The sequence below is a fragment of the Erpetoichthys calabaricus genome, chromosome 6 (genome assembly GCF_900747795.2).
Source record: "Erpetoichthys calabaricus chromosome 6, fErpCal1.3, whole genome shotgun sequence".
Taxonomy (NCBI): Eukaryota; Metazoa; Chordata; class Cladistia; order Polypteriformes; family Polypteridae; genus Erpetoichthys; species Erpetoichthys calabaricus.
The window spans coordinates 1,674,248-1,745,619 of NC_041399.2; the positions used below are offsets into that span (position 1 = coordinate 1,674,248).

Below are 71,372 nucleotides of genomic sequence, written 5' to 3' on the forward strand. Positions count from 1 at the left end.
AATGATGTTCAGAAATAATGAGAACAGTGAAGAGGACACGGGCACAAATGGCTTGTTTCAAAATTACTGAGGGACGTTTATAAGTGAGTGAGCATAACAGTGCCATCTGGTGGAGGTTCTGAGCCCCACCAGTCCTTAAACCAGAAAAAAAAGAAGTGATGGAGCGGCCAGACAGCATGGAAGTGGAACTTGTGGATGGACACCCAGGCACATCATCTAAGTGGCCTCTGGAGAAGGTGGGCGGCGTGGTGAGGTGGAAGGTGCCAGTGCAGCCTCACCGGTCCAACATCTCAGAGTCAGACATTACCAGGAGTGTCCACGTTCTCTTTGTGTCTCCACAATGTGACTCTGCATGTGTGACTGAAGAAGAGTTAAGAGAAGTGATTAAGGACGAGAAGAAGAGTCAGGAGTCAGTAACACTGGGACCCCATCGACAAGAGCCAAGGTGGAGACAGCCGAGTCGAGATTGTGACTTCCTGGAAAACAAGTAAGACGGACAGGAAGTAAAGGAAGAGGAGAAGGGTGAGACAATAATCACAATGGGTAAATACACAGGGGGCACAGCCACAAGATGGCACTGCCAATGCAGCGCAAAAGAGTGAGTAAGGGAACAGTAAACGTACGAAAAACCCAAGGGTGGCTCATCTGCAAACCCTGGAAAACGACAGGAAAATACGAAAGGAGTCACTCGGTCAAATGAAAAGCCTGTTTGGCCTCAGTGCCCCCTCGAGAGCTCCAGACGCTTGCTTTGGCAGTTCTCCTGCAATGCCGGTGATTGACTGATGGCCCTGAATTGGATGAACTTCAGGGTCCTGTCGGGACTTTCCTTGTTCAGTTAATCATTCACGTCTTTCTTTCTTTCTTTCTTTCTTTCTTTCTTTCTTTCTTTCTTTCTTTCTTTCTTTCTTTCTTTCTTTCTTTCTTTCTTTCTCATTCTTCTATGGAACAATCATCACACAAGGAAGACTAGAGAGGTCCCATGGGAGAAGACCCTCGAAGGAGCACCACAGAAGTGAGCATCAAAAAGTGTGGATGGTGAAAGAATAAGAAAGGGAAGAGAAGAGTTGACAGCTACAAGATATGAAGGTACAAAGGAGACCAAAATGTCCCTAAATGTCATCACTCCCATAAGCCCTCAGGTCATGCCAGTTGCCCTTGGGGGGGGGGGGGGGGATTTCCGTAGAGTCCCCAGAGCTCAACTCATTGGGCGCAGTCTGAGTGGCCCACCCTAGTGGCCGAGGGCTTCTACTGTAAATCACAAGATGGCCACTTTAGGCCCTGAGCTGAGCCTGTCACCTTCTGTTAGTAGCCCTAGGGTGACGTTTGTCATGAAAGGCACTATACAAATCAGCCCTGAGAGATCTGAAACACTGAGTGAGCCAGAGTGAAGAAGAAGAAGATGGTATGATGAAGAAGGCGCTATACAGACATGAGGTACGCTGTTCCTAGTGTGCTGTGACCCCTCCTCTGTTGTGTCCAATTTCATTCCACACGACTGCTTGGCCAGACTGACTATGTTGCATGTCATTTGCTGTTCTTTTGGCTGTGACTCACATTTGGGTGCCATTTTTGAACACGTGACAAGGACTCGTTTTTTTCTTTTACTCACGTTCAGGTGGTTCAGTGGCAATCACCACTCACAGACTTGACTGGCACATGGATGCCAGCCTTCTACAGTTCTCCTCCTTCCTTCCAGCCTTGATGTTTTGTCCCTGTGGCTCCAGTGGCTCCTCCACATCCTCACACCATTGTGATTCTTTAATTGATCTTCTTACTAGAAGTTTCTGCAGGTTCTGTTCTGCTTTCACCTGTGCATCCGCATTCAGAGACCCCCTTATTGTCCACTTTTAAGAGACAGAAACTGGAATCAGGCCACAAGACTGTTTAATATAGCGCCTTTCATCTGTGCCCCCGCATTCAGAGGCCACCATTGTCAAACTGAATGTCTCCTCTCATAGGTTTAAGTGAGAATGTAATCAGGCCAAGAAGCCTTTCTAGTATAGCGCCTTTCACTAAGCCACAAGGCACTTTATAGTCGTCACAAATGAGTGCAGGTTTTCCTTGAATTATGTGACAATGACAATACTGCCATGTCCCTGAGGAGGCATCAAGTGTTACGTGAGGTAGAACACAACTGTCACTTGTCAGCTCTTAGTCACCTCAGACTTGTTCCTCAAGGTGCTGCTCCATGAAGAGTGTGGCGTAGTGGGTAAGGCCTTGGACCTCAGACCCTGAGGCTGCGGGTTCAAACCCCAATACTGACATGGTGTGACCCTGAGCAGGTCACTTCACCTGCCTGCACTCTGATTGGAAAAACAAAAGAAATGCAACCAATGACATGTAAAATGTTGAAAGTCACCTTGGATACTTGAAAGGTAAGTAAAGCTAACATTGGATGGAACCCCACCAGTGGCGCCCCCTGCTGTCCTCTTTAAAGCCCAAACAGCAGCCGCCGCCATGCACTCTACTGACTTTAGCGCTCGACTCCTTCACTCTTCTCAGCTTCCCGTCCAAAATTAGACGGAGTATTCCAGATGTGACCACACGAGGGCGCTGTCAGGCGTCATCTTAATCTCCGGAGAGCTGGGCGCTATATAACCCTGTTCAGCTTTTTAATTACTTGTCCAAGCGCCAGGGTTGTACTTCGGGCGGTTTAAACTTCAACCCCTCGGCTTATGTCAAATGAATTTAGCAACTCGAGTGGGCGTCTTGAATTTTTTAGTTAATTACGTTTCCATCGAATAAATGAATTCAAGTTAAAAAGAGCAGCGCTCCATTTCTAACGTCTGTTACTGGAGATAAACTTAGCCTTCTTTCTTTCTTTCTTTCTTTCTTTCTTTCTTTCTTTCTTTCTTTCTTTCTTTCTTTCTTCCTGCACGCCCGCGCCCAGCCAAGCCCGTGAACCCAGCTGCCAATGTGTGTGCGTGTCGCCGCCGCAGAGCCCCGCCCCTCCGGCTGCCCATCACGTCCGGCCCCCGCCCCTCGGCGCTGTCACTCACCGCCGCAGCAGTACCCGGGCCGGAAGCGCAGGGAAGCCGCGGGTGGAGAGATTTCAAATGGAGCCCGTGTAGGCATCGCCGCGGCGGTCTTACGGAGCTGCAAGCTGCGCCAGGCGTGACCCGTGGCGGCCGGCGACAGCGTGCAAGGAGGAAACGGCGGCGATCGGAGACCAGAGGACCGCCTTTTGCGCGCCGTCCGTCACTAGAGAAGCCAGCGAGCGAGAGAGGGAGATCGGGCGGACGGGCAGGCGGAGTGCCGGCCGAAGCGACGAAACATGGCCACGGCCAGCAGCATCGCCGCCTCGCTGGCGAGCAAAACCAAGACCAAGAAGAAGCACTTCGTGGCGCAGAAGGTGAAGCTGTTTCGAGCGAGCGACCCGCTGATCAGCGTCCTCATGTGGGGAGTCAATCACTCGGTGAGTAGAGGCCATATAGCGCCTTGCCTCGCGCGCATCCTGTCGCCGCTTGGTTTTTGGGGGTTCCCGTCTCTTGGGCTCGACGTGGCACCCGTTCGCCGTGCTGCACGTGTGGCTCCGCTAGAGACTGCGTATAGCGCCCTGCCGTGTAGGGCGACGTGTGTGATGCCCGCCTTCACTTCCTCCGCCAGCGCTCGTCCGGGATGGCAGCTCCGTTTAATGTGCCCTGAGAAGAGGGGCTGCACGGGGGCGCCGCTCCGTGGTCACGGCTGGGTGGATGTGCTGAGCATCCCCCAGAGACCTTTGTCCTGCCAAAGGGGGCCTAGGGAAGTTTGGGCTTAAAGAGTAAGCGGGCACGAGTCGATTTTGGTTAAAGAGTAATTGTGTGCCTTTCAGTTCCTGTGGTGGGCTGAGCAGAGTGAGGGCCCTCAGTGAGATGCCAGGCACAACACACACGCACACCTGGATTGTGGCAGAGTGGGTGCATCCCTGCTGCCACTCCGTCCTGGTTCTTCCTTGCCCAGGTTTGTCTGAGGGGCACTTCTTGCTGCGTGTAATGTGTTGGGGGTCCTAGTAATGTGACAGCAGATTAGAAGTTGGGGGCACATGTGGCCTCAGCCCTACACCCCCACACACACCACCTTGTCCTGATCTAACACAAAGATCTCCGATCCATTAGGGTGCCCGCCTCATTGTGTTCCGCCAAACGCGGCAGCCTAGAGGATGCCAGTCCAAGTCGTCCATCCCTTTGTGGTGCCCTTTCTTCACCCGTCCACTTCCTTTCACTTTGCCCTCCTTCATCTTTCTTTGTCTCTTCCTTGCTTGATCTTCCTGCTCGTGTGGATACCTGATGGAGAAAAACAGGAAATGCTGGAGATGAAAACCAGGAAGCCATCTGGCACTCGGGGCCTGATGATCTGAGGAGTCGCTGGCCGGCCCCTCTCGTCTCTTTCTGGCTTCCTTACGGCGCCTTGATGGATGTCAGTGTGGTGACAGTGGGGACTCCTCGCTGTCACCTGTAACTCAACTCAATTACTGCCCTTGGGTGTTTGAAAAGGCGCTATAAAATAAAGCCAGGTGAGCTCCTCCGAGGACACCCTGGTCATTGCTGAGTGGACGTCGTGGCCAAAGGCGCAAGATGAGTGGGGGCTGAGCATCTAGTGAAGTCTTCAGTGGGGGTCTTGCTGGCCTCCCATCACTCAGAGGACTGGGCTGATCCTCTTGAGACTACCAGGATGGCACCTGCTGTGCCACTTGGGTGGGCCTTTCAGGTGACACACTAGGCTTCTGGTTGTCCCTTCCGAGCCCCTCAACATCTCACTCTCACATCATAGAGGCAGGTGGCCGCAGACCGCCATTGCTCTCAGCCTTGAGAGAGTTAAACACTCACACTGGTGAGCCTCGCACCCGTGCCCATGCTGGATGGCATCATGATGTTTGCTATGATCGATGCCCTGTATGTGACAGAGCGGTGATGGCAGGCCAGCACAGCCCCTCCAAGCCTGCATGTGGCACATTTAGGCCCTGGAGTGTGAGGGATGGCCGAGAGGTGCGAGGGTCCTGGCTGCCACCAGATGGCGCTGTGACTTTGGTGGTCGGGTTCAAAGTCTTAGTGTCTGGAGACGGGTGTGGCCCCCCTGCCCAATTCATAGCGCGCGTCACATTTTTACGGCCTGCCAATGGTGTGATGTGAGAGTTTGTCGAGTTTTACTTTTGTCATTTTATAGCGCCTTTACACACCACAGGTTTCATGTTGAAGACGTCACCATTCAGAAGGACTGAAGTGCCCTGCGCTGTGTGCCTCCAAACATTTGGGTGACCCCCGGCCATTAAAGAATTTGAATTATCAGGCCAACCGATCAAATCGAAAAGTGCCACGTGTTGGTGCATGTCCAGTACCAACAGGGCGGTGACAGTAAGTGACAAAGAAGTGAGGAAGACTCCGGCAGGGGCTCGGGGTAGCCATCTGTCAGGAAGGTCGGATGGGGTGGGATGGGGGCTCATCTTGTCTGTTTTTCTGTCACTTTACGCTCTCCCTGTGATCATCCCTCCCCTTTGCTTTACGTTGCTTAATCCTGCTGATCATCTGCTCTGTTTGGATTTTCATTGCAGGTTAGAGGGACCCCCTAGAGTGGAGGAGCCCCCTTTACCTGAATTCCCCGATTAGTGAAGACCATCCCTTGTGACGTCCCTTGCTGTCTCTTTGCTCCTCACCCGTCCACCACTGGCAAGCACAAAGTGATGCTGTGCTGCCCACCGGGTGGTCCAGCCACAGCCCCCTCCATTTTGTACCCTTGGGTCATTCCTCTTCCTCTCCCGTCACCAGGTCCAGACCCTTTGCTTTCTTTGAGATCAGGGGGGCTCATGTGGGTCACTCACTGATATAGTGCCTTTACGTCTCCCTCCATGTACACAGCAGGAGGAGAACCTGAACTTTTGAGCACTTCACGGACCCCCCACAGTGATCATCGCCCCGAGGTGCCCCCAGAACACTCAGCTGGTATCCGCTTTGTTGGCCACAGAGGTCAATGGCTGATTAGCAGCGAGGCAGCGGTTCATGTGCCAGCGGCCTCCGCTCTCCTCTTCTTTTTCTTCTTCTTCTTCCAGCCTGAAGGCTTTGTGCCCACTAAGGGTGGTCATTTGCCCCTGACTGTCGAAGGCCTCAGTTATGGCATTCATCTCGACGGGCACCTGAGCAGGTCAGACGACGTCTTGATGTGGCCGGCGGTCCTCTCTGTCGCGTGCCTGGCACCGCACTGTGTGTTAAGGCGCTGTATGCTCTAACAGCTGCCCTCCGTTTTTGACAGTTCAGCCCTGGTGCTGCTTCTCCGTCTGTTTGCTTGCCTGCCACGGACGCCATAGAAACTGACAGGAAGCTGCGGTGATGGTGATGGCGGGCCGATCAGATAAAGGAGAAGCTCCGCTGCTCGCTTTGCTAAGCAAAAGGCTCATTTGAATGTGCAGAGGGCTGGCGGCCACCGCCTGACCGCACGCTTTGTGTGTGTGTGGGTGTCTCTGCCATGTGACTGCAGGGCGTCGTCTGCTGGGTGACCACCGGGGGGCGCCATGCAGCAGATGTGTGTGGCTGGCGAGTCTTCTTGTGTTATATGGCACCTGTGTATGTCACTGAGGAAAGTGACCCCCCCCCCCCCCGTGAGCTTATATAGTGCCTTTCCTTAGTGGACACCACCTTACCCACATAACTTTATACATTTCTGAAATGCATTTAATCGAGTTCAGAGTCATTGGGGATCATCATCTCAATACAACTGGGCCCAAGGAGAAGGGACCACCCAGTTAAAGCCGTTTGCTTCTTTTAGGGGAGACCCCACCCGGACACCGGGAGAACATGCCGACTTGACAGATAGAGATAACGAGAGTAACTGAATGTGACCCTAAGATCTGTAAGGCAGCAAAGTGACCAAAAGTCAGTGGGCAGGGGGGCATCGCTGTGAGACCATATAGTGCCTTACCTTCCAGGATTAATATTCTCACGCTCACTTAATCCAATTTGGGGGTCCTAAGGGGAGTCAAAATTTCAGCAGGATCTAAAGCAGGAAGCAACGAAGTGTTACTGTAGATGTGTTTGGCTATATAGGTGGGGGCACCACCTCCTGGATTATGGGGTGGTGGTGGGGAGTTGTCCATTTTTTTTCTGTTTGATTCTTTGTGGTCTCCCTGTGACCCTCCCTCCCGATCAGTTTTATGTCACACAAAGCTGCTGCTTTCCTGGGGCTCCCCTCACCTCCGCTTGGCTTGTCATTTCAGGTCAGAGTGCCCCCCGAGTGGTGCCCCTCACTGACGGGCTTCAAATGTTTTTTGTTTTTTTTACCTCGTTGGCCACTCCTGAATTTTCTAATTCGTGGGCAGCACCCCTCTGTGTCGTCATTCCTCACCTGGCATCCTGCAAGACCACCAGATGGTCCGTACCAGCCATCTTGTGCTCCTCTGTTTCAATAAGTCACACACCCCCTAGTGGCACTCCTTACCTGCACACACGCGTGCCCTCCTATGCCAGTTAGTCAAACACCCAACCAAAGATGGCACCAGGAGAACACGTAGACTCCACATTGTCAGGGAATGAGTGTGGGATTTGAACCCAGGGGGCTGCATCTCTAATGCAGGGAAGTGACCAAGGGGCTGTGACATCCTTGTGACTTCATATTGTGCCTTTCCTTAGCAGACACCATCCCCGCATAAGTTTCTCAGACCTGTTTAATTATGTTTAGGGTCTTTGGGAGGATCAAACGGTGCACACACCCCAGATGTGGCAGAGGTTTGGGGCACTGGGGTGGGTTCATAGGGCATCAGGGGGTTTGGTCCTTGTTTCTGCTCATTTGTCACTTTGTGTTCTCCCTGTGATCCTCCCTTCACTTGCAGCTCCTCTGATGCCCTGCATTTGGCTTTTCATTCCTGGTTAGAGTGACCCCTAGTGGTGGCCCTGTGCTTTTGGCTTGTTGGTCGCTCCTGAATTTCATGCGTCTTCCCACCGCCTGTTTTGCGCCTCCTGGATCTGTAACGCAGTATATGACTGACAGTCAGTGACGTCCTTGTGACTTTATATAGTGCCTTTCCTTAGTGAACCAAGTCCCCAGATACGTTTCTCAAACCTGCTTAATTAAGTTCAGGGTCATTGGGGGTCCAAAACTGAGCCGCACTGGGACTACACGCCTGCATTCACACTCACCCCAATTTAGTAGTAAGACCACCCGGACCCCAGAAGAGCATGCAGGCCCAATAAAGACTGTTAATAAGTATGGGATTTGAACCCCCTGAGCCAGTGAGTTTATATAGCGCCTTCTCTCCAATCTTATGTGGAGCCGACAGGCAGTCTGCCAGACAGTGGTGCCCCCTAGTGGCTACTGCAGTCCTCAGTACCTCAACGGCCCTTTCTGTCACAGCACATCTACTTTGGCTGGTGTCACTTTAGAAAGGCGCTATATACGCACTCAGGGCCCTCAGCACTGCCCTTATGGAATGTCCCTCAACACCTGCCAATTCATTTGCCAGTGAATCTCAAGATGCCACTCTATGCCAGTTGCTAAAGGTTGACATACCTTCAGTTTCAATACCTGTGACTGTCAAAGCTGACAGTGACCCTGATAGTGGCCCGGCCTCTGAGCGTACCATGGTGCCAAGTCCAGGGTCCAGGGTTGTCATGCCCCTTGTCTGTCCTGCCTGGTCTTACTGTAAGTGCTACACCTGTGTGGAGGACAATGACAATGAAGTGCTTGACCTCCGCTCTAAACGGCATGCTTTGGCCACTTATGCACGCCTTCTGTGCCTGGGGGTGTGCCAGCTGGGCGGCGCCATCGGTTTGCTTTCAGGCCCAGGGACTTCAGGGTGTTAGGCTGCTGTGTTCACCACCCTCCTTCTGTCATTTCCGGCCGCACTTCTGCCAGCAAGAGCCAAAGGAAGAGAAAAAAGAAGAAGAAGAAGAAAGCGCCGATATGCAGAACAGGAAGTTGGCGTCACTTTAACTTGCTGTTAGCTGCAGAGTGCTGTGGGCAGATCACTTCTGAAAGTGTGGGCACTGGGCGGCATGCGGAAGGCAGAGATGGGCAGGGCTCACCCGAGGAAGAGAGGGCACAGACATGTAGAAATGCAAGATGTAGTGCAGGACATGCCTACACATACACACACACACAATGGGCACACCCATTGGCATGGGCGGAACAGGAGTGTTGCAGAGCATTGACTCGATTGTCATTTGCCCACTTCCTGAGCCTGCCACACCCTGCCACACAAGTCCAGTGATGCCCAGCGTCTCTCTCATGCCAGACCATACCAGGCACATGCCAGTGGGTTTAGACATGTGGACACGCCAGCCTACTGGGTCAGAGTGTGTGTTGTGTGTTTGAGTCGTGTGGTGAGCGCTTCATAGATCCCCAGAGTGCCACATTGGTGCCCCCTAGTGGACATGTTGCTTTTGCTTTTTGTTTTGATCTTAAGTCTGGCTGGTGGACGGATGGACAGACAGACATTTCAGTTCCTTAGCTGCCATAACCAGAGTGAAATGAGGCCACCAATAAAGCTGCTGGCCATGAGCTTCTCCTCCTAATGTGGCCCGGTTGGCAGGGGTCCAAGGACACACTGTTGTGTTGGGGGTCATTTAGAGCTGCTGTGTGTGATGGGATGTGATGATGGCCATGCCAGCGTCTGATAGCTTGGGTGGAAAGTGCCAGCTGGTCAACATGGTACCAGTCATGATTCCAACTCTCGCCAAGCAAAGAGAAAAGGGACAGCAGTGTTGGCATGGACCAGATGGGCCAAGCTTAGACATCCATCCATCCATCCATTTTCCAACCCGCTGAATCCGAACACAGGGTCACAGGGGTCTGCTGGAGCCAATCCCAGCCAACACAGGGCACAAGGCAGGAACCAATCCTGGGCAGGGTGCCAACCCACCGCAGGACACACACAAACACACCCACACACCAAGCACATACTAGGGCCAATTCAGAATCGCCAATCGACCTAATCTGCATGTCTTTGGACTGTGGGAGGAAACCCACGCAGACACAGGGAGAACATGCAAACTCCACGCAGGGAGGGCCCGGGAAGCGAACCCGGGTGCCCAGGTCTTCCAACTGCGAGGCAGCAACGCTACCCACTGCGCCACCGTGCCGCCCCTCAAGCTTAGACAAGCGTTCCTAAAAGAAATTGTAGTGGCTTGCCCGTGTAGGGCACAAAGTGGTCTTTAACTAACCTTGTGCTGGGCATCCTTGTCTGGTTAACCATTGAAGTGACTGCTGATGTGGTGCCAACCTTTAGCATGTCCTCACTGATGATTGGGGTCAGCTGGGTTATGGACAGCCCCCCCAAACCTTCAACCCTGAAAAGCCATGGAAACGGTCAACACTAACTAGCCCAGAATGAGTAGACTGGCCAACCGGGAGGGTCTGTGGTGTGAATGGAATGTGGCCAAGAGGACCACACCGGCTGCATTAGTCAGTGGCCTGCAGATCCAGAGGCCTAAGGGCCAGGGGTTTCATGGCATCCCTCTCCTCTTTTTGGCATCCCATGTCAGACTCCGATAGTTTTATCAACCAGTGGGACCAGAGCAGTGGTGGCTGTGTGGGCTCGTGGGCTGGCTGGAGAGTGTTGTCCATGCTGATGACGGATGTGTGGCCAAAGTGGACAGTCTGTGGGTCTCCATCCCTATTGCTGGCTGGAATTTGGTGAATTCTGCTGAGGGTCGTTTCCTTCCTGCTGCTCGTCCCACTCTGCTTTCTCAGTTACGTTTTATTGTGTTGTGTTGCCATTTCTTCTTTTTTATTTTGGACATTCCTTATGAGTCTAAGGGGCGGAGTCTGGTGATGTCAGTGGCGTGACTCCACCCCCAGTCCCGTTTAAGGCCTCAGTTGCAGGCTGTGACTTGCTGCGTATGGCGTGCCATTTAGGAACTCGTGTGGGGACTGGTACCCTGGACAGGTGTCCTTCCTGCCTCGTCCCAGGTGCCAGCTGCCCTGTGACCCTACTCTGGGTAAGTGGGTTTGGAAGATGGATTGATGGAGGGATGAAAAAGTCTGTGCAGAAGTCTGAGGTGCTTCAGACCGTTGACGGTAGCCTTCGATGGCCATTGCATGTCTCCTGGATAGAAAACAAAGCGCAGACTGGAGACGTGAGGCAACACAAGAAGGTACACAAATGTCCTGAAAGATGGAAACTCACAGAGTCGTGGAACTCCTGAACTCCAGTTATGAAGGTCAAGGTGAAGGTGCTGATGACCTGTGACACCAAAGAGGTGAACCGAACCCAAAACAGCTGAGGAGAGGGCAGGGACCACCAGAGAGAAACAGCATGGCAGAAGTGAGCCCAGCGATGAGACATCAGCTGCTCCTCCTTGTCACGTGTGCCGTCTGGACGGGTCACCTGCAGGAGCCCAAAGTGGAGAACTGGAGACACAGGAGTCCACCATGAAATCAATTGAAGTGTCCACCCTTTGAAATTGGAGGATGTCCAGCACCCCAATCAACGCTGAACTGATAGAAACCTCTGAGACCCTGGAATCTACATGTCAGGAAAAGTCATGTCAGGAGTGGCCTTCAAGAAAAAGGAGGAAAGGTGCAGAAGAACGGCCACAGCTGCTCTGGACGGACGAGTCCAAATAACAGAAATCTGGGTATCTGCTGAGGGGCTGGAGGACGGGACATGGATGAGCGTCTGCAGGTCACGGTGACCACCATGGACATGGACAAGTGTCTGCAGGTCACAGTGACCACCATGGACATTGATGAGCGTCTGCAGGTCATGGTGACCACCTTGGACACCATGGACGAGCATCTGCAGGTCACAGTGACCACCATGAACATGGACGAGCATCTGCAGGTCATGGTGACCACCTTGGACATGGACGAGCGTCTGCAGGTCGCAGTGACCACCATGGGCACCATGGACATTGACAAGTGTCTGCAGGTCACAGTGACCACCATGGACATTGATGAGCATCTGCAGGTCATGGTGACCACCTTGGACACCATGGACAAGTGTCTGCAGGTCACAGTGACCACCATGGACATGGACGAGCATCTGCAGGTCACAGTGACCACCTTGGACATGGACGAGCGTCTGTAGGTCGCGGTGACCACCATGGACACCATGGACATTGACAAGTGTCTTCCGGTCACCGTGACCACCATGGACGTGGACAAGCGTCCACAGGTCACAGTGACTACCATGGACACCATGGACATTGACAAGCATCTGCAGGTCACAGTGATCACCATGGAGGTTCCCTGCAGGTTTGGGGCAAATGGAGTTGAAGGTTCGATCCAACCTGGTGGCTTCCCTCAGTGACGAGAAGTCCAAGCAGATTCCTGCAGTTGTGTTTTGCCGTGGAAGGGTCCTGAGGTGACCCCTTTCAGACTCTTTGTTACGTACACCCAACCAGAATGCCCCCAATCCCGTCTCTAGCCCCCCATATGTTGGCTCTCACCTGCCTGGCCGCTGTCTTCGCTTCTTCTGCACGTGTGACCGCTGGCCATTAGACTGGCTGGAGTGGAAGTGACACTTGTGATTGACACCTGAATTAACTTGGGGTCCTCAGTGGTGTCCAAACTCTCAGCTGAGTGAACTGAGCACGTCACTAATATGAAAATCATCGGGACACAAAGCCGTTCGTCTCACGTGCCGAGGCTGCCAGGCGGCTCTCTGTCTTAGTGTGCTGAGTGGTCTCAAAGGGCAGAGACAGACACAGTGTGGCCCCCCTGTAGGCGTGACAGCAGGGACATCAGCAGGGCTGTCCGTGTGAATGGAGCCTCAGAGACCCTGAACTTCTCTCCTAGCCCTTCTTTTAAGTGCAGTCCTCTTGTCCTTGACGTCCCCCTGGGACCACTGGGGCAGATTCTGTCCCCTCAGCCACACCACATGCACTTCAGAGCACCTGATCGACCTGACGCTAAACACGCTTGGGTCCGGCTAGTGCTTGAACTGGGGGGGGGGGGAGACCATCTAGAAAAAGCTGGAAGAGGCCCTGGCAAGGCCAGCAGGGGGCACTTATCTGGTGGTCTGTGTGTGGATGCCAATGCCCCAGTGCAGTGCCAGGCCCACTGTGCAGAACAAATGGCACTGTCCTTTGGATGAGATGAAAAAACCAAAGTCCTGACTCTCTGTGGTCATTAAAGATCATTGGGGGGTCTTTGGGAAAGAGTAGGGGTACGCCGAAGTCCTGACTGAATCGCCCACCACAGCCTCATCCTTCTGATCCCCCAGTTCCTAACTGGCTGACTGTGTCCCTAATGCCTACACTACCTAATGTGTGGTGACACACTGGCACAAAATGGCTGCTGTCAAACCATCCAGGTGGGTGCTGCACATGGGTGGTGGTTCAAGTGCCCCCCCTCTCTATGTAAAGTGCTTTGAGTGGATTAGAAAAGTGGGAATGCAATGAATCCATTCCTGCCATCTCGGCCCCCTGTGTTCCCCCAGGCTATCTTCCTGGAAGGTGAAGTTGTGCTTCTAAATTCTACCTGTCCTTGTCACCATATCGATTTGATCTGCCATTGTGACTCATTGTGACAAGGACAGGCACACCCAGCTTCCCTGCCAGGTTAAACTTTTAAGATGAGATATTGTAAGACATTAATAAATAAAAAAAAGCTAAATGTCACTGTCCATTATAAATGCCATCAGGGTGGTGTCTGAAGGGTCCCAACTTCATGACCCCCAACACAACAGCCAAAATGCTAAAAAGAGGGACATGCAGCCTGTGCCAGATGGTACTGCCACCCCAGAGCCCCGATCTCAATGCCATTGAGGCAGTCAAGCGTTAAAAAGCAAGGCGGGGAACCTCCTGGAATTGCACAACGGGCAAAAGGTGGGCACAGCAGACATGACGGACACTGAAGTGTCTTCTGTTCGAGTTCTCACTTTGTGGGGCGGAGTCTTCGGGCTAACCTGTGGGTGGAGCCAAGGGCTTGATTGACAGCTGTCCGGGTCCAGTCAGGCTCAGTGCGCTGGCTTACGTTTGTCTCTTACGTGGTTCACTTTTTTCTGTTTTCTTTCATGTCAGTTGTGTTTTCACTCCTCTTAATTACTTTCATTATTTAGCGGATACGTTTCATGTCTCTACGTGGTGTGTGATGTTCTCCTGTGTCGTTTGTGTTTTGTGGGTGGAGCCCCAGGAGGCGGAGCCACCCTGACATCACAGAACTGAACAAAAGGACCAGACTGCCTCGTTTTTATACCAGCATTCTATGCCAGCTTTGTACCAACACCTCATGCTGTGACCCCCCCAAGGGGAACCCCCAAGCTCCCTGCAGATATCAGCGTGCTCAAAACTTCAGTGGAGGGGGCAGGGGGGTGTACTCAATTAAGAAACCGAGAGTCTCTGACAATCCCTGGTGTGGCAGTCGGGTAGCGCCTGACCTCAGGTGACACCGGTGGGTGGCCAAGGGGGACAGCTGGGAGCCGGGGGAGGTGACTTGGTTTGTCACTGAGGTGTGAAAGCCGCTGTCGTTAATGTAATCTGAGGTTCAGCACTCGGTCGACCCCCCTGGCCCTTTCAGGGTCTGAACCCACTAGGCGAGGTTTGCCAGCCCCCCCACCCCTGTATGTATCACGTCATAAGCTTTTGATGAAGACTGAGATGGAGGGTCTAACGGCTGGACAGATGGACGGACCTTAACATTGTTCACTTGTGGGACAAGTGCCGCTCACTTTGTTTGTCTTGTGTCATTCGGTGCCCCCCTTTTTTGGGGGGTTATGTGAATTTTCAATGTGTTTTTGATCTTCGGTTGGTGGTCTTTGCTGCACTTTGTCAGTTAGCCTGACGGGACTCCCACCTTGCTGTTGGTTGCTTTCCTGCTCGCTCCACCTTCAGGTTTTCTTTGCACTTTCCTTCTGTTTGTTCTTCTGTTTGAATTTTTGACAAGTTAATCGTTAAACACAAAGGAGCCTTGTTAATTGGGGCCGGGGGTTTCGCGGTTCCCCTCTCCCTTTTCCAATTTTTGTAAGCTTGTCTTTTTGGTCTGCAGATCACTTGGAGAGTTTAGGGGGGGCCAAGGCCTGCTTTGTATGTCTGTAGTGTTTGTGTGAACGGTAACCCGCTCAGATATATAGCGCCTTTCATGTCCGTTTAGGTGTCTTCGGTCTCCACACACTCTGTGGCTCTGGCCATGGCCTGGTCATTCTGCTGTGTCCACTTTCTAATATGCAGACTCAAACTGCCCTTGGGACTGCGCCACGGCCTCATGAGGGCGTTTTTTGGATCCCCTTGCTGGCGTTTTTTTTTAAATGTCTTGTAGCTGCTTAGTCCAGCGTCCTGTGAGAAGATCCTGGGTGGGTTCAAATTCACTGACCTACATATGATGGTGGGGGAGGAGGTGATGGTCCCCCTTGGGATTTAAGCATTCATGTTGAGAGGTTGGGAGTGGGGGTCCAACTTCACTAAAGTATACGTGTATAAAATGTATCAGTAGATGAAAACTCTATTTAAAGGGACAAAAAGATCGGGGGCTTAACACAACGCACTTGAACGCCCCCCTCCTGAGACCACTGGCACAGGGCGTCATACACCTCAAGGTAGCACAGGGCGCTATATACCTTGGTGTCTGGTCATCTTTCTTAGTCAATCTCCTCTTAGCCGGGTACTTATCATATTCTAGCAGAACACCACCAGGCACCAGGTGGGCTGATGCCGATGCTGTGCCCAGTTAAACCCTCGGGTATTAGAGACCAGTGAGGGCAGGGGTGTGCAGGTGGCAGCCCCCTCAGCCCAGTGCCCAGGTTCACTGCACGCCACTCCATCTAATTGGACTTTTCTGCTTTTCTCTCGTCAGATCAACGAGCTGAGCCACGTGCAGGTGCCAGTGATGCTCATGCCAGACGACTTCAAGGCCTACTCCAAGATCAAGGTGGACAATCACCTCTTCAATAAGTAAGTGGCTGACTTCCTTTCTTCCTTCCTTCCTTCCATCCAAACCCACTTATCCAGATCAGGGGCACAAGGCAGGAACAAATTAACTGAGCCCACTTAGATGAGGAGGGGGTCCGGATGGGGTTGTCCAAGTGGGCCATGTGCTGTGGCTCTGCTCACTGGGATCGCCTGCTTGAGGACACAAAGGTGTGACAACTGCCTGAACTGACCGCAGGGTCAGCAGCCCACCTAAAAGTGTCCAGGAGCCTCAGAGGTGCTTCACTGGGACCCTTTGACAAAATGGAGTCTCCACCTCCAGGTGCCAAGCCTGTCTATGGCATCTGACAGCAGCAGCGCGTCTTTCGGTGCTTTAAGTGCTGCTCTCGGGTCCCCTCTTCGTCACTTTTAGATTCCTCCTCATCCTCCTCCATCGGATGTCCTTTTACTTTGGCTGGTCATTGGGCCGCCATTTCAGTTGTCACCTGTACAGGAGGACGTGGCTGGGCCTGGGCTGAGACGTGTCACTCTGTCTGTCTATAGTGCCTTTCCAGATGTGTTTCCCGTTTGTTTGTGTGATAGGAGTTTTCATAAATTGGAAAGTAAAGAATCGACACGACACCAAGAACGGGGCACAAACCATTTATGTGATTTTGTCTTTCGGGAGGAAACCACAGTGCCAGGTGGTGTGACGTCACTGTGGAAGAAGAGAGACGTGAAACTTATAAACTATTTTATCATGTATGTGTTGTGATGGACCTGCGGCACCAGTGAGCTCCAAACACGATGACATAATACAGTCCCGGGTTCAAATAGCTGAGTGTCAATACGTCCAGAGGTAACAGAGCACTCAGCACAGGTTCTCTCTGCCACAGTTCCACTTCTCAGCCTCGACTTGCCTTTTATTGAAGACCCTGGAGTACTTCTGATGCCAGGGATGATGCCAAATTGGAAGTACATCTTCCTGCAATGCCCTCTTGTGGCACCCCTCTTGTGTGCTGGACTACATTTCCCAGCATTCCCTGCTGGATCCCAAATGGGCGCCAATATGGTGGGCTGCTGCCATCTAGCACCTGGGGGGAATAGACAGCCCTCAGAGATGGTCCTTCCCTGTCCTTCTCTTCCTTCCCTGGGCAGGGGAGATGAACCGCAACCGCGTGCAGTGGGCACACCTGTCCGTTTGCCTGAGGCCTCCCATCTGGGCAAGTCCTGTGTGTGCCGTTTTGGTCTGAAGTCTACAAAGAAATGACAGAGCAGCACCTGAGAAAGTGCAGAGGAGGGCAGAGCAACCATGGAGAGCGAAGAAGAGGCGAGTGGAAACGACGATGACGAGGAGACTTAGACGTTTAGGCCAGTGCATCATCACGGCTCTAATGTTAAAGTCCATTCAGTTACAGTTATGGGACACGCATGGAAACTTCGGAAGTGTGAATTTTCTTCCCACTGAGAACCACAGACATGTGGAATCAGAGATCAAGTAGAGCGGCAGACACTCGGAGACCTGACTTGCTGTTGTTTTGGACCATCTTGGTCAGCTTACTGGGGTGGAAGGCCTGTTCCTCTCACAGCTGCTCACACTTTTCATTTTTGTTTTTTCTTTGTTTTTTTAGAGAGAACATGCCAAGCCATTTTAAGTTCAAGGAGTATTGCCCTACGGTCTTCCGCAACCTGCGAGAGCGATTCGCCATCGATGACCAGGACTACCAGGTAAGAGGGTACTGCCAGGCTCGATTGAGGCCCATAAGGACTGGCGTGCCGTTTGAAGTCGAGCTCCTCTGGATGTTTCTGACTGGGGTCACCATCGTGAGAGACACCAGGAGCTCAGAGATGTTCATGGTGTTTGTTTGTTATGGGCAACCACACCCCTGCAGTGCACTGGCACAGACCTCAGGGTGATGGCAGAAAGTGGCTTCAGGCTGGCGTCTCTTCTTGGAGCTTGGACCACCTGCTGTGGTGCCCACTGTCACTTTGGCTGTAGCCGCCCCCTCCCCCCACTTGCTCATTTACTCTTTCCGTTTTTCCTTTCCTTCCAGAACTCTCTGACCAGAAGCGCGCCCTTCACAAACGACTCGCAGGGACGCAGCGGTGCCCGGTTCCACACAACCTACGACAAAAGATACGTCATCAAAACCATCACGAGTGAAGATGTCGCTGAAATGCACAACATCCTGAAGAAGTACCACCAGGTGGGTGCTGCTGACCCCTGCTGGTCACCACAGCTGTTCAGATCAACAAGAGGCCACCCTCTGCATTCACAAGAAGGATCCAGCGGGCACATCTGAGGTCTGGCAGAGTTGAGGTGTGAGAATAAAGCGCCTTTTGTTGGCCTGAGGAGAAGATAAATGGAAGCATGTAGGGCGGCCTGTACATTAAACACGAGAGGTCGGGTATTAATACCTCGATAAATTATGGCCTGTTGGTCTTCTGGCTTAAATTGAAGTGCAGAAGTGCCGGCCAATTGAATTCAAGAGACTGGAAGTGCCATCCACAATGCACACCACATCAAGGGTGACATCTTCAACGTGAACTCCTGAAATGCACTTCTCATTCATGCATTCAATGCACCGCATTTTCCATTCCAACAGATGGTGCATGCAGCCATGTCTATAACCCAGAAAAGAAAAATTAAAAGTAGAAATAAATGACAGGAAATTAAAAGTGATAGAGGAAGTGAAGCCCACTGAGTGTCACACTGATGTTCTGACCATGGGGGTCTCAAACTCCGGTCCTGGGAGGCCAAAGTGTCCTCTTTGTAACCGTTTAATGAGTTTGTTATTCATTCACACAATTTCTGGCTGCTATTATTTTGCTAAATTGATTTAAACCCGATTGTTTAATGGACTCCAGTGAGATGAGTATCCCCCAGTTGTTTTTTATACATATATATAATTATATCTTTTTAAGTTTTCCTTTAAGTTACTGTCAGTTTGCTGGTTGCTGCATTTGCTATCAGATTCTCAACAGCAGTGATTGCATTCCGCCATCTGTAGGAATGAAAACTGCATTGCATTTTATTACTGTATGCACTCCAACAGAGGGTGCGTCACAAGCATTTAGGCTGAATACACCTAACAGAGTGGAACTGCCAGATGGGCAGAGATTGGCTTAGGATGCCCTCACCCTGCTAGATCATCCTCGCCACTGGGACTGCCCTCAGGTGGTTTGAGAGTCACCTCTTGGGCAGAGCCTGCCACGTGTCCTGGCATGGAGAGACGTCATGAGTGCCCCAGATGCGCACTGAGGTGCCTTGAGGGTCTGTCCTCTCTTCTCCTCCTCTCTATACGCCTGGGCCTTATCTTCAAGTTCCATGGTTCCTCCCATCAGTGCAGTGCTGGTGATACTCTGCTGTATCTGTTGTTCCCTTGAGATGCCCACTTGGTATCAGCTATGATCTCTTCATGTCTCACTACTGCTATCACAACCTGGATGATGGAGCAGCATCTCCAACTCAACTTGTCTGTCCGCTCAGCCCACCATCTCTCCATGGCTAACCCCCCCCCCCCAACTCTGCACCCACACTTGCGGTGGTGATCGATGACCAGCTGGCCTTCACTGACTGTGCAGAGTCACTCTACAGAATACAACATCTGATGAAGGCTGCAGCACCACACCTGGCCCAGGCTTTGGTCTTCTCACGTCTGGACCCCTGCAGCTCTCAGCTGGCGGGGGCACTGGCATGTGTCTCTAAGCCACTGCAGATCATTCAAAATCTCAATATCTGGTGTTGTGTTAGCCAAGATGGGCACATGTCACTCCTCTCTTCAGGTCACTACATCGGCTCCCTGGAGCAGCACACGTTAAGTTCAGATGCATGATGATCGCCTACTGGGTAGTCAACGGGTCTCCACCTGCAGATATGGAGCTGCTTATGAGGTCCTTGAGTCCTTCCAGCCTCACTCAGGGACTGCTGGTGACACCACCTCTGCGTGCCATCAAATCTCAGAGCAGCCCACCTCCATTTGATCTGCTAACTTCTTCAGTGTGTTTATGAAGTGTTTGGAGACCCCCCTGTTGTATGAATTTCTAAACAGCCCCCCAGGCAGATGTTATCTGCTTATGTTGACCTCTTTTGGAAGTCACCTTGGATAAAAGTATCTGCTAAGCAAATCAGTGTAAATGTAATTGAAAATAAATTTGCCAGGCTCCGCCCCTCCCATTCTTGAGACTCCTTTACCCTTGGTGCACAGGAGACATTCGGTGGACTTTGGGGGTCTGTGAAGTGACCGCTGACTGGTGGGCTAAGCTGTAAGCCCTCTTGTGGCCTCTCTCTCATTGGTCCTTCTCTTTGCAGTTCATCGTCGAGTGCCACGGAAACACACTTTTACCACAATTCCTGGGAATGTACCGGCTCACCGTGGACGGCGTGGAGACCTACATGATTGTAACGAGAAACGTCTTCAGCCACCGGCTGTCGGTGTGCCGGAAGTACGACCTGAAGGTAAGTGAGCAGCCTATGACGTGTGTTTTCACAGGGCACGCCTTAATGTGGAGCTTGGTGGCACTCACTTTCTGTACTGTGCAAAAGTCTTTGCCCCCCAGCTCTAGAGATGTAACTTTTCTTGTCCCAGACGTTTACTGTTCATCTGCTTCATTAATGCATCAGGAGAAAAGAGGAGACAGTAGATCTCCAAAACATTCATTTTCCAAAAAAAAATTAAAGTTTCTGGGAAATGTTTATATTCATTATGTTAATGTTCATTAAAGAAAAGTGACATATGATGTAATGGGTGAAAATGTGATGGCTTGGTGAGGGTAATAAAGAGCAGCTAATGTTCTGTGGTTGGTGGAACCAAAGTGATGAGCTGAAACAGAAATGAAAAAAGCAGAACAAAGGACCACCAAAGCCAAGGCTGAGGGAGGGGGTGCAGGGCAGGGCAGGTGGGACAGTGAAGGTTCAAATTATCAGTTGATGAGTAAGCAGAAGAGCCATCCAGCATCACCAAGGCCTCACCAAGCAGACAGAGTCAAGATAAACCCCCCGGAATGGGGGGCAACCAGGAAGGCCACTGAAGTGAAGTGAAGTGCAGTGCAGCTGATGAGATGGACACCAAAGTGATGCGGTCAAGAAAGGAGTCTCAAACATGGCAGAAACTGGGCGAGGCCTCCCAAAGACTCTTCCCTTACCCTCCCAGTCACAGCACTAGGGGGTCCAAAAATGGGATAACTGGTTTAAAGATCCAAAACTTTGATTTATTTTTCCAAAATGCTTCACAGGAGAAAGAGACAAAGCAAAACTTCAGCTTGTGCCCTAAAGGTAATAAGAACCCTTTTATAAATGTGGAACATTTATTTATGAAGAAAGAACAAGAAAAGAAGAAGTGGCAGTCCTAAGATGAACAAATCCAGAAAAGAAGCGAGAGGAGTAAAGATTTCGGCAAAAGCACCGAACTCGCCCCAAAAGTCCATGTGACTTCAATGAAGCGCCGCCTGAGCTCCTGCTGCTCCACCTTAAATAGCCAGAGGGCGGGCTCTGAGAGCAGTGATGTCACAATAGCCACACCTCCTGTGGCTCCACCCACAAACAACTTGAGACATGTGCAGATTTAAAGCAGGAGGGCACAACAGAAATAACAAACAGAAGGAGAACAACAAAACACCTGAGAGCTGAGACATCCCCTCCAGATCAGAAGAAGCCCAGCAGATGCTGTCAGCTCTGAGTCCCCCCAGTCCAGGGAGGTCTCATCAGAAGTCATCTTCATGGAAGTTGCAAGCAATGGCAGTAGACTCTCATGGACTAGTGACTGAGTGATGACCTCTGGTGAGCCTAAACTTGATGGGCAGGAAAGTGACGGGGGGGGGGCAGCCGTGATACGTTTTCCTGGCTCCGAGATCCTTCCGTATTGTCCTGTGTTGCTGTGGCTGTGAACTTGCTGGACATACTCAACCCCAGACCACCAGTCCTATAATGTTAGAGGTTTGGGGACGCAGTGACACTTGTTAAGAAGCTCATGAAGGGCCACCAGAGGAACAGGAGCAGACCCGAAGGAGTGCCAGGTGGTCCATGTGATCCAATGTTAAACCTTTTGTCTACATTGGGGGGGTTGGAGTTATTGTAGCACTGCCACATAATTATTGTCATCTGTGCTAATGTGCCATGTCACTTGGTGTACTAACTTGGTTCATTAGAGGTGTAGGAGCATTCAGCATCTCCTGTCTAAGACTGGTAAGGTGGCGATTGTCCTTCAAGAGGTGGAATTTCTGGTTTGATCCAAGACCTGCTTACAAGGAATCGGGCAAATTGGCACAAGTGACAAAAACAAAGAAGCTCTGTTATGACTGGGTCACTCAGGACCTGCAGTGGCCCAACGAGAAGAACGGACACTTGAGCAGGCGTGAAGGTACATTAAAGAGATGGCCTGACAGTGCCAAAACACAGCAAAGTGGGCAATGCCAGGTCACAGCTTTAAGTAAGGCAGGCCTGACAAAATGGACAGACGTCCCCAAAGAGAGTACCTCCAGCTCCCCCCCAGTCACCGAAGACCCCGCTGATGACATCGTGCTGTTCGAAGGCCGCCATTCAAGCGAGTTGTGTCCTCGGCCCCTCAGTTGCGTTGTCCTCGTGTCTCAGCCTCGGGGTGGGACACACACCAGACTCCCAAGTTCTCAGACCCTTCACTTTCCCTTCTTTGGGCTCAAATCATTTCAATTAATTTTTTTCCCCTCATCAAGCAACACTCGGAATGACAAAACCAAAGCTGTAATGACGTGAGTGTCCTGCCCCTTTGCTTTGCCTCAGGTGTGTCCTTGTCTTTTGTCATTGTCAAGATGTTTCTGCACCTTGTTTGGACTCCCCCTGTGGTCCAGACAGATTAGGAAAGGCACACACCTAATAATAAAACATTATTTATATAGCGCCTACCTGTCTATAGAAGGTCCACTGGTGACCAGAAATCAAGCCATGACCATGAGGTTGAAGGACCTGCCTGGTGTCGAGGCTCAGGTCTGGGGACAGCTGCTTCACTGAAGGTTCCCATGAGCTCAGTGGTCTCCATCGTTCTTAAATGGAAGAAGTCTGGGACAAGCACACCTCCACCTTGAGCTGAGCACCCAGCTAAAATGAACAATCAGGAGAGAAGGTGACCAAGAACCTGATGATCGCTCCAAAGAACACGTGGAGATGGGAGAAACTTCCAGAAGGAAAACCCACCACTGCAACACTCCACTAATCTGGGCTTCATGGCAGAGTGGCCAGGAAATGCATGGAAACACCTAAAGGACCTTCAGACTGTGAGATAGAATATCCTGTGGTATGACGATACCATGACTAAGTGAACTGTGTGGAGAAAACCAGGCACCACTCATCCCTTGTGCCAGGGTGAAGCTTGGTGGTGGCAGCATCATGCTGTGGGGGAGATTGGGAGACTAGTCAGGGTCAAGGGAAAGCTGAACAGAGCAAAACACGGAGACCTCCTTAATGAAAACCTGCTCAGATTGCTCTGGTCCTCCAAATGGGCTTTGGGACAATTCTCAACTCTGAGGATGTCCTTGAGTGGGCTGGACTTGAGCCAAATCTGGAGGGACACCTGAAAACAGCTGAACACCGGTGGTCTCCATCCAACCTGGCAGAGCCTGAGAGGACCCACAGTGAAGAACAGCAGAGAAAATCCAGACCTCCGGGGGGGTTAGGCTGCTCTCACCGGGCCAAGAAGACCCCAGGCTGGAATTACTGGTGTCAATGGGAGATTCCAGTTTATTTTTACCTTTGTAACAATTCCTAAAGTCCTGCTTTCATTCCAAGTGCTGCTTGATGAGGGGGGAAAACTGAATTGAAGGCTGGCACATGTGAAGATGGCGACGTGGAGGGTCTGACTGTGCGCCAATGGTGCCATGTGGGCTCCAGTGTGGCTGCATTTTTTAAAGGTGCCCCCTGCTGGCTGCGTATCTCCTTCCCAGAGCCCTGATGTCCTCATCATGGACGCTGTGTGGGATGACCACAGCAAATGAGACAAAGGCCACATTATGGCGTGACAAATGCCACATCATGGACCCATATTTGAATTTTGACAGGTGGGCACACTCAACATGGATCGGCTTTAATTTTGACTGCTTTCGAAGGTCGCGTGTTCAAGATTTAGAAACTCTTCATGACATCATTTGTGAGGGCGTCCTTGCTGTGGCAGCGCTGCGTGTGTGTCGCCGACCTCCAGGTGGCGCTCTACTCAACTCTTGTCTTTTTGCTTTTGTGTGTTTCAGGGCTCCACGGTGGCTCGAGAGGCCAGTGATAAAGAAAAGGTAAGAGCGCGGCGTCCTCCTGCAGACACCGAAGAGCTGGAGGGGCCTCGTCCTTTCTTTGTCTCCCCACAACTCTTCTCTCCTCGCCCACCCGGCCCACCCAACTCGCTCCTCTTTTCTCTTCTCCTTCTGTCTGGCCGGTGCCCTTCTCCTGTTTTTGGGGGCAGCCGTGGTGTGACTTGTCCTGTCTATTATGTGTGCAGGGCACTTTATGGGGTTCCCCACCACAAGGCCAAAGTTCAGCCAACTTTGAGGCACAGGAGACATCTCAGGGACTTTGGGGGTCTGTGAAGTGACCGCTGACTCCCCAATTTGCCTAATTTCGGTGGGACTTTTTCAACCCCCCTTCACAGAGCCAAGTGGAGGAGATGTCTGTGACGAGGAGGGGCAGCAATACGGGATACCAGGAATGTCCATCTTTAGGGGACAATCGTAGACACGCCTGGCCTGGTGAGCAGTCACTTGAGCACAGGAAATGGGCAGCGGTGGCCTCTTTGTCCTTGTCACAGAGCTGCCAACTGCCAAATTGTGCTGTTCTATCAAAGAGCAAAAGAAGAGGAGCGTAAGCAAGGGGGGGCCACATGGAGATAATGGCAGCTCACGGGATGCAAAGAAATGCATCATGGGGTCCACTGATGGCGTACAGGCAGCCCTGCGTTAACATTTCACAACGAGCCGCCTTATGCCAAAGGGGGTGGCATCATAAGCTCAGAGCTCTCTAGCTGGGCAGGGTCCTGGTACATCACTGCCACACGCACTCTGGCCGAGCCTAGGAGGTGACAGGTAGGGCCATCTTAGTGGCATCATAGGCCCCCGGGCACAGTAGAGCACTGGGCCCCCTGTTTTGATAACAAAACAGAAACATACACGGGCATAAGAAAAAACGTGGGCCCCTATGCTTGTGGGCAATTGCCCTGCGTGCCCATGCATTTAAGATGGCCCTGGTGACAGGAATGACGCAGACAATGTGCAGAACCCGACTCCCAGGTCTCTGATGAAATATGGGCACTGCACTTGTGCCGCCTTCAGGTTATCGAGGTGCGATGCCACTTCCGTCATCTGCTTCTCGCTGCCCGTCAGTGCTTCCTTTAACTTTTTCCCAGTCAGTTTGTTCCAGTTTACTCCGTCATGTACTGATCACATCAGAAATAATGACAACCGTCTAAAGCTGCTAAGACTTGGTGACCCTAAGACTGCACTTCGACATCACGTCTCCTCATGGGCAGTGAACGTCTGCAGGTGATGCCACCCCACGAGAGGGTAGCTGCTCGTGGCCTGACTGAGTTGTACAAAGGGCCCTTTGACAAGAACGGGCCATTCAGCCCAATAAGCTGGCCAGTCCTATCCCAATGACATGGAGTCGAGTCCCCAAGGTCTCTGGGGTCTCTGTGCAATAACAAACTTAACTTCTTAACAAGTTTCCCTTTGGCGCCCCCTGTGTTCTTGTTGAAGAATTTCTTTGTTAGCAGCAGTTGGCATCTACGTTACTAATTTCTCTCATAATTTCGAACGCTTCACTCCTGTCACCTCTTCATCTTAGACGAGGTTCGTCTTCTTCAGTCCTTTCTCCTCCTCCTCCTCCTCTCTCTCTCTATGGTCCTGAAGCTTGCCTACTTGGTTACTCTCCATGGTGCTGAATCCTACTCTTCGTTTTCTCGTGTAATTCCCCCATGTTTTGTTTGTAACATGGCGGCCAAAACTTCATGCAGTAGTTCAGACGAGGCCTCCCTAATGGTTGTATAGCTTAAGTATGATTTGCACCTAGGGGGCGCTGTATAACCTGACACCCTTCTGGCCGTCTTAATCACTTCTGTATGCCAACCTCGGCCCAAAGGCTCAAACTGTGAAGGCTTCGCTGCTCTTTGTTTGCTCTTCATGGTCCTGAATCCACGGAGTTGCTCCTCTCCCGACTTTTTAAGCTTTGTGCTCCAGAAGGGGCTTCACTACTTTGTCAGATTAGCACATTAATACAACTTGTTGTAATCAATCAGACCAACTTAATTTCTCCCAAACGACGTCATGTCAGGTTCTGAAGGTCTCTGATGTCCGACTCTCCACCACGCCGCTTGGTTGCTTATTCCAGGTGTCCGTGGTTCTCTGTGTTACGGTAAACTTTCTGACATTTGTGTGAAATCCGCCCTCAACCAGTTTCCAGCTGTGTCCTTGTTGAAGAGTCCCACCCGACTCCTTCACCTAAGGTCTCGCCTGTTCGTCTCCATTTGCTTCAAGTGAACTCCTCTGGGCGTTCCTCGTTGGTTGCTCTCCATGGTCCTGAATCATTGTAGTTTCTCTCATTTCTCCCTATGGAGAGCGGCAGCATCCACTCTGGGTGGTCATACTTCAGTCTCGTCGTCCAATCGCGTGAGTTTGGCTTTCCACCTCTGCCACGCCCTCAGGTGGACTCCTCCCACACGCCTGCTTTTACTTCCTGAGCCTCCTCATGTTTTCTGCCATTTGGGTATCCTGAGCTGCCAGACTCTGCCCGCTGCCATTCCCTCCGCACATCAGATGGGCTTTGAGTGCTTTGCCTTGTGTGTGTGACACGATCCGCTTGTGACAAACGTCCACTTCATCTGTGACATTCCACGTTTGGCTCTCCTGGTTACGATTCTTCCTTTGTATTCCCTCCTGTGAACGTCTTCTTGCTGACGTCGAGTCTTTCCTTTGCTCCTCCCACTGTCGTCTCCTCCTATCTGCACACCTGACTTCTCATTGGCCATCCTGCTGCTCGTTTGCCCCTCCCATTTCTCACTTTCTTGTCCAGACCCCAGGAGGTGGCGCCCTGAACATCGTGATGCGTACGTTGGGGACGTCATTCTGTCATTTTTCTGGTTTGTGGGGGCTGCTGTAGGATTTTATTGTCCTTTTAGTATTGGATTGAATTTTCTTTTAGTTGATTTGTGGCCGCTGCCCTACTCTGGTGTCCCGTCTGGTGCCAAGTGCTCCTTTTACCGTCTGATCCCCACCAACATCTGCTTCTGTCCCCCATTGTCCTCTGTCATTTGTTGCCTGACCTTCTACACTGCTTTAGGTCTCCATTATGCCCAGATGCTGCCCATCAATGACGTCTTCTTTCCTAGCTGTCCTGCACGACACCTTGTCCGTCCCCATCGAGGCAGCCATCCTGCCCTGCATAAATACGTTGGCCATTTAGAACTACTGCCCCCTGTGGACATTGTGAGTATGTCACCAACTCATCTCTGCGTCGTGCTGTCCTGAGCTTTGTGACGCCCTTTAAGGTGACACAGGTGGCAATAGAAAGAAGAAGCCGGGGAACGATTTTAAAGAAAAACAGCTGTGAACGACCAACAAGAGGTCCAAAGATGTCTCCAAATAAATTGGCCGGCCAAGCAATCCTAAGAGGCCTTCCAGTCACATGACTGTCTTAGGGATTAGTGTTACCTAGCAACCTGATTAGGTGGGCGGGGTCAGGAGGATCCCTGATTGGGGGACGGACAGCAGACATGGAAAGAAGGCCCTTCACTAGCCAGCCGGCTGCTTGGCAGTACCCATCTGCGTGTGGCACACATTGCTCCCCCCATAAGCAGCATGACACATGTGGTGAAGCTCAAAGGGAGAGAATGAAGACAGGACCTGATAACATCGCCATGCCCGCCATTGGGCATCCAGGGAGGGGACAAACCGTGATGAGGCCATCTGTGGACCTCTCTACTGCCAGCCAGGGCTTGTTGTGGACCGTAGGTGACGCCAGTCTTTCATCTCAGATGGGTCCAAACTGGCCGGTGACCACAGAGTGACCACACAAAGGCGAGCTGCAGCATTCAGTGACTCGTCTTCCTCTATAGCAGGGTGGGCGCTTCATTCTCTTCCTTCCAGCACCGGTCGCCCTTCCCGTGCCCTGTCTACTCTGGCATGTGCGCCGTGTGCCGTCTTTTTCTCCTCTCCTCCTTCTTCTTCTTCTTCTTCTTCTTTCACCAGTTAGGCTTCTTCACTGTTTTGGCAGCACCGTTTCCAAGATGAGAGCTCCAAGTTGCGCCATCGGCTTCAAACAGTCAAGACAGCAACCCGCTTTTACAGCTCCATCAAAAACGTAAGGAACGAGGTGCCCACGGATGGCTCATTGCACAGTGGGGGGCGCCCTTTGTTTCTTTTTGCCTCACTTGAACATGCCTGTTGTTCTCGTTGTCTGCTCTTTGGGGTTGTGTGGGACTGGTGGGCCGCGGCCGTCTGTCCTCTTGTAAAAGCGTCATCGGTAGGATCGGGCAGGAGGCCTCCATCTTGTGCATTCACCAACCAGCTTGCTAGGGACATCAGTTGAATAAAGCATCCTCATAATGGTGTGCCCATCCAAAACGAAATGGTGGCACACAAAGACGTGAAATCGCTTCAAGCAAAAGTAGAAGTGAATTCTCATGAAAGAACACAGTCCTCCATTGCATGAAAAGCCCTAAAGGAATCTGCTGTAACGCACCCCTCTCGGAATCTGGGAAACAATTCTAAAGTAAGACCGCGGGTTTGGCATCGCTGGCTTGTCACTTCACTCGTTTTGTATTTACTGTGCCACATGGGAAGCCACTTCAGACTCCCGTATGTGGCTTTGGGGGGCTGCAGTTGTCACATCACCAGGCAGCTTCTCACACACTTGGTAGTCGTGCACAAAACTCAGTCTGAGAGCTACACAATCGGCCTGGCCCCAAACTCGAGAAGCAGGCTTCAGGGCCTACACAGGCCAGGCTGAGGTGAGGGGGTGGGCCGGGCCTGTAAGAAACCTCTGCCCCCAAATAGCAAAACGGACTTACGTAATAGAAGTGCATCGTGAGGGGCTGGTGGGCCGCGGTCATCTGTCGTTTTGTAAGAAGTGTCGGTGGGATTGGGTAGGAGGCGGCCATCTTGTGACGGCTGGATGTGCTGCCCTTGACTTTCGTGTTCTTTCCGAGCCGGTGAAGACGCATTAGTCGACTCCAAATATGGCGGTGCATTTACTCCGTTATGCTAAAGCAACCGAAAATGAAGCATCCAGAAATGGGCACGCCCTGAGAAAACAAAATGGCGGCGGTGGCGGCGAAATCATTTCAAGCATAATAACGTGAGACTGAATTTAAATGAAAGAACGGAATCCTCCCCTTGCAAGAAAACCGCAAAATGAATCTAAAATGAACCTCTCGGAATCTCATGGAAGACCTCGGAAAAGATTCCAAAGCACGTCATCGCATGAGGGCAGTCTGTGGGCATTGTCACCGCTGTGTTGGAATGTCACTTTTCTTTGTATGCGCTGTCCTGTAAGGGATGTGACCTCAGAGTCCCTCTGTCTTTGTGCTCTTCGAGAGGAGCGTCAGGGAGCGTGGGCGCGTGTGTGTGTCTGAGCGACAGCTGTCAGGTGGCAAGGCAGCTTTTCATTACTACTATTATTATGTTTTAATCTAATACACTGGTTATAAGAGATAGAAATGAAAGGTGCTCAATAATAGAGTGTAAGGCACTATATAACAGGTAGATAGAAATGAAAGGCACTGTATAATAGAGTGAAATGCACTATTTAACAATAGATGGAAATGAAAGGTGCTATATAATAGAAATGAATGGTGCTCTATAATAGATATATAATAGATGGAAATGAAAGGTACTATATAATAGATATATAGAATTGAAAGACACTATATAATAGAGTGTAAAGCACTATATACAGTGCATCCAGAAAGTATTCCCAGCGCTTCATCACTTTGTCCACATTTTATTATGTTACAGCCTTATTCCCAAATGGATTAAATTCATTTTTTTCCTCAGAATTCTACACACAACACCCCATAATGACAACGTGAAAAAAGTTTACTTGAGGTTTTTGCAAATTTATTAAAAATAAAAAAACTGAGAAATCCCATGTCCATAAGTATTCACAGCCTTTGCTCAATACTTTGTCGATGCCCCTTTGGCAGCAATTCCAGCCTCAAGTCTTGTTGAATATGATGCCACAAGCTTGGCACACCTATCCTTGGCCAGTTTGGCCCATTCCTCTTTGCAGCACCTCTCAAGCTCCATCAGGTTGGATGGGAAGCGTCGGTGCACAGCCATTTTAAGATCTCTCCAGAGATGTTCAATCAGATTCAAGTCTAAGCTCTGGCTGGGCCACTCAAGGACATTCACAGAGTTGTCCTGAAGCCACTCCTTTGATATCTTGGCTGTGTGCTTAGGGTCGTTGTCCTGCTGAAAGATGAACCGTCGCCCCAGTCTGAGGTCAAGAGCGCTCTGGAGCAGGTTTTCAGCCAGGATGTCTCTGTACATTGCTGCAGTCATCTTTCCCTTTATCCTGACTAGTCTCCCAGTTCCCCACAGCATGATGCTGCCACCACCATGCTTCACTGTAGGGATGGTATTGGCCTGGTGATGAGTGGTGCCTGGTTTCCTCCAAACATGACGCCTGGCATTCACACCAAAGAGTTCAATCTTTGTCTCATCAGACCAGAGAATTTTCTTTCTCATGGTCTGAGAGTCCTTCAGGTGCCTTTTGTCAAACTCCAGGCGGGCTGCCATGTGCCTTTTACTAAGGAGTGACTTCCGTCTGGCCACTCTACCATACAGGCCTGATTGGTGGATTGCTGCAGAGATGATTGTCCTTCTGGAAGGTTCTCCTCTCTCCACAGAGGACCTCTGGAGCTCTGACAGAGTGACCATCGGGTTCTTGGTCACCTCCCTGACTAAGGCCCTTCTCCCCTGATCGCTCAGTTTAGATGGCTGGCCAGCTCTAGGAAGAGTCCTGGTGGTTTTGAACTTCTTCCACTTACTGATGATGGAGGCCACTGTGCTCATTGGGACCTTCAAAGCAGCAGAGATTTTTCTGTAACCTTCCCCATATTTGTGCCTCGAGACAATCCTGTCTCGGAGGTCTACAGACAATTCCTTTGACTTCATGCTTGGTTTGTGCTCTGACATGAACTGTCAACTGTGGGACCTTCTATAGACAGGTGTGTGCCTTTCCAAATCATGTCCAGTCAACTGAATTTACCACAGGTGGACTCCAATGAAGCTGCAGAAACATCTCAAGGATGATCAGGGGAAACAGGAGGCACCTGAGCTCAATTTGGAGCTTCATGGCAAAGGCTGTGAATTCTTATGTACATGTGCTTTCTCAGTTTTTTTATTTTTAATAAATTTACAAAAATCTCAAGTAAACTTTTTTCATGTTGTCATTATGGGGTGTTGTGTGCAGAATTCTGAGGGGAAAAAAGAATTTAATCCATTTTGGAATAAGGCTGTAACATAACAAAATGTGGAAACAGAGATGAAGCGCTGGGAATACTTTCTGGATGCGCTGTAACAATAGATAGAAATGACAGGTGCTACATAATAGAGAGATTGATAAGTAAACTTTTTTAAGCCCAAAGCAAATTGCAGGGCTGCAGCAGCAGACCCAAAGGCTCAGATGTGCCCACACGAAGGCCGATGTGCTCGTCGATCAATGAGTGTCGTGATTTACTACGTGAGGAGTCGCCCTAACTGCACATCCTCCTCCGTGACCATTTCACAGTGCAGGGTGTCAGGCATTGGCACATCACATTGGCACCGAGCGTCCTCCTCTGTTAAGATGTCTGCCAGGCCCACTCAGTACCATTCTGTACGCACGAGGCACAAGACCACCTTGACCGATGGGCGACCACACACGGCCATCCTTGGAGTAACGCCATTGTCGCAGGTGGTGACTGGCGGTGCTCCTTGGTGTCATCGTCCAGCAGAGTCCTCAGCTTGCTGAGTGGCCTCCTGTTCTGCCCCTTCCTCAGGCGAGTTCAGCCCGACTCCCACGACTCTTTCTTTTTTGTTATCCATTTGTTGGCGTCACCTGCTCTAGTGCCATATGCTCAGTGCACTCCTTCAGTAGCTCAGGTTTAATGCCATCAGATCCGGTAGCTTTAAGTTGACTGACTTTCCACAGATCGTTCTTAGGGGTACACAAAACCCAAAAACAGCCTGGTAATGAAGATGACCCGGTCCCAAACTTGAGCAGCAGGCTTTGTGGCCTGCACAGTTCAGAGGGAGAGGGGAATGAAGAGAAACCCCTTGACCCCAAAAAACTAAACAGTTGTGTTTAATAAAATTGGAGAGCTTATTGCATGGAGTTGGAAAAATGAGAATTTTCGAGCCATCGGTGAGCGTGGTGCTGGGAAAAAACACGTGACACGATGTGACCCTGAGTCTCACTGCATTGGTGTATGTGACAGTCTTCATGTGTTCATATATGGCCATGTGTGTGTGTGTGTGTTGTTGCTCCCCAAGGCAGTTTTGAATTCCATCTTCTTTTGTTTAGTCCACTTGTTACGAGGCCTAGAAGGTAAATGAGCCCGGTCCCAAACCAGAGGTGCAGGCTTCATGACCTGCACAGGCCAAAATTCAAGGAAGGGAGGGGGAAACTGTAAAAAAACAAAAAAAAAACCTGTCCCCAAATAACACATCAGAGTTTCTTAAAATAATTTGAGGGTTTGATTTCAAAAATACAGAAAATAAAAAACAATAATGACAGGAGTCACAAATACAGGCGAGCCAATTAAATTCAGCCCTTAATTCAGAATCCAAAGCCAATAATGAGTAGCAAAGTGGGGACTTGTGACGATTCAGTGGCTGACCTCCGAACGCACAGTCGAGAAAGCGAAGGGCTCAGCGGAGCAGGGAGTCGTGCGGGGGAGGGGACGGCCCATCAGCATCATCCCCGCCCACCAGACATGTGACACACTAAATTAGCATACAAAACAGAAACAAACATCCACATGATTAGAAAATATGAAATAAAGAACAACATTTAAAGAAATACAAATGTGGTTATGTAAGCCACAAAATAATTTTGACAAAAATAAACGGTCATAAAGAACAAACACTAAGTGTCGGCCACCCGTGTGGCTCTGTCTCTTCACCTTGTGCTTGTCCAGGTCTCTCATTGCCTCCTGGGACCCTAGGGGGCACCACTGAGTCATCCATTAAATCACCCGCGGCTTGTTGTTGGCCTGCAACTGGACATCTCATTGGCGGCCATGGAGTGACCTGCCCAGCCCAGCCCAGCCGGGTTCCCATCATGCTTTGTGTCTCGTCTGTGTGTGGCTGTCCCCATCGTAGGTGGTGTGCAGTAGTGGCCTGTCACCTGCTCTTCACACTCACAGGGTCCCATCTTTTGTTCTTCAACAGTTTGACCATCTCTGTTTTTTTTTTTGCACCCAACAGGCCAAAGAGTTGCCAACGTTCAAGGACAACGACTTCATAAACGACGGGCAGAAGATTTACATCGACGAGAACAACAAGAAGATGTTCTGTGAGAAATTAAGAAAGGACGTGGAGGTGAGAAGTCTGCTGTTGTTCTCATCGTCCTTCGCTGAAGTCTGTTTGTCTGCCATTTCGGTGACCTCTGCCCTTCTCCCATCTGTTCTGAGAGTTGATGCCCCTGGCATGGACCAGCTTTAGCCACCCACCACTGCCACATTCAGTTTAGCTTATTTTTGTATAGTGCCCTTCAGTGACAGATGTGACTTTGGCTGTTTAGAGGAATGCAACCTGACAGAAACTGAACACACTGGCCCTCTGTAAGTCTAAGAAGGCCATCAGAACGGCCAGAAGTCCAAGACTCAGTACCATTCACCTAACACTTCACCCCAAAGGCGCTGGCAGGAAGTGCAGGGTAGCAGACATGTGACTGGCTCACCTCAGCCACTGGTGCCACCGTTTGCCTCTTTAACTGCCCCACACATCCCATTCAAGGAGGTCTCCGTCGTGGTCACTTTCAGATGTGAATATTTTAAAGAACACAAGAGCAGGAGTCGATACCCCAAAGGCGCTCTAATGGCTCTTCTTTACACTTCAGGTAGGACCTTGACTGGCACAGACTGGCGCCCTCTGTTGGCACCTTCCTGCCTAAAACTCATTTTAACAGCCAGTGTTCAGAAAATGGCTGGATATCCTGAGTGAGTCACAGAGTCATATGAAGAAGTTTGGGACCCCCTCTTAATTCTTTGGATTTTTGTTTCTCGTTGGCTGAACTTCCTTTTAATATCTGACCTGCCTTATGGACACAGTAGGATTTCAGCAGTGACATTAAGTTTATGGGATTAACAGAAAATATGCAATATACATCATAACAAAATTAGACAGGTGAATAAATGTGGGCACCCCAACAGAGATATGACATCAATACTTAGTTGAGCCTCCTTTTGTCCTCTAGACGCTGTCCTCCTATAGCCTCTGATGAGTGTCTGATTCTGGATGGAGGTATTGTTCACCATTCTTCATACCAAATCTCTCCAGTTCAGTTCAATTTGATGGACAGCCTGCTTCAAATCATCCCATAGATTTCCGATGATATTCAAGTCAGGGGACTGTGACGGCCATTCCAGAACATTGTACTTCTCCCTCCGCATGAATGTCTTTGTAGATTTCCAACTGTGTTTTGGGTCATTGTCTTGTTGGAATATCCAACCCCTGCGTAACTTCAACTCTGTGACTGATGCTTGAACATTATCCTGAAGAATTTGTTGATATTGGGTTGAATTCATCCGACCCTAGACTTTAACAAGGCCCCCAGTCCCTGAACTGGCCACACAGCCCCACAGCATGATGGGACCTCCACTAAATTTGACAGTAGGTAGCAGGTGTTTTACTTGGAATGCGATGTTCTTCTTCCACCATGCAAAGCGCTTTTTGTTCTGACCAAATAACTCAATTTGTGTCTCATCAGTCCAAAGCACTTTGTTCCAAAATGAATCTGACTTGTCTAAATGAGCATTGGCATACAACAAGCGACTCTGTTTGTGGTGTGAGTACAGAAAGGGCTTCTTCTCATCACCCTGCCATGCAGATGTTTGAATTGTAGAACGATGTACAGATACACCATCTGCAGCCAGATGTTCTTGCAGGTCTCTGGAGGTGATCTGTGGGTTGTCTGTCACCATTCTCACAATCCTGCTCATATGCCGCTCTTGTATTTTTCTTGGCCTGCCAGACCTGCTGGTTTAACAGCAACTGTGCCTGTGGCCTTCCATTTCCTGATTCCATTCCTTCCAGTTGAAACTGACAGTTTAAACCTCTGAAATGGCTTTTTGTAGCCTTCCCCTAAACCAGGAGACTCAACAATCTTTGTTTTCAGATCTTTGGAGAGTTGCTTTGAGGATCCCATGCTGTCACTCTTCAGCGGAGAGTCAAAGGGAAGGAAGCCCAACTTGTAATTGACCACCTTAAATATCTTTATATCTCATGATGGACACACCGGTCTATGAAGCTCAAGGCTTAATGAGCTCATCAACCAATCAGCATTGAGCAGTGACAGGCATTCAAATCAGCACAATGACAAGGGGACCCACATTTGTGCACAGCCAGTTTTTCACATTTGATTTAATTTCATACAACTAAATACTGCGTCACTGAAAATCTTTGTTCAGAAAACACTGCAGTACTCCTAGGAGATGACAGACAGACCACTGATATCTTTATTGTTGAAAGGAGAGTCAATTATTATGCAGGCTGACAGGGGGTCCCAAACTTTTTCATATGACTGTATTTGACACATGTGACACAAGAGGTGGCACCATAATACATGTGAGGCAGGACTTGTGGAGACGCTGGCAGATGAACACGAGTGACTGGTGCCATCTCAAATGTTCAGGGTGCTCAATAAGGTCAAGATCTTTGCTGCTCTCATCCTGGGCAGCGGGTATGTGCCATGGCAGTGGGGTCTGGCTGTTGTGGTTACTTGCAGTTTTAAAGAAGGACTCTGGGGTCCCGTCTGCCTTCCTTGTTTAATGTTGATGTCCTCCCACCTCTATCAGTTCTTGGCCCAGATGAAGCTGATGGACTACAGTCTACTCGTTGGCATTCATGATGTCGAGAAAGCTGAGCAAGAGGAGGTGGAATTGGAGGAGAATGACGGAGAGGAAGATGCCGAAAGCGACGGCACCCACCCCGTGGGCACGCCACCCGACAGTCCCGGCAACACTCTGAGCAGTTCCAAGCCCCTGCTTCCTGGCGAGTTTGACCCCACAATTGACGTCTATGCCATTAAGAGTCACGAGAGTAAGTAGAGTGGGTGACGGGAGAGCAGCCCCGTGGGGGACACACCTCTGGAACTGAATGATGACTGAGGGCACTAAAGTGGCACATTGTACTTTTTTATTTTTTTAATTTTTTTTACAGATGCCCCAAGGAAGGAAGTCTACTTTATGGCAATAATTGACATCCTCACTCATTATGATGCAAAAAAGAAGGCCGCCCATGCCGCCAAGACAGTCAAGCACGGGGTAAGTGGGCCGTCGTGATAAGTGGGGCTCTTCGGACCACACCTGTCGCTGCCCATCGTAGTGGACTGCACTGTTCTATTGGGACAATTGGTGCTCATGCGGTCTTGTCACCTTCCACCTCCGGGGATTCCTGCACTTCAGCATTTTAACATGTCCCCTCTCTTCAGGACAAATGGCGTCACGTTGACGTTTGGTTTCACCCGAGACCACCTGGAGGTGTTTTGAGGTTTACACTGGACTTTTTCTCTAAGGGCTTAGACCAGCATCACATCAAATTAGTGACAAACCTAAAAAGAATATAAATAACGAACTGGCCAGGTATGAGGGTGACCCTCAACTACAGGTAAGTCGGCTAAATGATTAGAGGGGTCTCGAGAGCCCACAGGAGTGGGCAGATCTGAAAAGTCAGGCTTGGATACACAATGGGAGATCTGAAACTTGAAGGTCCATCTCATGAAAAGGAGTGGACTGGTTATCATCTACAGGCGCACAGCGGGCAGACCTGACCAGGAGGGCTGGTGTGATGTGGTGCCCCTGATATGTGAAGAACAAGTCCATGGTGCTTATGCTGATAACACACATACACTAGTGAGGCCTCCTCAGATGGAGCTCTGTGTGCAGCTTTAGTCTACGTGGTACCAAAAAAAGACAACGAAGGCCGGAGGAGAGGAACAACTGAAGAAGAATACACAGAAGAACAATCGGGGCGAGAGTAGACAACTCGGCCCACCAAAACTCACCAGTCCTGCCCACTTAACTCTTCTATAATAACATCAAGTCGAGTTCTGAAGGCCCCTGAAGTCCTCCTGTCCACCACACTACTTGGTCACTTACTCCATGTATCTGGGGTTCTCTGTGTGAAGAAAAACTTCCTAATGTGAAGGGTGAAGTTCCCAACGGTGTCCTTGTGTTCTTGAGGACCTCATTTTAAAGTCACCGTCTTGACCCACTGGACTAATTCACTTCATCATTTTAAACACTTCAGTCAGGTCTCCTCTTCATCTCTGTGAAGGCTCAGCTCTTTGAGTCTTCATCTGTCATCCCCTGTAGTCCTGAATCAGCCCAGTTGCTCTTCTCTGGATCTTCTCTATTGCTGCTATGTCTTTATGGAGACCCAAACTGCCCCTAGGACTCCAGATGAGGCCTCACCAGTGTGTTATAAAGCTGGAGTAGAACCTCCTGTGACTTGTACTCCACACATCAAGGCGCTATATAACCTGACATTCTGTTAGCCTTCTTAATGGCCTCTCAACACTGACTGGAAGTTGATAGCTTAGAGTCCACTACGATTCCTAAATCCTCCTCATAAGGTGGACTCTTGAGTTTCTGAACGCCCATTGTGTACTCGGACCTCACATTTTTGACTTCCTATGTGTAATTCTTTACCTGCGGTGGGCTGGCACCCTGCCCCGGTTTGCTCCCTGCCTTGTGCCCTGTGTAGGCTGGGATTGGCTCCAGCAGACCCCCGTGACCCTGTAGTTAGGATATAGCGGGTTGGATAATGGATGGATGGATCAATTCTCCCTTCTGAAATAATTCAGTGGATTCTCAATTATTTGCTGATCCACCTATCTAGTATCATCTGCACACTTCACCAGCTTGTTCCTTATATTCCTGTCTAAATCATTTATAGTTTTTAAAATAGCAGCAACCCCACCAGTGCCCCCTGCTGGTCACTGCTCTTAACATCACCCAGTTCTGAGGAGGTTCCTCACACCATCACCCTCTGCTTCCTGTGCCAATTCTGTACCCATCAACACCCCACACCCTGAACTGCCACTTCTTTTAGTTTGATGCCCACCCTCTCATGTGGCACCTCATCAAATGCTCTCTGAAAGTCCACAACAATAATCTCATCTGCTCCTCTCTGCTCGTATCCTTTTGTTTCTCCTCATAGAATTCCAGCCTGTTAGTAAAACACAACCTCCCTCGTCTGAGCCCGTGCTGACTGTCCTGTCCTTGCCAGGTGTTGCCCCATCTTCTCCTTAATAATTCCTTCCATTAATGTTCCTGTGATGTCCGTTAAGCTCACTGGCCTGTAGTTGATTGGCTCTGCCCTGTCACCCTTTTTATATAACGTGATGATATTTGTCATTTTCTAGTCCTTCAGAGTCTCTCCAGTGCTCAGTGACTTCCTATACATCTGTGTCAGGTTTTCTATCTGAACTCGCTGGCCTCCTTAAGAACTCGGTGGTACATCTGATCTGCTCCTGGTGATTTGTGTGATGTCAGCCTCTTTAATCTCAGCTGCTCGTCTCTCTCTTTATAATTTCTAAATCCCTCAGCACCTCCTTAGTAGTCCCTGTTACTGCTCTGAGGTTATCCACTTGTGAGGACCTCATTAGCTCATCTGCTATCTCCCTGTCTGTTTCTTTTAATCCTCCTTTACTATTCCTGATGCTCTTCACCTCCTCCTTGACTCTTCTCTTACTATTAAGAGTCTCTTATGGTCGTCTGTCTCCTCATCTGCTATTCCTCTCCAAGTGTCTTCTAGCCTCCCTGATCTTCTTCTTATTGGTTGCCCTCCTGTTCTCATACACCCCATGATTCACTTTGTAGTTATTCGTCTTATATGTTTCATTTGTCTGTTTTTCCTTTGTAGATTCTTTTTTAACCCTTTATTAACCCACTGCACAGTTTTTTTTTTAATTTCCTATTAATTCCAGATGTAAGTTTGTTCCTGTCCTGCATGACATGTCAGACATTTTGAAATCTGCTCCACTGCTCCTCAACTGTCTCCACAATTAAAATCTTCTGCCTGTCCACCCTCCTTAGACTTTGCCGCATTTCCTCAAATTTGTCCTACCAAACTTCGACTTGATAAATTCATTCTTTGTATCTGCACTCTTATAAAATACTGAGAACTCTTATTACATTCTGGTCATGTGACCCTCATGGTCCAATCACCTTGACCCCCTCAGTTCATCCTGATTATTACAGAACACTAAATCCAGACAGGCTTCACCCCGTGTTGGCTCTTTAACTTACTGAGTTCACAAACAGTCACTGATTACGTCTACAAACTCCTGCTCTTGTGCTCCTCCATCTGTAAGGCTATCTCAGTTAATATTCAGGTAGTTAACGCCCCCCATGACTATAATATCCCCCCTAACTCTCTTTAATATGACTAACATGATGTGTGTTGAAGTGACTTTCTGCATTGGGTGGTCTTTAACACACTCCTACAGTAAGGCCCCTTTCCTTAATGCTCTCCAGGTGAAGCCAGATGTCCTCACTAAGATGGGGCTCATCAAACAAATGAAGAGGACTTGTGTTTAAATTCTGTTAAATCCTCCTTTCCTGTTCTGTCCATCCTGACTATTAAATGTGTACCCCCCTCTGTTACACTCACCGCCATCTTTGTTATTCAGTCAGGTTTTGTGTTCCCACTTCTCCCTGAATTTATTTTGTTTTTTGGTTCTCTGACCTCTCATGTTTCTTCATTGGACTCCTTCTGCCCCTCTTGACAGCACTTCACACAATCTAACCACACCAGATGTTCACTGATGTGCCCGTCCTCGTCTTGTGGTTCTCCGTACTTTCTGTTAATCCACCTGAGATGTAATTACACTATGTGGCCAGTAGGAGCTCATGCTGGCACAAACCGCCTTTTTATACAAAGGGACAACATTTGGTGCCTTCTGGAATTTGCCCACCATTGAAAATGCATGGAGGGTTTCTATATCATCCTTGGTGTCCTTCACCACTTCAGGTGTCACCCGACCTGGGGGCTTCTTTTCATTTTAAAGACGAATAAGGCGTGAAGTGTTCGGGTCACTCACAGAGTCGTCGGACATGAGCCGTGATGGGTCTTTGGTTTGCCCTCTGCCATCTCTGAAAGACTCACAGATGTGTTGTCAATGTGTCCTATGCTCCAGCCGGCAGGGGGTGCCATCCCTAGATAAATAACATCTCATTAAACCCACAGGGGGTGCCATTCCACCTTTAGAGGGCACCTTTCCTACCCATGTGGCATGCCATTAATCCTACAGGGATGCCATTTATAGATAAGCGTTGTGCCAATCCACCTTTAGAGGCCGCCATTCTATCTTCGAGGGTCATCATCTTTGGCTAAGTCACATCTCATTAATTCTGGATGGGGTGTTATTTGCCATTCCTGGGTAAGTAATATGTCATTGCACCCGCAGAGGGCATTGGTCACAGTGAGGTAATATGCCAGCTAACTAAATAAAATCTCATTAATCCAGTGGGGGGTACCATCATAAACTAAGCTGCATGCCATTCCTTGAGCAGGGGTCATCATTAATCTTGCAGGAGGTGCCAGTCCTAGGTAAGAATTGTGCCCCTCCACCCACAGGGGGCACCATACCTAACTTGGTAATATCCCATTTGGTGCCCCCTTCAGGGCAGGCTCCTGTTCAGCCCATTCCCGTTGCCTCTTTGATGTCACCGATGCTCAACCGCTGGCCACCATTGATGTTTTTTATTACATGGTGCAGGGCATTGGCACCTCTGATGGGTAACCCTCCACGTCTCTGTGTCTTGCAGGCTGGCGCCGAGATCTCCACCGTCAATCCAGAGCAGTACTCCAAGCGGTTCTATGACTTCATCGCCAACATCCTCACATAGCCCGAGTGGTGGACTCGACACGCGGACCGGGGGAGCCGCCACCACGCCTGACCTCGATGACCAGCTCAAGGCAGACCCTCAGACTCGTCTTCTGGAGAAGGTGCACGGCAGAGGGAAACGGCTTTCAACAGCTTCATGATCTCCCAGCATTCTACCTGCTAGTGTTGAGTTTACTTTGAATTTTTATTTCTTGGTGCAAATAAAATGGAAATCGCAGCCATGGGGACCACCCGGAGGAGCGAGAGTGGCACAGTGCCAGAAGAACTCTTCCTCTTCCTCCTCCTTCTCTTCTTCTCCTCCTCTATCTCTCTTCCTCATCTTTGGGCCAAGTGACTTTTAGCAGCCCCCCTGGCAGGCGTCCGGGGGTCCCGGGTTCAGAAGGTGGCCCCCCCCATATCGTCCAGGCTGCTTCCAGACTCACGTCTACACTGTGTGACAGCTGTGCCTTCCTGCTTGGTGACCTGCTGTGAGCGGCGTGAGCTCGGGGTGGCGGGCTCCTCGGTCCGGGCAGGTCTGCTCCGCAATGGACATGGCAACTCGCTTCATTCTCTGTGTTCGACTCCCACCCATCACCAGTGGCACCGTCAGGGGCAGGGGTGGGGATGATAAGCGGGCGGACGGTGACGCTGCGCCATTAAACGCTTGTAGCCGCTTGTCTGAACCTTTCTGTGCTGTCCGTCCGTCTGTGTTGGTGAGTCGGCCGTTTAGGGTGAGACCACCATGCCATGTCTGTCCTCAAACCGCCGCGCCTTGCTTTATGTAATAAAGCGTTTCCCATTTCTCCTGCAAGGCTCTAGCGTGGTCTGTCCAGCATGTCATGTCCCCCGCTGCCCATGCTAGGGGACAGTTAGTGGAGGGAGGGAATGGCCAGCCTTTTGTATAACCCTGGTGACATGAGCTTCAGGGACAGAGCACCCAGAAGAATGGCCCTGGGGACATAAAGTGGCCAGTAAGGACGTGTCCAGGTGCCTGAAAAGAGAAGCGGGGGTCGGGATGAGACACTGGCCTGGGACAATGAGGACCTCGAATTAGAATAGGCACCGCACTGGTCTGACACACCAGCTATCACCCAGCTTGGCATCAATGACACCTGTGACATCTTGTAGCCTCTCAGGCCAAAGGTGTAGGAGGGGCATTCATGTCTTCTTTTGACCAATCATGCGGTCAGACCAGTAGTGTCATCGGGGCTCGTTATGACCAGGGGGGTCATCTTCGCAGGTTGTGATAAATAGATAGATAGATACTTTATTAATCCCAATGGGAAATTCACAAGAGTGATCAATAAATAAAAATAGAAAAATAAAAGTAGAAAAGTACACTTACACATACAGTAATGCACGGAGCTGCCGAAAAGGCTGCCACTCTCAGCGGCGCCGGATGTATTTTGATGCTGGGGACCCTGATGCCCTGAGCGAGAGGTACCCACCTGAGAAGTGCTGAGCAGTCAGAGACGCGTCAGGTGCCCTCAGTTGCCAGTCAGTGTTGCCCTTCTCTGGAGCCACTTGGGCAGATGAGAAATGGTAGATAAGTGACACGTTCCAATCCGGCCTGAGTTCACGTTTGTAAGCCGGTGGTCTTTGCTGGCTGTTTATGAATTGTCTCAGTCTGCCACCGGGGGCGCTCTTCTAACTAACTACTTCTAACTTATTCCAGTGTGGCAGATAAGTGGCAGTTGAGTCCTCTCGTGACTAAGTTTGTGGTCCTCGCTTAGCTTTGTTGGGTTGTCCCTTAAGCAGGTTTAGAGGACCGATGTGTCCCTCCAGAGCCCCCGGGTGTGATATTTCCATCAGTGTTGGCCGCTTGTCTAGCTCCATGGGTGTAGTGTTGACCATACACTGTGATGTGGCCACCACTTTGGACACGGCCCTATACTGTTGGTGGCGTAGGGCTACTGGGCTGTGGCCCCAAAGCTCAATTTTAAACACTGTTAGGTCAGCAAATGTCCCTCTGAAAATGGATGAGACTGTCACCTACTGTGACACGTGTGCCTTGAATCAAAAGGAGATGAGCAGTTCAGTCAGTCAGTGGGCCACCCATCAAGGCAAAGACGAGGACAGATAGATGAGTGACACAGGTGACAGTTAAAGAGGCCCTCACAGAGAGAAACACTGAGGTCAGTCTAGCCATCGTCCACATAAGATACAACCAGCAGTAATTCACAGGCCTGGATGTCAGTGTTTCTGGTGGCTTTTTTTTTTTTTTTGTGGCATGGGGCACGTCACCCTGGCACATCTAAAATCCACTTACCCAAAGGCACAAAGCACTGACCTCCGTGATCCCGTGGTGAAGAGAGTGACAATGATGGAGCCACATGTCACAGTCAGCTCCTTGGCTGTTTGTGAGAGACCGACAGGTGGCTGGCATTACTTCTTGTGATGCCCCGATGCCTGGCATTTCCTTGATTTGGTCGCTTTTAAATCTGATCTGACCTTCTTTTTAGTTTTCACTTTCTAATGTAGGGGGGCAAGAGGTGAAGACACTAAAAATGAAACGCCTGGCTGTCCACTTTAGAGACGTCCTTCAGTAAAATAGCAGAATACATGGAGGGGTCACCAGCAGAGACCCCTGGGGCAAGCTGAGCAGGTGGGAGTCGACACGCCAAGCAGCCATTTTCTGCTATTGGTCTGAAACAATAAGGTGACAGCTAAACATCATTAGGGTCATAAATGACAATCACTTGTCACAGGCCAGGCGCTTCATGGGGTGGCAGGTATCAAAAGATGGAGTGTGATGGACAACCAAAAAGTGAGGCAGAGTGCTGGGCCACACATTCTGATTGGACACAGAGATTTGTATTTCTACATTCACACAGCGTCTGATTGGCTGATGTGTTTACACACAACTTCTGATTGACTGACATTTTTATCTGTAGATCTTGATTGGATAACTAGCTTATGCACAGATTCTTATTTGTGCTTATGTGCAGACTTAGTGGCTGACAGACTCTTAACTGGCCTCTGATTGGCTGATGTGCTTATAAGCAGACTCTGATTGGCTGACATGCTTGCACATAACTTCTGATTGGCTGACATTCTTATGGATGATAAGCTCATGAATAGATTCTTGTTTGCGTTTATGTGCAGAGTTATTGGCTGACATACTCACAGACTCTTTAGAGGCATCTGATTGGCTGATGTGCTTACATACAGACTCTGACTGGCTGTCACAGTTAATCTCAGATTCTGATTGGCCAATGTGTTTACGTGCAGACATAAAGCAACATGTAAACAAACGACTGTGAAGGGTGAATCATCCGACTGTACCTGTAAACTTCTTCTTTACCAAAGCTGAATTTAGCGTTAGTGCTGCTGCCAGTGTCATGACCTGCTAGGCGTGTGGGTTCTGCCCACCTTGATGCTCACTTGCCTTTCACCAGTAGCTCAGATAAAGACGCTGCGCCAAATTCAATTCAAAGACTTCCACAAAGAGTCACTGAAAGTCAGAAGTTTGGCATATTAATCCATTAATCCATATTAATCCATTGCCTGGCATTGTCACCTTGGTGACACTTTCCATTTAACCCCCCCCCCCCCCATGTTAGGACCCACCTAATACCATTTGGGCACAAGGCAGATGCCAACCAACCCTGGATGGGTTTCCAGTCCTCCAAAAGCCACCATCACTCACACAAACACCCAGACTTGTGCTATCTATTTTAACCTAAAGAAAGGTGAAGGAAAAAGACACCCAGGCGTGGATGAACACAACCAGGCAGGGACATGAGGGCACCAGTGTGCCAGCCTTAAGTGGGGTGAAGCACACAAGACAGCATCAAGATTACAAAAGGCACCCTGATTTATTGTTTCACATACATTTGTATAAAAGGGCCAGTCGATGAAGACCGGCCAAGGTCGAGGTTCTCCACAAAGCCCTGGCAGCTCATCCAGCTGCTTGTCCTCTGTGCCCTCCTGTAATGGACGCCGAGCTGGGTCACATCTATAAGGCTGGCTGGTACTGCTCCACTCTCTCCAAGAGGGTCTCCGAGTAACCGGGGGAATAATACCTGAAACCAGAAAACATTTAATAAGATGGCATCATCGGGTAAGTCCCGCCGGGCACATCACACGTGGCAGGCACCTGGTGCAGACTGGGCCACCCGTGGCTGTATGCCAGCGATTAAACTCCATTAATTACACACACACACAGCCGTCTTTCTGCATTTCCTCGGGAAGAAACAGATTTTGCTTAGTGAGGGCAGGTGATGCCAAGAAGGTGATGGTGTAGCAGGCCAGCATTAGACGAGCGTGAAGTTGGCACACAGTATTTGAAGTTGGGCAGAGTGTTATTTTTTTCAGAACTAGCCTGGTGGTGACCAGGCAGGTATTTTAGTGACCCCCTCATCCCAGACCTGTTGCCACTGACTTGGTGTGGATCTGTGCTAGACTGGCTCTCCGAGTTGGCACCCAGGGCCACCATGCCAGGCTTCAGCAGCGCATTGTGAGCCAAATAAAAGCAGAGAAGGAGCCATCCTCCTCCTCAAGGACTGGCACACGCACAAGGACACGTGACAACTGGCCGATTGCACTGTGCTAGTCATCTTAAGACCCAATAAAAAGCGTCGTTCATGCTGTCCGAGCACGGAGAGGGCCACAGACTGACGTATTTCACACCTCATTAAATCCTTTGAAATCTTAGGGTCGACTCACAAGGGCCCAGTGGTGGTCCGCTCGATGGCAGAGCAGCACTACGAGGCCCTGGGGATCAGAGGATGAAACCTCACAGTCTGAGCACACCAAGGCCTCGCTCAGGACTTTCTGGTTGTCGGAGACATCGACGCCACAAGTCTCACAGGACACAATGCCAGGGTGTGGGTGCCCCCTGCTGGATACGGCAGCACTGACACAGCTTAGAGGAGTTTCAGGTGAGACATTGGAGAGCGGTGAAGTCAGGACCCTAGGAACAGAGTTCAGCCACTAGAGGGCGATACGTGACTTCAGTTCAGGTCAGGAAGACAGAAGTTCTGCTCACTGATGACGGTGACGATTAGCACATGTGACAATCAGGACCCCATAAACCTGTCACAGAGTTCAGACACTAGAGGGCGATGTCGCCAGGCATACACTCATTTCAGGGTGAGGTGCTCACTTCATGACAGGAAGGCAGACGTTCTACTTACTCGTCATGGTGTGTGGAAAGTGAGAATGCCACCGGACTCTGTGCCAGTCAGGACCCTCCAAACCCCTAGGCCTGCACAAAGGCACAAGTGGACCTCATAATCTCATCACGAGTGAAAAAGAAATACAAATACGGTGGCGGAAACTTTGCTTTGCCATTGTCCTAAGTTCACTGGGGGAACTAACAAGTCTTTGATCCCCTGCTGAACTGGTAAGTTTGCTCCCTTTACGATGAAGTGAACAGCCTCTCATCTTTATGGTCATTTCATTTTAATGGAGAGACACAGAATATCAAAGTGATACATTGATTTGCAGGTCATTGAGAGAATTCTGTGTCTCACAGATTGGCAGCGTGCCCACGTGGCACACACATTACAATCAATCAATCAATGACAGATCCTCCTGATCTCAACTCGTTGTGTGTATAAAGCCCACCTGTCCACAGAATCCATGTCTTCCATTCCAACCTCTCCACCACCAAAGAGCTGCCAAAGGACGACAGGGAGAAGGCTGGAGTGGGTGACAAGACCACCAGCAAGAAGCTCGGTGATGAGGTGACAATGGTTGATGCGATTATTCGGAAATGTAAGAAATATGAAATGGCCATCAATCGTCTTCGGTCTGGAGCTCATGGGGTGAGGATGATGATGAGAAAGGTGAGGAATCAGGAGCTCATTAAAGATCTGAAGGCAGTTGGGACCACCACAGACACCAAAGAACACCACTGGTAACACACTACGCCGTCATGGGCACTCGCAAGGTTCCTTCTCAAGAAGACACATGTATAGGCCTGGGTCTTAAGTTTGCCAGTGAACATCTAATTGTGGTCTGATGAAACCAAAAATCGAGCTCTCTGGCATCAACTCGACCCGCCGTGTTTGGAGGAAGAGAAATGTTGAGTGACCCAAAGATCTCCACAGTCGAGCACGGAGGTGGACACATCACACTCTGGGCTATTTTTCTGCTCACTCCATGAGGTGACATCTTGCATGGAGCTCCAGGCCGAGGGCGATTGATGGTCATTTTCTATTTCTTCCATCTCCGAATAATCACACCAATCATTGTCACCTTCTCACCAAGCTTCTTGCTGGTGGTCTTGTAGCCCATTCCAGCTCTTTGGTGGTGGAGAGGTTGGAATGGAAGACATTGATTCTGTGGACAGTTGGGCTTTATACACTTTGCAGGCCAGGACGCCCCTAAAATGGAAGGATGGGGGAAGGCAGCAGCTACTTGTCAACACTGCCTCCCCCAAAACGCTAGATGGCAGCTCCCCTGGAGTGTAGCGGTGCCCCGGGTTCCTGCACGGTATCCTGGGACTTGGAGTTTGGTTTCTCAGCCCTGTTGGGTGCCGCCAGGGGGAGCTGTCGAAGGACCGGGGGAGTCCTGCTTTCATGAAGACGGAGGCCCTGAAGTACTTCCGGGCTGATTAAAAGAACTTGGGGTTCTCCAGATGAACCGGCAGTGCTGGCAAGTCCTGTGGGCGGAAAAACGGAAGCACTTCGGGGTCAAGGACTATATCAAGGACTGTTGGGAACCCAGCAAGGCGAGAAAAGAAAAAGAAGAGAAAGAAAGGATTGTGAGCCATACTCTTGGTGATTGTCTACATTGTGAGAAGAAAATAAATTGTGTGTGTCCTGTACCTGTGTGGGGCCGGGCTGAACTTCCACACACCGAATCGACCAATCACAAAGTGGAGGGGCAAAAGGGCCACGCAGAAGAATGTCATCAAAATAAACACAAATTTAGAAAGACCAAAGATACCCAGAAAACGATGTTTAGAAATGGAAACTCAAACTCTAAATGACACTGAAGTTCACACGCATGTACGCCGGACACCCAAAGACAGTGACTTGAAAGGCTAAAACAAAGAAGGATGACGACGACGAGGACGATGAATGGACTCCCCTAGAAGATCCTTACCGGACAATTTCTTCGGGGTAGCAGTTATTGATGGTGTTGATGTACTCTTGTAACGAGGACCCGGGCTCAGCCTTAATCTCCTGGATTTTCTTGAGGCCACCACTGGTGACAAACAGACGCCGGGCTTTGCTGTCATGGGGAAGAACCTTCAAAGGGACGACAAACAGAGAGAAGGTCAAGTATGGGACGTCGCCTGTGCACCCGTGTCAGGGTTGAGTGGCGACCGTCCGTCTGTACCTTGCTGAACTGCCCCACGACGTGCTTGAGGATGCTGGTGGGCGCGTCGTGTAGTAAGGTCTCCAGGGCGGGCAGGTGGGTGCACTTCTGCAGGATGTTCTTCAGGGCCTTTTTCGCCTACAGGAAGGAGAAGAATCGATGGATGCTGTTAGGCGTTTGTTCAAAACAACAACAAGGGTTTACTGCACACTGCGCTCTGCTGTCCTAAAGCTGAAGGTGAGCCGACTCAATGTTTCAGACGTCTTGGTGTCTCCACATCCATGTCAGCTCAGCTGTTTAGCATGAAGTCAAAATGGCCACCACAGAGTCCTGATTGGTCCCAAGGCTGCCAATTCAACTGAGCTCACGCCATCGAGAACCCCCAGTTGTCGAGTATTCCAATTTTACATTAGAAAAGCAAAACATCAGCAGAAGGGACTTGAGGGCTCTAAACCAAGTGCCAGGGGGCTATTCTTGGCATCCACATGTGGCCAGTGACCAGCGCTAAGCCCTCCGGGTTCATAACAGTCAGGAGGACACTGAGGTGCCCTCGACGATCAGGTGTGTGGTGACCGACTTTTGATACCCGAGGCACACGGAGCCCACAAGACTGTGTTTCTGCTTTGGACACCTGAACAGTTTTGGGTTTAGCAGTTGGCCTGTGCTGTGGTGAACATGAACTTAACTTTCTGGAATGTTCCAGAGTCTGACACATTCACTCTGAAACCATCAGGTGAGCTGGTGAAGCCCTTGTGATTTCTGCTCAGTGCATTTCCTCATTTTTGATTGACCTTTCTGGCCCCACAAAGACTGCCCTTCTTCATTTTATCACTCCATTCTAGGCCTTGTCCTGCGGTGGGTTGGCACCCTGCCCGGGACTGTTTCCTGCCTTGTGCCCTGTGTTGGCTGGGATTGACTCCAGCAGACCCCCGTGACCCTGTGTTCGGATTCAGCGGGTTGGAAAATGGATGGATGGATGGATTCTAGGCCTTTATTTGCCCAGTCTTCTACTCATCGGGTGTGACTTTAACATGGCACACTTTGGAGTTGGTGAAGCCACCAGTTACAGTCGGCATATTAGCCTTCGAGCAAGGAGGGGAGGCATAACACTGCCAGCTAGTGGGCAACTGCAGCACACACATCGCCAAACGTAACTCATTAAACCCGCTGTTGATGTCATTCTGTTCCCAGGTGGGTGCATTTCTCTGCCCATCCCTGTTGTGTCCACCAGCCATAGTGAATAGTGAAGCTGTGCAGAGTTCCATCCAGCCTAAACACGATGAGACTGGCCTACCACTGAAGAATCGTGCCCACCAATCCTAACCCTGGCTGCCCTATGGCTCTGTAGGCTGCTTCTCCACTTCCTGAGCTGGTCTGTGGTATCAACCAGATCTTCACCAGATCACCCTTTCCCTTCAGCCTATGCCAGGTTCACTCACCATCTATATGCAGGATGACACCTCATTGGTGAGCTTCCCTACCGCCTTCAGATCTCCACACTTGCACCTGCCCAGCCAAGTGCCATGTGAGTGAGCCGACAAGACAAAAGGAGTCTCAGGGGGCCTTACCTTCATCTGCAGATCCTCTGAGCTGTCTGTGTCCATGTAGAGAGACAGAAGTTTGGGCAGGATGTTGGCTGCGGTGACAGCACGTGCGTGCTCCGGAGTGTGCCTGCCAATCTGCCCCAATGCCCAGGCAGTGGCTGCCTTTATGTGGTCCTCCTTCTCCTCCGACAGGCAGATGGCCAGCTGTGGTACCCCCTGCGGAGTTTCAGTACAGACACATTAGTCTCCTGAAGGAGCAGCAGGCACAGAGAGTCAAATCACAGGCCACAGCATGGCACTACTTCAGGGTTTTAGAGTTAAACAAACGCGCTGTTTGTCTACAGGATGACCTGCTACTTGTCACAGATGTTCTCATTTTAAGAATTTAAAGCAGCTTTCCATCCCACAGGATGCTCACGTTGATCGTCCTTTGGCTTTTTTGGACCCACACAGCTGCTAGGCTGTTGTCACAGCATTCTGTCTGCCCACTCAGTTCATCACTTCACTTACCCATCCTCATTGGGCCTGTTCTTTGCCCCCAAGTCCTGTTTTGATATCCCACCCGTGTCTCGTAAGCGTCCAGCGCACACAGGAGTTCATGAAAAGGAGAACAAACAAGCACACAGGACCACAAGGTCACCACTTACCTTAGACACGATCACTGCCATGGCCAGGGTGTCCGAGTGAGCTGCCACATAGCCGAGCATCATAATGCCAGGCAGTCGGACGTTGCCATTGCATTCACCAATGTAGTCGACGACTGCAGCGATTCCTCCTGTGTTTGCGATAAGCTGTGACAGCTGAAACGGAGAAGAAGCAAGTGACAATGGCAATGGACACAGTCATTCGGTATGCACCATCACATCTGCACGATGAGACCCCCTTAGGGGTGGCCATTGCTCTTTGTTCCAGCTCTGATTTTAGGATTTATTTTAGCTATCTGCTCCCTTGCAGTGTTCTCAAGGGGCACATTCTGTTTCACACTCTAACTTCTGTTATCTGTTTCTTTGTCTTTCTGGTGCCGACCCTTCCCTGTTTCATTATCCTTGATTTGCCTTCTGATTCCCTTTCTAATTAAAAAATCTGCTGCCACCCTGCCTGGGCAGCATACCTGGGCCATTAGGCTTACGTCATGGCTGAAAAGCTTGCTGGCCTTGTCTTCTGGTCCCCCATTCACATTGGTACAAACAACACTCTCCAGATGGTGTCCACCCGCAACACTCCTACACTCCACCTCTTCTGCTCTGGATGCCATTCAAGAAGACCGTGACAGTAACAGGAAGTCATTGTCATGTGACCACCAGCAATGCTGAGAAGCACATCTTCTGTTAATCAGAGTCTTTTACTACAATCACCAAAATGACAATTACAGTATATGACGAATTCCACGTCTGGGACCCCAGCTCTTGTCATGTTGATCTTCTCCATTATGACAGCATAAATAAGGGATGTGTGACCACAGTGGGCCAGTTAATCACCCACTGGCACTGGTTCAGTCCCAACTGGTCATCCTACAGTACCTCCTGGTTTGCTGGCATCACATCACCAGGACAGAAGCAGCAATCTGACCAAGCAGCCAGTGGGACCAAGTGCCACTGCGGGATGCCAAGAGGAGAGGCAAAGTAAGAGTGCAAAAGACTCAAAATGGATGCCCATCGAGAGAAGCGATCAGAAGTGTGAGGGGGCCGTGCGCGTCTTATAACAAGAACCTTATCACGATGTCAACCTTCTGACAAGCACGATGGTGGATCTGAGGATCTGCTACCTCGGCCAGCCAGTGTTCAGTCACTGTGGAAAACAGCAGATGTAACAAACGTGTGTCATCAAAAACCACAAAAATCGAGACACAGAGATGTCTAAACTCCAAATTTATCAAAGTCTGAATAAAGGCATAAGTTCATTGACAAAAAATGCGTAAATGGAAACAGTTTTAATTGCAAGTACAGCCACAGCACAAAGTTTAGAGACTGACCCAAATGTTGTTGTTCACGAAGTCTGCTGCTTCAGTGTTTTTAGATCTTTGTGTCAGATGTTTCTCTGGTGTACTGAAGTAGATTGACAAGCAGTTCAGAAGTTTCCAAGGCTTTGATTGACAAGGACATGAAGTTGATGCACTTGAAGTCCAGATTTGCAGTGTTGGCCCTTCTTTCTTTTTCAAGACCTCGACCTGGCAGGCTGTCTGGCCATCAACTTCTGGGCCAAATCCTGACTGATGGCAGCCGCCCATTCTTATAGAATCAATGCTTGGAGTGACTTTGTCAGAATTGGTGGGTTTGTGTTTGTCCACCCACCTTCTCAATGGGATTAAAGGTCTGTGGAGTTTCCTGGCCATGGACCCCAAATTTCAATGTTTTGTTCCCCAAGCCACTTAGTCCTCACTTTTGCCTTCTGGCCCAGTGCTCCATCATGTTGGTCACCAAACTGTTCTTGGATGGTTGGCAGAAGTTGTTCTCGGTTGATGTTTTGGTCCCATTCTTTATTCAGGGCGGTTTTCTTAGGCCAAATTGTGACATAAGTGGTGTCAGGATACTTTTTTCTTGGCATGACACAGGACTGATGGTAGCGCTGCCCACCTTTTCTTTTTCTCAGTCAGATAGGGGATTCATCCGAGACAATGACTTTCACCCTGCAGACCTCAGCAGTCCAATCCCAGAATATCAGTCTGATGTTTTTCTTTGCTGCCCTTCTTGACGCCCACCAGGCCCTCCTCCAAAAGTCTTCGCCTCACTCCCACCTGCCTGCTGCCATTCCTGAGCATGCTCTGCCCTGGTGGTGCCCGCAGCTAAATCACCTTTAGGAGATGCTCCTGGTGCTTGCTGGACGCCTTCTTCACCTCTCTCTATTGTAACTCAATCAACATGACAAAGCGACCTCCAGCCTTGTCCCCATCGTCACTCTCACCTGTGTTAACGAGAGGACCACTGAAACGACGTCAGCAGGTCCTTTTGTGGTGGGCTGCCATGCTGTGGTTTTTTTGGGATGAAGTTCATTTCCTTGGCACAAAGGGACTTTACAATTCATCTGATGACTCGTCAGAACATTCTGGAGTCGATGCAAATTGCCGTCATAAAAACTGCGGCAGCAGACTTTGTGAAAAGTCAGATGTGTCATTCTCAAAACTTTGGGCCACGACTGTAAAATAGTCAGACTTGAATACTGAATGGACTAAATCACCGGCCCAGAAAGAGTTCCCCCTAACAATGTCACTCAATTTGACTTCTGGGGATTGTCACCTAGTGACCCACAGTTACATAGGTGCACAAAATGGTGGCACCTGTAACAAAAGGAGTGGTGGCTCTGAGGCTAAGGATCTGTGGAGGTATCCGCATCAAATTTCCTGTTACTGCCAAAGGGGGTCTTAATCTGCTGGGCCCTTGACTAAGGCCCTTAACCTGCAGTTGCACCAGGGGGGCGCCGTGCAATGCCTGCCCTGCACTCTGACCCCAAGGGGTATGCGAAAACTAACAAAAAAAAAAAAAAAAAAAAAAAAATCACACTAAGTTAACAACAAACAATAATTCATTTTTGCTGCACCATAACTCAGATTCATAATAGAAATACTAATTTCATGCTAGGAGACAAGTAAGAATATTCAAAAAGTAACCGGAAGAAAAGGCGTAAAGTCAAAAAACAAAAAAAATTGTCAAAACCGGGAAGGAAACCAAATACGGTTAGCAGAGCCAAACCGTGAAACAAACAGCGAAGTGAAAAATTAAGAATACGAGACGAACGACAAAAGTTAAAATGAGCAAAGAATTGTAAGGCACAAAAAGACCACAAACTCGGAGAGGAAGTGAACCTTCTAATGACCTTTTAAACCTGCCCTGACCCCTGATGACACGCCCCTAATGACACAAGATGTATCCGTAGCAACAAGAACACAAAATGACAAACCAACAAATCGATGATGAAAACGGGAATCAAAATGAGGCTACCAATCACCAAATTAACGGTAAACTCTGATTTGAGGGTATAAGGGAACCACAAAACAAATTCAACACAACAGAATTTCACACAAAAAAATGAAATAAATCACATATTCATAACAAATAAAATATTGAAAAACTTGAAACACTCCGGAAATCTAATCAGATAAAACATCAAGAGAGCAGGTGGCCCCCTGCAGTGCATCAGACATGGAGGCCGAGTGCAGCGCCACAGGACAGGCTCTTACCTCAGGGGTGTGTTTGGCAATTTCTCGGATTAACGTTGCGACGTTTTTCTTCACGTATTCATCTGAATCCTTCAAGCCGGTGAGAACTGCTGGAAAGATTTCTGCCTCCACCACCATCTCGGCCAGATCCACGGAATGCTTCGATATCTGACTGAGCGCCGAGAACACCTGACGCTGCAATGGCACAAAAGTAAAAATGGGAAAATGTTTGTGACGGCGTCCACCGTAGACTGTTGGAGAGCGCGGCGCTGACAGAGAGGCGTACCTTTAATTTTGCATCAGGGTTGAGGATCATCTGTGCTAAATGAGCGATGGCCCCGGCGTCCACCACCGTCTGTGCCAGCTCCGGAGAATGCTTGGATATGTCACTGAGGGCCGAGGCGGAGATCCTCTTCAAGGCCACCTCCGGCTCCTGGACACACAACACCAGAAGAGGCACAGCGCCAGCGTCTACGACAGCCTGGGAAAGTTCTGGAAAGCACAAAAGAAACAGGGACATGTCTGAGGGAGGGAGGCCTGACTGAGAAACGGTGTGGGGTTAGGGGTTAGGGTTAGGTGGACGTATCTGGGCTCAGTGGCCCAATGGCTAACATTGGCCGAGGATGGATCAATGAACCCATCCATATCTTCTTGGATGACCACCAGCTTCCCTCCTGTTTTCCAAGTGACTGCCAGTGTGTTTCATCTTCACCACAGTAGGGTGTACAAGAGACGGAGCCATCGAGACTTCAAGGTGTCCATTACAGTTAAACCTTTTACAAATATCAAACACAAAAAGCCAGACCTGGCCTGTTTACGCGTCTGAGCCCACTAAGCAGGCCTCCCTCCTGGTCGCCTCACCCCAAAAATGCTGTAAAAGGCATTGAAAGCCCCCAAACTTCAAATGTTTTTCAAAAACAGGAATGGAAAAACCATAAAGCATGTGGTCATATTATAGACAAACACAAAGTTCCTTCAGAATTTATTAAAGGGCACAGGGCCCTCAGTAGTTATGAAACAGAAGATGTTTGTGAACCACCAGAACTGTTTCTGGAGTTGTCTGTGTGACAAAACTGAATAACCAGGCCAAAGGGGGAAGAACCCAATGGTCACAGAGCTGACCAAGAACCTAATGAACCCATCCATATCTTCTTAGATGACCATTGGCTCTTCTTGTGTTTCCCGAGTGACCGCAAGTGTGTTATATCTTTAACACTGTAGGGTGTACAAGAGACGGAGCCATAAAGACTTAAAGGTGTCCATTACAGTTGAACCTTTTACAAATATTGAACACAAAAAACCAGACCTGGCCTCTTTACTCATCTGAGCCTATGAAGCAGACCTCCCTCCTGGCCGTCTCACCCCAAAAATGCTGTAAAAGGCTTTTAAATCTCCTAAAATTCAAATGTTTATGAAAAACAGGAATGGAAAACCATAAAGCATGTGGTCGCATTACAAACAAACACAAAGTTCCTTTCAGAATTTATTAAAGGGCACAGGGCCCTCAGTAGTTATGAAACAGAAGACGTTTGTGAACCACCAGGACTGTTCCTGGAGTCGTCCATCTGATAAAACTGAACAACCAGGCCAAAGGGGTACCATGGTCACAGAGTTGACCAAGACCTCAATGAACCCATCCATATCTTCTTGGATGACCACTGGCTCCTCTCCCATTTTCCGAGTGACTGCCAGTGTGTTTCATCTTCACCACAGTAGGGTGTACAAGAGACAGATCCATGGAGACTTAAATGCGTCCATTACACTTAAACCTTTTACAAATATCAAACACAAAAAGCCAGGACTGGCCTCTTTACATGTATGGGCCCACTAAACAGGCCTCCCTCCTGGCCGCCTCACCCCAAACTCAGACCTGCACTGGCCCAAAAATCGGGTTAAAAGGCTTTTAAAGCCCCTAAAATTCAAATGTTTCTCTCAAAAACAGGAATGGAAAACCATAAAGCATGTGGTCATATTATAGACAAACACAAAGTTCCTTCAGAATTTATTAAAGGGCACAGGGCCCTCAGTAGTTATGAAACAGAAGATGTTTGTGAACCACCAGAACTATTTCTGGAGTCATCCGTCTGATAAAACTGAATAACCAGGCCAAAGGGGGAAGAACCCAATGGTCACAGAGCTGACCAAGAACCAAATGAACCCATCCATATCTTCTTAGATGACCATTGGCTCTTCTTGTGTTTCCCGAGTGACCGCAAGTGTGTTATATCTTTAACACTGTAGGGTGTACAAGAGACGGAGCCATAAAGACTTAAAGGTGTCCATTACAGTTGAACCTTTTACAAATATTGAACACAAAAAACCAGACCTGGCCTCTTTACTCATCTGAGCCCATGAAGCAGACCTCCCTCCTGGCCGTCTCACCCCAAAAATGCTGTAAAAGGCTTTTAAATCTCCTAAAATTCAAATGTTTATGAAAAACAGGAATGGAAAACCATAAAGCATGTGGTCACATTACAAACAAACACAAAGTTCCTTCAGAATTTATTAAAGGGCACAGGGCCCTCAGTAGTTATGAAACAGAAGACGTTTGTGAACCACCAGGACTGTCTCTGGAGTCGTCCGTCTGACAAAACTGAGTAACCAGGCCAAAGGGGGAACAACCCAATGGTCACAGAGCTGACCAAGAACTCAATGGTCACTACCACTGAGCCTCAGAAATGTTCTGCTGAGATGGGAGAACCTTCCAGAAAGACAAGCAGCTACCGGCGCTCTACCAGTCAGGGGGCTAGATGGCCATCTAGTGGCTCCAATCAGCAAAAGGCATTCAAACCACTCTGAGAGTATGAGAGATACGAGTCTCAGGTCTGATGAGACAACAGTTGAATTTTTGGGCAGAACTCAAAGCACTATGACTGGCAAAGACCAAGCACTGCTTATCGCCTACACTGAAGCATGGCAGTGGTGCCAGCATCATGATATGGGGACAGGGAGACTCGGCAGAATTGTAATGAAGGATAAATGCAGCCATACACAGAGAGGCCCTTGAAAAACAACAACAACTCAGAATGCATGTCACCTTTCAACACAGGAATGACCTGCAGCTTACAGCCAAGACGACGCTCCAGTGGATTCGGGACAAGTCTCTAACTGTCCTTGAGTGGTCCAGACTTAAACCCCATAGAACATGTGCGGCGAGGCCGGAAGATGGCAGCCTACAGACACTTCTCCCCTCAGATTTTGAATCTGTGCTTTCTGCCATAGCACAATGAATTATATTTTGTCAATGCCATTCTTCACTGATTCACTGGTCCTCATATTAAGTCACCACCCGGTGTGCGCGCGCACACACACACACACACACACACACACACACACGAAATGTCATGTCCTCCCACGGCTAAAGGCAGCCAACGGACGAAGGCCATGAAAAGCGAGGTCGGTGTGATCATCCACTTTCACAGTTAATCAACTCTTCCTTAAAGTGCAACAGCTGCGTGTAATTGTAACAAAGCCCCCGGGACCCCCCCCAGCACATGCAGCCCGACAATTTCCTGTTCTAAAACTTTGTGTAGTTAGCGGCTTTTACAGGCTCAGAAGTAGGTCAGACCAGAGACGGAAAAGCCTAGCACGCCACACCATTCAAACCCCGCTGAAGACATGCACAGTCAATCAGGGCTCATTTCATATAGCGCCTTTCACACATCAGTCCATCCCTGGGCAGCCAGCTGGCTCTCTGGTTTAACACAATCACAAATTGCTCATTAGAGTGCCCACTATGAAAGGCGCTATATGAGATATTCAAACTAGATTTCAAAGTCTTCAGGGTACCAGCTGGGGGAGCCAAGCTTTGGAAAAAGAACCTAAATGTGTAGCCAGGGCACTGCCCTGATGATGTCCTTTCACAACACTGGCACAAATGCTTCTGTTCTGAGCTGCAATGGGCACAAAGAGTGAGAAGAAGCAGGAACGAGTTCAGTTGATTAAAGAAGGGAAAAACTGCAAAGAGAGATCCATAGAAAGGGGTCTCCTCGATTAAGACGTGTCATCTGGCTGCACAAAGCCCCACATTACAGCCCCCCGATTCAAAGCTCATCTCTGCCTTCACATTGTCCAGATCCCAATCCACTCTACTAGTCTCACTACTTGTGCGCCAATTCGACTCTTACTTGTGGTTCAGTGCGGTGGCTCCAGCTGTTATGGCTTAAGTGTGGCTCTTTTATTTTAATCTGATTTCTTTATTTGAATTTATTTGTTAAAAATGACTATTTTTTTCAATTCTATAGAGATTTTCTTAGTGCACATTTTGCATAAACGATTGTCTGCCTTAGTTAACGTTTGGCCTATTAATGGCTGTTTATCGGTTTATTCTTTCTGCTGTGTGCCCGGCACTTTCCTGACTGAGGCCGAGGGGGCGGGGTCCACCGCCACTGCAGCTGTGGCTCCGCCCCCATCTCCATTTAAGGGACTCACAGGCCATAAAGTGGCTACTCAGACTCGGGTTCTTGTCCGGGTTTGTGTGGATTTCATGTACGCTCCTGTTTATTTTTATGTTCTGTTTTTTGGACTTTTTGCCGTGTTTAAGGATTTTGGACTTTTGGATTGTGGATGGAGTTGGTTTTGCTTGAGTTTGTTTGCCTTCTAACGCTCACATTATGAAATCATTCCCTGCTATATTCTTGCTTGGCTTTCTTGAATTTGTATCATACATTTTAAAGCAGATAAGAGTCCAGGAATGTCAAAAACATTGCATGCAAAGACTTCCAAGGACTGTCCATAATCTCGGACACAGAGACTGGCGTGATGCTGGTTTACCCAGCAGCACCCAAGTTGTGCCAAGTGATAACATTTCCAGAGAGCAAAACTTGGCGACTGCTACCCACAATGGCATTGCAGAAAATACAAAAATGACAATAACAGAGAAAGAATATATGAGGGACGTTCAAAAAGTTTTAAATTTTATATTTTCATTGGAGGAACAGTAATTGGGCAATAAAAAGTTGGTACAACGCTGGGAAAATTGTATCTCAAACGAAGGTGACGATGCACAAAAGTGATGTCATTTGTTTTTGAAATTCTTAATAGAGTTAAACAAAAATGTGCGGAAAAAGTTTTGAACATCCCTCGTATTAGTAGAAAATAACTACAAATTCTAATTCTCCTCAAAAGCCCTAACAAGCGCACACTGCACAGATGGAAAAATGAAGTACAGCAGCAAAAACATTTTGAAAATTTCCAAAAATCCTAGCAGTGTAAAGCAGAACAGTTTGTGTCACTGCCCACCAGCACAGCGCGAGCCCCTTAAGCCTCGGAATGGCTCAATATAGAAACATTGTATTATTATCATTTTATTATTCTTATAGTCATGGCCGAAATTTTCGGCACCCCTGGAATTTTCCCACAAAATGCACCATTTCTCCCAGAAAATTGTTGCAATTACAAATGTTTTGGTATACACGTGTTTATTTCCTTTATGTGCATTGGAACAACACAAAAAAACAGAAAAAAAGCCAAATCTGACATCAAGTCACACACAACTCAAAGACTGGGCTGGACAAAATTATTGGCACCCTCTACTTAATATTTGGTTGCACGCCCTTTGGAAAAAATAACTGAAATCAAGCGCTTCCTATAACCATCAACAAGCTTGTTACACCACTCAACTGGAATTTCCGACCACTCTTCTTTTGCAAACTGCTCAAAGTTTCTCAGATTTGTAGGGCGCCTTCTCCCAACAGCAATTTTGAGATCTCTCCATAAGTGTTCAATTGGATTTAGATCCGGACTCATTGCTGGCCACTTCAGAACTCTCCAGCGCTTTGTCTTCAACCATTTCTAGGTGCTTTTAGAGGTATGTTTGGGGTCATCGTCCTGCTGGAACACCCATGACCTCTGACGCAGACCCAGCTTTCTGACATTGCACCTCAATATCTTTTGGTAGTCTTCAGATTTCATGATGCCTTGCACACAGTCAAGGCATCCAGTGCCAGAGGCAGCAAAACATCCCCAAAACATTCCACCCATCCATCCATTTTCCAACCCGATGAATCCGAACACAGGGTCACGGGGGTCTGCTGAAGCCAATCCCAGCCAACACAGGGCACAAGGCAGGAAACAATCCTGGGCAGGGTGCCAACCCACCGCAGGACACACACCCACACACCAAGCACACACTAGGGCCAATTTAGAATCGCCAATCCACCTAACCTGCATGTCTGTGGACTGTGGGAGGAAACCGGAGCGCCTGGAGGAAACCCACGCAGACACGGGGAGAACATGCAAACTCCACGCAGGGAGGACCCGGGAATCGAACCCAGGTCTCCAGATCTCCCAACTGCGAGGCAGCAGCACTACCCACTGCGCCACCGTGCCGCCCCCAAAACATTCCCTTTTCTGTAAACAGTAGAATGATGAGCTTTACCAAAAAGCTCTACCTTGGTCTCATCTGTCCACAAGACGTTCGCCCAGAAGGATTTTGGCTTCCTCAAGTACAGTTTGGCAAACTCCAGTCTGGCTTTTTTATGTTTCTGTGTCAGCAGTGGGGTCCTCCTGGCTCTTCTGCCATAGCGTTTCATTTCATTCAGATGTCGACGGATAGTTCGAGCTGACACTGTTGCACCCTGAGTCTGCACAACAGCTTGAATATGTTTTGAAGTTGATTGGTGTTGTTTATCCACCATTCGGACTATCCTTTGTTGCAGTCTTTTATCAATTTTTCTCTTCCGTCCACGTCCAGGGAGATTAGCTACAGTGCCATGTGTTGTGAATGTCTTGATTATGTTGCGCACAGTGGACAAAGGAACATGAAGATCTCTGGAGATGGACTTGTAGCCTTGAGATTGTTGATATTTTTCCACAATTTTTGTTCTGAAGTCCTCAGACAATTCTCTGCTCTTCTTTCTGTTCTCCATGCTTAGTGTGACACACTCGGACACACAACAGAAAGGTTGAGTCAACTGGTCTCCATTTTAACTGGCTTCAGGTGTGATTGCTGTATTGCCAGCACCTGTTTCTTGCCACAGGTGAGTTCAAACGAGCATCATATGCTTGAAATAAAACAATTTACCCCCAATTTTGAAAGGGTGCCAATAATTTTGTCCGGCCCATTTTTGGAGTTTTGTGTGACATGATGTCAGATTTGGCTTTTTTTCTGTTTTTTTTGTGTTGTTCCAATGCACATCAAGGAAATAAATATGTATATACAAAAACATTTGTAATTGCAATAATTTTCTGGGAGAAATGGTGCATTTTCTGGGAAAATTCCAGGGGTGCCGATAATTTCGGCCATGACTGTATGATCACTATTTGGAATGTTCTATAATTTACATACATTATTCTTGAAACACATTCATAGTTTTCCTATTACTTATTTATTTTCACTTTACGTTTGTGATGTCACGTTGTAACAAACCTGCTCAGCCACGGCGAAACGGGTCGATCATTACTTTACTTACTTTAAAAAGGATGGGCCAATCACACCCTGCAGCGCAGCGCACCGCCATACCCCCTTTATAAACTGTTCAGCTCACACCGACGACTGAAAATATACAGTAGAGAGAAAAAAAATAGCTAGAGGACAATAACCATAGGCACTGAGAAATGTAATGTACAAAAGAAAAGACAGGAGAAGAAAGAACAACAAGAATCCCTTTCATCCGCCAACACAACCCAAAATAACCCTCAGGCCGGGTTTATACTTCAAGGGCCATGACGTGACATGACGCCTGCTGTGCAAGCGTTGTACTGTTTATACTGCGCGTGTACTTTACGTAAATCTGGAAGATTCCACCAGGTGGCAGTGCGAGATATCATCGCAGTGAGAACAGGTTCGGCTTCGCTGTGTTGTGAATTGCATGAAAACATCCAATAAATTCAGAGAACACCTTGCCACAATATCTCTGAAAAGGATGGATGTTTAATGATTAAATCCATCAATCCAGGGATGTGCCCATTCCAACAAGCATCAGGCATGAGACAGAAACAAAATCCCTGGACGGGACATCAGCTCATCGCAAGCTGAGCACAAGCAGACACACACACTGGCGTCATTTTAGTGTCACTAAATCCCCAAACCGGAGCCCACTGTGGAAACTCACCAGGAAAACATGCAAACTCCAGGCAGGGAACACAAGGGATGTGAATACCTGCGATACAGCGGTGCCACCGTGATGCCCCCATATGTGTAATCATTATCAATACTCATTATTTAAAAGAAGTTAACGACTTATCTGTAAAATGTAACATACATATTGTAATGCATTTCAACATGAAAGTGATATCAAGTATAAACCTAAAGATTCTGAATGTGCAGAGAGCTGGAATATCAGAAATGTCACGTGTCCTGTGTGGCGATTACTGCTGGAGGAAGCCCCCTAGGTATGGCAGGCTGTTTTAACATTTAATCTGTTTTCCATGATATCAGCAGTTACAATGCTGATATCGTTGGTTTTAAATTTGATATCAAGCCTTTGAAACTTAATTTCAAAAAAGAGAGCTTAAATGCTTACATAGTATGGCAGGCCACTTTAACATTTAATCCATTTTTTCTTTTTAATATCACACTTTTCAAATTTGATATCGAGCTCGATCGCATTTCAAAAGCATGATAACAAATTTCAAAAGCTCAATGTCAAATTTTAAAAACTTGATATCAACTATCAAACCTGCGATATCAAATTTTTAAACCTCAATATCGAATTTTAAAAGCGTGATATTAAATGTTATAAATGTGATATCAAAATGACAAAATATGGTGTGACAGTTTAAAATGTATATATATATATTCGCATTTCAGCTGTCATATCAAATTTCAAAAACATTACATCAAATTTTATAAGTCCGATGTCAAATTTCAAAGTGCTGATATCAAATTTAAAACTCATGATATCAAAGTTTTGAAAGTAGATATCAAATTAAACGGATTAAATGTTAAAACGGCTTTCCACATACATAGGCACGTAGCGATTGACAACTGGGTCGGTGTTAAGATGACGTTTACGACGGTCTACTTTAATGATAAAGTATGAGATTAAAGCCGGAATTTCCACTTTAATCACAAAATACACATTTTCACTGCGTCCTCAGTTTTTTACTTTGTGGCTCAAATATGCCAAATAGTCAAATATGCTGCCGTACATTCTGATGGTGTTGTGAAGGTACTAAAAAAAACTCTGACGTCACATTCCGACTTTTATCACATTGTGCCCCCCAACTTTTTGCTGGTAGTACAACTTGCGCACGTGTTGCATTAATTTCTGAGGACCTGCTCAGAGGACGCGTCGCATGAACGCTGGGAACGCATGGCAGCCATGATGTGTGCGCGTCCGCGTTCTGAGCGTGAAGTATAACCGAGCCCTTATATGTGCAAATACAAAAAAATATATACTGCATATCCACAGTGGAAATATCACTCCTCCGGTTCCCCTTCCGAAGTTCACACGCGACTCCAAAGATCCAGCCCAGCTGATGTCAGCAGGAGAAATGAAGTGTAGAATTGGAGGTCGAGTGAAAGTCTTAACTGTAAAATGTTGTACAGTCCGTCTGAGCCACGATAAAGAACAATAAGGTCTTCATGAGCTCACCCGAGTCTTCTGGAAATAACGGGACACCAAATTCACAATGCAGGACTGAATCGCCGACTCCCACCTAACAACAGTCCGGTCTCTAGGAGCTACAGAAACTCTTCTCATGGCCTGGGCAGATGTTGATCTGTTTGGTTCGATTTTTCTGTCTTTTCCTTTGCTGTTCTCCCCTCCTTTTAAAAACGAGGCATTTTTATGCATATTTCCCCCAGAAAAAAAAAAAAAAAAAAGGAAATGGGATGTCCCACCTTCCGGGGCGACGCTGTCAATCACAGTCTGTGTGGGCCAAACACACAAGCAGACCCGACAGACCGCAGAAAAAACACATCCTGTCTGCTTACGTGGCAGTGCCACAACATCACCGCCATTTTGTTTGTAAAAGCTCCGCCATATCGTGTATACTAACGAGGCACATTTCTAGTCACTTTAATCGTTTTTAATTAAAAATGTATGTTTTATAACTTCCTTGCTTTAATAATTTTGACTCATTCTCTGTTGTTTCTGGATGTTTATTACATTTGCAGTGTCGTATTTGTCCACCATTTTGGCTCTAATGGAGGTTAGCATTTTGTTTTGACCCTGTGACCCAAAGTACTGCAGTGTGGCTTCAACTATAAAATGTGTCAGACATTCCCTCAGCTAAAGCATCTCCAGAACTAGTTAGAAAATTCAATCAACAGTTAGTTTCAGGTCTTCCAGATTCAGACTTTTGCTTTTTCCCCGACTGAGACAACTGAGCCCCTCGCTAACCCAATGAGTTTAAAGGTGGTCTCCAAACTTGTTATGTTCTTACCTGCGTTGTGCCTAGCAATGTATCCAAGTGCCCAGGACGCTGCCTCCTTCACCCCTGGGTCAAACTCTTCCAGGCAGATCACCAGGGCTTCCAGCGCCCCACAGTCCACCACTGCCTGTGCGAGTTCGGGTGAATGCTTGGCCACAGCTCTCAGCACAAAGGCTGCCGCCTTCTTGTAAAACCTCTGAAAGGACAGAAGGCCTTGGGTTAGTGAAGTGTCCTTCAGCCACATGCCCTTCCTTCGCTAGCCTCCGAGGGCTCATTGCTCCAAGAGGTGGTGTAGCTCCCCCCAGTGGCCAAGTCCAAATACAACACTGTGGCCCTCTATCACATAAAGAGCAAGAATAAGGAAACGGCCTCAGGATGAAATTTACTGCTGGAAAGGAGCTATATGCTATGAACCTGGGGTACTGCTTTATTGCTATTGGCTGACCAGCTCAGTCTGGACTTTAATGGCTCCAATTCACTGCCCTCAAGTCACAATACGCAGATGAAACAGCCACTCACATGCCAGCTTATAGCCATAAAATTCACAGCCTGCTTGGCATCATGAGGTCCAAAAAAACAGTCACCATCAGAACAGGAGTCAAGTGAGTGAAGGTTCAGTTGATAAAGGGGTTCCATGTAATCTCTAAGGGTCCTCACCAGGTCTATGTCCATCACCTGACAATGACTAGGCAGCCAAATTCTGCCCACTGTCACTCCGTCATCAGCAGCCCTGCTTGTCGTTCTCGTGACCCACTCTGCCAGTGAGCGGTGAACTGGCATAAAAATAAATCTGTGAATTAATGCAGCAAAAAAAGTGAGAAGTGACATGCTGCAGATGTTAATCGGACCTCTCGGAGCAGAGCATGTGCACAGCTGAGGTGGGATGTACCCAGCAAGGTGCTCAGCCAGCAGGGCAGGATTTGTTTGAAGGCTCAGGGCGCGAGAGACAAGGGGCGCTGAAGCCTCCCCTCCTTAGCTTCAGAAGGCCCTTCTCAGTCAATCCGAAGGAGACACCACTTCAGCCCCATAATGCCCAGCCAAGTGCCGATCCACCGGCTACAGGAACACATATGGCCGTCAGTATGTAAAGTGACAGCGCTGGGCGGCCGTCCAGCACACATCCCAAAAACACTCTGGCCAGACAAATCATTTCCTGCAGTCCCCAGAGCCTCTCATCTTGAGAATCTAAAATCAAAAGGCCTTTCTTGCTCGAGGGAGGCAACAGATTGGTTGCATGTGCCGCTCGAGCTCTCACTCCACCACCTAATTAGTTTCATTTCACTTATCTCCATGGGACGACGCCCCCGGCGGTCTCGGCCCATTTGCTCTTTCATTTAAGCACTCCCCCTTGGCTGCAAAGTAAACCCCAAGTAGCCGAGTGTGGGCAGCTCAGTGCGTGGCGTCACAAGTGTCAGGTGGCCATCTGTCTAAGAGTCCTGGCCTTAAGTGACCGGGTGCCACAAATGAAACCAGCAGCGTGGCTCAGGTACAAGACTTACATTTTGATCAGACAGGGAGTACACCAGCTGAGGAAGAATGTCTCCTTGAACAACGGCCTCTGCCAGGTCATCGTTGTAATTGGCCAGCCTCCCCAGAGCCAAAGCCGCTGTCTGCTGGATCGTTGGGACCACATCCAGGAGTAGAGGCCTCAGCAGGGACATTACACCTGGGGCAAAGAGAGGAAAAAAGAAACAAAGAGAGAGCATTAAGGACCTCCATTTGAGAGGAGCATCCAAAACACAAACAGACAGCTTGTCAGGGCGAGTGGAAAGGTCAGTAAAGTGTCCCCTAGTGGTCACTGAGTGGAAGACTAAGCCACAGGATTAAAGGGGCAGACCCCCTACCATGTGACGCTGCATTTGAAAGTGTCTGCCAGTTCAGTACCCAGCAAAAAGTCCCTGTGCCAGATCAGGTGGCTTCATACCAGGCAGGCCACAGTAAGTAAGTAAGTTTGAAAAGGGAGAGGGGAAGCATAAATAAACCTGGCCCACAGAACCTAAACAGCGCTCACTAACAATTAAAGAGTTTACCAGTAAAATATTCAGAAGAGCAAAGTGAGAGCACAAATATCAAAAGAAAAAAAAAAGGGTAACACCAAGTCTGAAATCCAAAAATCAAAAACTGAATCAGAATCAGAATCAGAAGAGACAGCACGAGATATTAAATGACTTGGAGATACGTGTCACCAAAAACCAAGCTAAAGTCAAACCGATCGTTCATCCAGTTCAATTCACAAGCCGAAAATCAAAAGCCACAAAATGAGCAAAAAAAAAAAAATCTGAAACGGGAAGAAAGAACACAAAGGAGCAAACTGAAGAGCGGCAGTGGCAAAGGATTTTCAGGTACTCCGGAACTGCTCGGGCTGACTTTTATACCATCGCTAGTATGAAGTCACAAGGGAATCGCAACCTGAGGAATGCTGGCAAAGATTAGCATGGAGAAGACATACACATATATATTGAAATGGCGGCGCCCCTAAGAAAAAAAAAAAAAAAGATGCCATCATGGAAAAACACTACGGACTTTCAATTTTGTCAAGAAGCTTCTAAATAAAAATCGGGGTGCTCTCCCCTAGCCTTTCTCGTATACTCAGAAATGGGGATAGATATTTTACCTACATTGTTATCACTCTTTAATTTAATATTGTCTTTATCAGTATGCTGCTGCTGGAGTATGTGAACTTCCCTTTGGGATTAATAAAGTATCTATCTATCTATCTATCTATCTATCTATCTATCTATCTATCTATCTATCTATCTATCTATCTATCTATCTATCTATCTATCTATCTATCTATCTATCTATCTATCTAATCCTGCCAACTACGCTATCTATCTATCTATCTATTTATAATCTATCTATTTGAGGAGGAAACCGAAAGACAATGATTATATTTTTATATTACTAGAGGGCTTCGCTCGCCAACCCCCCAGCCTGCACTATGCGCCAGCAACTTCGTGTCTCTGCTGCTCGCATATGTAGATTTCACTTTCACCAAACAACAAATCTTTTAATTCTCGCGGATACGCCTCTTCATTGGGAAGAAACTCTACTTTTCCCTGATGGCAACATGAATTAGACGATCTACAAGTCTCCGACTTAAAGTTTAAATTCAAACAATATATTCGATCTCTTTTTGTTGTTCCGCTGTTTCACCAAGTAATAATTTCCGTTTGTTTGCGCTAATGTGATCTTTACTATCGTTTTTTTGAGACTTTCGAATTTTCGTACTTCCATTATCTCTAACCTGCTCTGCACATGTATCGCGCCAACGTTTTTGAATTCTTTACGATCTACTTTGTCATCTACTCTTTGTCTTTTATTTCCGGCCCCGGGAATCGTTAAATCTCGTGGCACAAAGTCTCGTTCCGCTGGACGTGAAAGAGTCTCTTTGAAAAAGTCTTGTCTTGTTTTTTATATAATAGAGAGATGTACATTAAAGAACCATCAACAACAAATCAAATCAAATTAATAATATGTTGAACAATTATTATAAATGTATAGTTGAATAAATTGGACTTTGCAGCTGCATGATTACAAGGTAAAGTACCACCACAACAGAAATAACCCAAAATTTGATAGACATCTGTGTTTTGTACCTAATATTTGTATGCAAAATTTGGTTGACCGAAGTGAAAGCGTACTCAAGTTATCGTGTTTATACACGTATACACACAGACAGACAGACAGACACACAGACAGACAGACAGAATCCCAAAAATGTTATTTTTGGACCCAGGGTGGTCTAAGACGTCAAGATTCAGCAAAATTTCGAAACTGAATTTTTGTAGGATTACAATACTTTTCATAAACTTTGTATACGAGAAAGTCACAGAGGTCTAAAATGTCGAGATTCATCAAAATCTCAACATCAAATCTTTGGACGATTCCCATACTTTCCCTGTACCTCGTATAAGAGAAAGTACAAAGGGAATGTGAAAGCCAAAATCCTTGAGCCCCAATTAGACCCATTAATTGCTGAAGTCCAGGTATGAATTAATCTAAAAAAATCATCAAGTGTGGCCATCATTCACTGAACAATCATGTGAACAATTCACTTGCTCTGCTGTGACGCACAGTGACTAGGAGAATATCGATACACCGATTGAACAGGCCACCACACATACAGATACGTTTTGGTCACCAACCATGTGTGTGCTTCCTGCTTTATAGGTATAAACAGGGCTTAAGACCAAAATCAGAACCCTCCATTCTTTGTCAGTACAACAGCAGCTATCCTGTTAAAGAAACACTAAGCATTTCCAAAGTTTTTATTGAAAAGGTGCGTTTTTGAAACAGGAGTGAAGTGGGTGCAGTTTGAATAGCCAAAGGCAGATCACCCAACAGCTTTGGATCAAGAATGGAGAAGCACCATCCAGTCATGGCACATCTGGCAAGAGCAGGAACGACCATTAGACAGGCAGAGTCAGTGCAGACGCTTCTTGAAGGGACCTATGGAGAGACCAAAGACTGGAGATACTGAGTAGCAGAGCCATTCAGAGACTGGTCAGTCAAGTCAAGCATTTTGAACTGGATCGCCAGTGGGGAGACTGAGGAAGAGGAGTAGCAAGAGGGAAATGAGTAACAGAGAAGAGCAGTCAAGCTGGACGAACTAAGAGGTCTGATGGCAGATGAAGGAAGTATCACCAGGGGAGAGTTGCAATAGTCTAGCAGAAGGAGAACCAGTGCCTGGATAAGGGGTTGTGTGGAATAATAAGTGACGAAGGGTCAAATCAATTGAACATTATGATGAAACAAAAAACAGGATTGGGTCATTGAAAAAATATGTATGATGAATGAAAGCGGGGAGTCCAGAGTCATGTCAAGATTTCTGACCATGACTAATGGAGAAAGGGTGTCATCTTCAACTACAATGCTTAGAGAAAAATCTGAGGAAGGAGAATCATGGGACAAGTAGAGGATATGTGAAAGGTAAGGTTTACGGTGATGATCGTCCGTCCATGACGAGACAGCTGGAGATCTGGGCTGATACCTGTGGATTGTAAGATGGAAATAGGAGGAAGAGCTGTGCATCATCACCATAGAGGAGACAGGAGAAGGAGCCGTGAGAGGAAATAACATTACCTAAAGAGCAGAAATAGAGAGAAAAGAGTAGCAGACCCAACACTGTGCAGAGTTTTTGTGAAGAAGACAAGGCATCAGGCCAGAAGGGTAGGACCTGAACAAGTCCAAAACAGAACCACGGATTCCGAGTTTATTGAGGGAAGAGATAAGCAGGGAGTCAAAAGCTGAAGAAAGGTCAAGAAGGATAAGGACAGAGGAGAGAGGGAGAAGGAGCTCAAGCAGGTTGAAGAACATTTGCGATAAAAGCGGAGAGATCCTTGTGGATTCCAGTTTGAAGAGGATCAAGTAGATTGTTATCAGAGAAAAAAAGAGGAGAGTTGTTTGTGGACGACACATTCAAGTGTCTTGGACTGGGAAGGTAGAAGGGAGACAGGATGGTCATTCTCAATGGTAGATGGGTTGGGAGAGGCTTTCTCAAGAACTGTGATCAATGAGACTTCTTGAAGTCAGTAGGGAAGATATGAGAGGTCAGCGAGGCACTAAAATGAAAAGATAAATAGAAGATCAAGGAGGGAGAGATATGAAGAAACAGGGTCCAGTGTACAGGTGGGGGGGGTCAGGAACGTCAATGGAGTTTACAGGAAAGAAGGATGAAAGAGGGGTCAGAGGATGTGTTTGGAGCCTGGTGACTTTGGAAGTGCAGAACAAAGTAAAGGAGAGGTGCATGATGGTTCTGAATCAGGAGAAGGACTTACGTGAGAGGAGCTGAGACCCCTGCATTAAAGAAATATGATTTATAAGTAAAAGTGCATCAAAATGTCTCCCACCCTAGATGGCAACCCAATTTTGTCAGGCAGCACCTGAAGTGTCTCAATGTGTACGTCACACAGATTGATAATCACTCAAAAAAACAGAGAAAATGGCCGACACCAGGAAGACGCACCCTGCTAAATGGCGGCTGAGTGACAGTCTTTGGCTAAGAGGCCACAAAGGACTAAAACGGACTCAACTGGACTGAACATCTGCAAGCCAGCCAATAGAAGCCGACACAGTAGGAGTTCTCCTCTCTGTCAACAAACCAATGCTTTCAGAACCTGTGAAGGACCAGCCGGGTGTTTAATGACCAGTAGCTTCTTACCTGCATTTTGTAGAGTTTCGATGTTTTGCGGCCGTGTAGCGAGTTCAGCAATGGTCTGCACAAACTGAGTTCTGGCCTTCTGGTACTGCTCAAACACTGTAAAAGAGACGGCAGAGAAAAATGTAAGAACTCAACTGCAATGGGGTGAAATCCATGTGGACCAGGACAGAAGACACACTGAAGTAGGTACTCAAGTAGGCCCATCATGCTGGGTGCGCATGGGGATGCAGAGCGGTGGGCTCAATCGCCCGTTCTTCTAAACTATTTTTCTAACTTTCAAACGTAAGTCACCACCATTGCCTGGCTTCAGAATGAGAGCAGCTTGTGCTCCAACTCATGGCGCCTGCTGACGCCACCATGTTGAAGTGGCTGCCATCCCACCGTGGTCCTCTGTACTCAATAAGAGTTAATGTTGGGAGTAGTCGTGCACTATCAAGCATGTCTGAGAGTGTACATTATTACATCATCATATAAAATGACAGTATATTGTATTCAACTTTTTATACTTTACATTATTGTACACCACCTGGCAGTAATAAACCATGGCCTGGTCTAACGCTGAAATGAAAGCGCAGAATCAACATCTAACTGACCGGAATTCAACAAAGTGCAACTGCACCACTCCGCTGTGCCTGCATTGCCACTCATCACAAGCTCACTCGGGGGTTGCATTTGCAAGGCGTCTCTCACAGTTACTGTTACAAAATATACAATGTTTTTCATTCCAGCAGATGGTGCAAAAATGGTCCTATAACTTAATAAAGGAAATTAAAAATAGAAAAAAAATGATAGGATACAAAAAATGGCTGAAAGAAGCAGCAGGAATCCCATCGGAGCCCACTGACTCTCACACAGTTAGACTGTGGGAGTCTCAAACCTGGGTCCTGGGGGACCCCCTATATGTGTTAATGGAATTTCTTATTCAATTGCATGACTTACTGCACTTCTGTTCTCATTTTGATGCATTAATGAGGGCAGATCACCAGGAGGTTAAATTAGCACTCCTTCTACTGTTCTTGTTTAAATCCTACACTTTCTTCTCTTTTTATTTTCCTTCCTTAAGTTACAGTGTCAGCTGGTCTGTTGCCTCAATTACACGTCATTTATGATCAGATTCACAATGGTAATG

The 71,372-nt window shown here is 48.4% G+C and overlaps 2 protein-coding genes across 3 annotated transcripts in view; one reads left to right on the forward strand and one right to left on the reverse strand.

Annotated features, from left to right (window-relative positions):
• Positions 1-2,987: 2,987 nt before the first annotated feature.
• pip4k2aa (phosphatidylinositol-5-phosphate 4-kinase, type II, alpha a) lies at positions 2,988-41,596 on the forward strand. Of its 2 annotated transcripts, XM_028803355.2 has the most exons (11): positions 2,988-3,415; positions 15,697-15,794; positions 17,381-17,477; positions 17,804-17,956; positions 20,062-20,208; positions 23,964-24,002; positions 27,967-28,053; positions 33,165-33,278; positions 35,756-35,999; positions 36,120-36,223; positions 40,733-41,596. In XM_028803355.2, the coding sequence occupies exons 1-11, from the start codon at positions 3,275-3,277 to the stop codon at positions 40,811-40,813; spliced, it is 1,305 nt and encodes a 434-aa protein (XP_028659188.1). In that variant the 5' UTR covers positions 2,988-3,274; the 3' UTR covers positions 40,814-41,596. The 2 variants fall into 2 exon arrangements, with proteins under 2 accessions (XP_028659188.1, XP_028659189.1); XM_028803356.2 differs by lacking the exon at positions 27,967-28,053 and having other exon boundaries at positions 2,990-3,415.
• A 2,990-nt stretch (positions 41,597-44,586) lies between these two features.
• spag6 (sperm associated antigen 6) overlaps positions 44,587-71,372 on the reverse strand; it is a 28,627-nt gene continuing 1,841 nt past the window's right edge. Inside the window, exons 2-11 of the mRNA XM_028803354.2 lie at positions 70,244-70,339; positions 65,580-65,746; positions 64,093-64,276; positions 54,047-54,252; positions 53,782-53,955; positions 50,255-50,407; positions 49,632-49,823; positions 48,085-48,201; positions 47,848-47,993; positions 44,587-44,816 (exon numbers count right to left, since the gene is read on the reverse strand). Coding sequence (XP_028659187.2) covers positions 44,750-44,816; positions 47,848-47,993; positions 48,085-48,201; positions 49,632-49,823; positions 50,255-50,407; positions 53,782-53,955; positions 54,047-54,252; positions 64,093-64,276; positions 65,580-65,746; positions 70,244-70,339 — 1,502 coding nt within the window. The 3' untranslated portion in view covers positions 44,587-44,749. The remainder of the gene's footprint in view (positions 44,817-47,847; positions 47,994-48,084; positions 48,202-49,631; positions 49,824-50,254; positions 50,408-53,781; positions 53,956-54,046; positions 54,253-64,092; positions 64,277-65,579; positions 65,747-70,243; positions 70,340-71,372) is intronic.

Excerpts from the sequence above, each read along its gene's own strand:
- pip4k2aa (XM_028803355.2), top strand. The coding sequence starts at position 3,275 with ATGGCCACGGCCAGCAGCATCGCCGCCTCGCTGGCGAGCAAAACCAAG. Across the intron at positions 17,957-20,061 it reads TCCTGAAGAAGTACCACCAG|TTCATCGTCGAGTGCCACGG; the intron begins GTGGGTGCTGCT and ends TTCTCTTTGCAG. Across the intron at positions 28,054-33,164 it reads TTTACAGCTCCATCAAAAAC|GCCAAAGAGTTGCCAACGTT; the intron begins GTAAGGAACGAG and ends TGCACCCAACAG.